Source organism: Dasypus novemcinctus, chromosome X (assembly GCF_030445035.2).
Source record: "Dasypus novemcinctus isolate mDasNov1 chromosome X, mDasNov1.1.hap2, whole genome shotgun sequence".
In the NCBI taxonomy this organism is placed as follows: Eukaryota; Metazoa; Chordata; class Mammalia; order Cingulata; family Dasypodidae; genus Dasypus; species Dasypus novemcinctus.
Window position 1 is genome coordinate 140,832,159 of NC_080704.1, and position 72,089 is coordinate 140,904,247.

Consider the following 72,089-nt stretch of genomic DNA (forward strand, 5'->3'; position numbering starts at 1 on the left):
TGTCTGCAATCAAAAATTCCCCGCCTCACAATAAAACTCCCGTCTGTCTCTCCAAATTGTTCTGCGAAGGCCTTCTGCCCTGTTAGCCCCCCAATAGGCTATGAATTCCCCAGTACCACAGTGCCTCCAGGAATCGTCACCACGGTGCAAGTGCCGTGGCTCCACCCAAACCAGGAGGGAGCATCCCGCGTGCAGCCCCCACCTCCGTGTAAGAGACCCTCAATTTTATCTTATACATGAATTTTCTCTGTTACCTTCCCACCAAATCGATGTCCAGACACCTCCTGCCCTGCAAAATCCCGAAACAGCCTGGTCCCAAAGAATTTCCAATGCTGCCCAGCCGCTTCTTTGCCTCTTTCATTCTTTGTGAAATCTTTCAACTTCTAGCAGGCTCACATATTACTATATGATTATTGTTATATTCCCTTACATCTTCATCATTCAGGTAACCCTCCTTTACACACACTTAAATTTGTCTAATTCCATCTAAAAGTGAAAGGGTTGGGGTCAAGTATTGAATGGAATATTCTGGAGTTGTATTGCATGGAATAGAGCATAGGTACAGGTTCATTAAAGAAAGTGTAATTCACAGAAATACTCTAAATGTTTAAGTTAAAGAAATTCAGTGTTTTTCTTCAACATTAAATAAGGTGTGAAACTTTGTAGAGTGAACTTAACTTCCTTAGCATTCTCATTGTTTGACTATTTACTCCCTTTTCTATGATACTCAGCTTTGTCATCTTTAAAATGGGATTAAGAACAGTACCTATCTCACAGGTTAGTTGTAAGTAGTGTATATATATATATTCTGTAGTGTGTGCCAAAATAGTGTTTGCCATGCAATAGGCACTCAAATGGTAATTCTTGCTATTAATCAAAATTAGCATGCTTAGGAATACCTGAATTTATATTTTCAATTAAATATTTTGTCAATGAAAATAATTACTAATAAATCTAATTTGTTAGGAAACAGATGAGATGTTTTTTAAATAAAAATTACCATATTTATATTGAATCTGAGTATCAACACTAACATAAGGATCTTGAATGATTGGTTTACTTGTAATTTAGTTCATTTTAGTGTTATACAGATTAATTCTAGAGTGTTTGCACATTTTTATTCTTTATTATGATGACTCAAAAATCCCTCGCACTGACATGAAAATTTTTCAATGATCCATTATCACAGTAATGACTCACTAAAATATATGAACAACTCTTGATAGTCCATGAATATTATAAGAAAAGGTCTGAGTGCAGCAGTGAAACATCAAAGTTTGTTTTGATTCTTTAATACTTTCATTATATGTCTGATTATATTAAATACCAGAATGCAAATCCACTATCATATTTAGAGAACAGATACTGAGATTTCAGGTATTTAGTTCAACAGATAAAGAAGTATAAAATTAAGATATATCACAAGTACCAAAATATAGAGCTACGAGCAAATGTTTCTGTTTGATGTCTTTGTTTAGTTTTATTCTGTTTTCTTTATATATCAGGGTAATTATCTCAAAGCCCCATTGCACTAATGGAGTTGAGTCCCTTTTCATATGCTTGGTTGCCATATAGATATCTGATTTAGCCAAATGTCTGTTGAAATCTTGTGCCTATTATTGACTATTTTACTTATTATTGAATTGTAAGAATCCTTTATATATTTGGAATGCAAGTCATTTATCAGATATATGATTTATAAATATTTTATGCAAGTCTTTACTTGCCCTTTCTTTTTCCTTATTGTGCCTTTTGAAGCAAACAGGTTTTTAATTTTGATGAAGCACTATTTATCAAACAATCCTTTTGCTTTTGGTATCAGATCAAAATAATCTTTTAGCCTAAGGTCAGAGATACTTACTAAACATTTTCCAATTGGTTTTATAGTTATTCTTAATATATTGAGATCTATAATCCATTTTGAGTGACTTTTTCTGCTTGGTGATATATTGGTCTGAATTCACTATTTTTCTTATGGATATACAATTCTTCCAGCACCATCTGTTCAAAAGACATGCATTGCTCATTGTATTAAAGGTCACCTTTGCCAAAATTGGTTGATCATAAATGTGAGCATTTAATTTCTAGGTTGCAAATTCTAATTCCTTGATCTATATCTACCCTTATGCTAGTACAGCACTGTCTTGATTACTGCAGTTTTGTAATAAGTTTTGAAACCATGAAATTTAAGTCCTCCAAACTAGTTCTTCCATTTTCAAGATTATCCTAATTATTTTGGGTCCCTTGAATTTCATACTAATATTAGAACAAGTTTTAAAGTTTCTGCAAAGAAGCCAGCAGGAATTATGATAGGGATTGCTTTTGAATCTCTGTATTATTGTATGGGATTTTTCCATCTGATATACTAGAATCTTCCAAATAATGACCATAAAATTATTCTTCATTTTTTCATATCTTGTTTAATTTCTTTCAGTAATGTTTTGTGTTTTTCAAAGTTACAAGTTTTAAGCTACCTATGTAAAAGTTAGAACTATAATAATTGTTTTAATATTGTGAAAATGACAGTTTTCATAAATTCATTTGTTATTGACCTTTGAGAAAATATAGAAATACAATTGATTTTGTATATGTATCTTTTATCCTATGACCTTGCTGAACTCAATTATTTTAGGAGAGAGTTAGAGAGAGAATATTATTCAGTATTTCCTTCATAAATGATTATGTCGTTTAGAGATAAAGACTTCTTTACTTCTAAATTTTTGACCTCAATGCATTTGATTTCATTTTTTTACCTAATTGCACTAACTAGAATTCCAACTACAATGTGGAATAGAAGTTGGTGATAGCATATATTCTAACCTGTTTCCTGATCTTAGGAGGAAAAGATTCAGGCTTTCTTTTTTTTTTTTACTTTTAAAAAAATTTATTGAAGTCTATAACTCATATATAAATATACATAAACAAAAACTGCATATTAATAGTTGTGAACTTCCAAAACACATATATAACCTTATACAGGGTTCTCAAAACTCACACTTGCATTGTTTTTAAAACTTTTTAACTAATGATTAAAGAACATTGTCAAAATATTACTACTAAACAAAGTATTTTCTCCTAACACTTATATTATCTTTATATCATTTATATATGAATATACATAAATAATTAAGTGTAGAGTAAAAACTGTAAACTTAGAAAGCAAACATGCATAATGTCATACAGGGTTAAAATATATCAACCCTCCATCAACACCTTGCATTGTCATGAGATGTTTGTTAGAAATTATGAAAGGATATTATCAAAGTCTTGCTCCTAATCATAGTCCTTGTCTTACATTTGGTGTGTTTTTCCCACAACTCACACTGTTATTATTTTATCAATATATTTTTTATGACAGACGTTGTAAACTTATAAAACAAAAATGCACATGTGCAGAATACACAAACAATACCCCTAAATCAACACAACACAATGAAGTTTGTCTTTTGCTACAGATAAAATAATATCATCAGTTACCATGTCCATAGTGAACATTTGGCTCACGTTTTCCATAATGCCTCAATATCAACACAGTACAACTTACACATAGATAAAATAATATTATATTATATTATTACAACTACCCACATGCCATAGGTCACTACAGCTGTATTTTTCCCATGCTTCTCCACATTTGCAACCCCCTGCAGTAGTGATATACTTTTGCTCTAGCTAACAAAGGATACTCTTGCATCTGTACCATCAACCACAATTCTCATCCACCTCTTGGTTTACTGTGCTTTTCAGTTCCTAGATTATTCTCAAGCCTGTCAATTGGCATTCACATAACTAGGCTACCATTTTTAGTCACATTCCCATTTATAAACTAGCTCTTACTGTGTATTACCATTCACTCTATACATTTCCACATTTTTACAGTAAAGCTAATTAAAACTTCTACCTATATTAAACATCAGTAGTCAACTCAGTCCTCCTATCTCCTTTGAGAATCCCCTATCTACCACCAGGTCTTGAAGATATTTTCCAATAATTTCTTCCAGAAGTTTTATGGTTCTTGCTTTTATTTTTAGTTTTTTTGATCCATTCTGAGCTAAATTTTGAATAAGGTGTGAGATAGGGGTCCTCTTTCCTTCTTTCAACTATGGATAGCCAATTCTCTCAGCACCATTTGTTGAGTGAGTTGTTCTCCCTGAGTTGTAAGAGTTAGACAGACTAGTCAAAAATCATTTGACCATACCTATGAGGGTCTATTTTTGAACCATAAATTTGGTTCCATTGGCCTATTGTGTCTGGCTTTAGGCCAGTACCATGCTGTTTCTACCACTATAGGTAGGTATTATGATTTAAAATCTGGAGATGAGGGCTCACTTTTCCTTTTTATGATGTTTCTGGCTATTAAGGATTCCTTACACTTCCAAATAAATTTAATGATCATGTTTTCTATTTTTTTTTCTTTAATGCAGGGGGAATTTATATCGGGATTGCATTAAATCTGTATATCAATTTGAGTAGAATTGGCATCTTAATGACATTTAGTCTTCCAATCAATGAGCATGAAATTTCCAGTTATTTAGAGCTTTTTTAAAAATTGGTTTTAACAATGAGTTGGAGTTTTCCTGACACAAGTGCTTTAAATCATTGGTTAAGTTCATTCTTAACTATTTGAGTTTTAATTGTCATATTTTATTTTCACCACTCTTTTTATACTTTAGTTATTTTATTGATATAATCTTCATTTCTAGACTCTCTTCCAGGCCCCTCTCTCCTGTCTTTTCTTTTCAGGTTCTAGCACATCCTTTTGTATTTCCTGAAAAGTTAGTCATTTGCTTAGAAATTCTCTCAGTTTCTGTTAATCTGTGACTATTCTAATTTAACCCTCATTTTTGAAAGACAGTCTTACTGGATATAAGATTCTTGGTTGGAAAATTTCTCTTGTAGAATCTTAAATATATCAGACCACTGTCTTCTTGCCTCCATGGTTTCTGGTGAGAAATCAGCACTTAATCTTTTTGGATATCACTTATAGATACACATTGCTTTTCTCTTGATGCTCTGAAAATTCTCTCTTTGTCTTTGGCATTTGACATTCTGATGAGTATTTGTCTTGGAGTTGGTCTATTTGGATTTTTTCGGATAGTAGTATGTTGTGCTTCTTGGCCAGGGATATCTATGTGCTTCAATAGGTTTGGGAAATTTTCTACCATTATTTCTTCAAATATTCCTTCTGCTCTTTTTTCCTTCTCTTCTCCTTCTGGGACACCCATGACACGTAGGTTTGCATGCTTTTTGCTGTCATTTAGTTCCCTGTGACCTTGTTCAATTTTTCCATTCTTTTCTTCATATGTTGTTTTCGTATGTTCACTTTGAGAGGCCATTTCTTCAACCTTACCAGTTCTTTCATCTGCCTCTCCAAATCTGCTATTATATAATTCCAATTTTTAAAAAATTTAGTTTAATAAACTTTTCTTTCCCATTAGATCTGCTATTTTTCAATGTATGCTTTCAAATTCTTCTTTCTGCTCATCCAGTATCTTCTTAAGATCCTTAATCTCTTTAGCCATCTCAATGAATTTATTAAGGAGATTTGTTTGAATATCTATGATTAGTTTTCTCTACTTGTTTATGTCATCTGGAGGCTTTTTCTTGTTCCTTTAACTGGGCCATAGCTTCCTGTTTCTTGGTGTGGATTGTAATTTTTTGTTGGTGTCTTGGCATCTGGCTTACTAGAGTATTTATTCTGGGTGCAGTGTTTCTCTTTAGTTTAGGGCTTCCTATCCTTTCCCCTTGATGGTTGTGTAGTAGGAGCCAAGCATGTAGTTGGTGCTGTAAGCTGTGGCTGCTCAAGCTGTCCTCCACATCCTGCTGGGGACCAAGGAAGCTTCTTCCAACTTTCTCCTTTGCCAGCAGCAGGGACAGAGTCAGAGCTGTGTAGAATAATCCAAGTTGTGCAGGCCTAAGCTGTAGTTGCCCACAGATATTAATGAAGCTTCATGCCCCTTCCTTCCCTGCCTGGGGTGGGGGTGGAACTGCAGGTATGGGCTGCAGTTTATGCTGTGTGGGTCCAAGAAGACAACAATTGCCCTGGTAGACTTCTGATTCTCAGTCTATGCCAGCCAAAGTTACCTGCAGTTACTTGTATAGGGTAATGCAGGTCTCCTCTACCTCCTCCCTGCCAGAGGCAGGGCTGAAGCCTAGGCTAGGGCTGCAGGCTGATCCACGTGAAAGAAACTGGTTTCTGCAGACACTGAGTTTCATTCAGCCTGGTTTGCCCTCAGGCTGGGGGCAAAGTCAAAACGGTGGCTACTGGCCTTTTTCTGAATTGGGCTGGTTCACACCGCAGCTGTTCCTTTGGGATAGATCTTAGCCAGCCAAGTCTACAAATCAGTACCCAAAATTGGCAGCCAACTGTCTCCTCTTTCCTTGTTTCTGAGAAACAAAGCTTCCAATTCCAGCCACAGAATAGCTCCTGGGTGGCTTATGCTACCAGAGTAGAATAATCACTGGCCTCCATGGCTTGGCTGGTAATTTCCTGGAAAGGCTGTTGCAAGTCCCCACGCCTTCCTCCCTGCTGGTGGTGGCACTGGAGCCTATGCTAGATCTGCAGTATGATCTGGATGGAAATAAACCCACTCCCACCAAGACTGGGATTCCCCTCATGCCAGGCGCAGAGTTAAGATGATGGCTCTCAGCTTCTTTCTGACTTAGACAGGTTCAAACTTCAGCTGCTCTCAGTATTATATTGTAACCCACTGAATTTACTCATTAGTAGCTGAAATTGGTGCCCAACCTTCTCTTCCTCCCCCATTTTGGGGAAGTGGAGCTTTCAATTTCCACCATGGAACAGCTCCCAAGGCATTTTGTGCCTCCAGTGGAAGATGGTCACCAGCCCCCAGGATGTGGAGTGCTCTACTTATGAGTCTTCTCTGCAGAGGGGCAGTCTCCTCCTTCCACTCCTTTGAGGATGTTGCAGTATGTGCTTCTGGTCCCCAGGAGCCCCCAAACAGGTGCTTCAGCTACCTACATAGAGCTCTGGGTGTTTACTAACTGCCCTGTATCAGGAGCTGACTCTAGCAGCTCCTAACTCTGTCACCATCTTGTTGGATCTTATCTCAGGCTTTCTTAATTCAGTATAGTATTTGCAGAGTTTTCAAAGATACTTTTGATCAGGGATAGGAATTAACTTTCCATGTATATTTTGTAAAGAGTTTTTTCTTAAATCATGAATGAGTGTCAGATTTAATAAAATAATTTTAGTACAATTGTAAAGGTGATGATGTGTTTTTATTCCTTTCTTGTATTACATTAATTGATTTTTCGATGTTGTTAGTTTGTTATTATTGATGAGTTCCAAAAAGAAATCCTGATTATGTTTGTAAACTGGTCTGTTCCTCTGGTGGGCTAGTTATACCCTTAGATTATATTGAATTCAGAGTTTTCACTTGATTAAATTATGATTAGGGCTATGATTGGGCCACATCAGTAGGACATCCAGTTTAGGGAGCAGGGACCCATAGAGACAGTTATATGGCATGAGAGCCAGGGTTTGTTTTGGATGCTGGATCCCCTGGAAGTAAATACACAGAGAAGCAGATACCCAGGGAAAGAGAGAAGGCTCCAATAGACACAGTAGAAGCACTGGAAGAGAGACAAGCCATTCACCTGTTAATTTACAGCTGGCCTTGTGTAGAGAGCAAAGCAGCTGAGCCCAGAGAGAAATGAGCTGCAAGAGAATGATGAGACTTATCCAAGCCTATGGTTGAAATTGGAAAAAGCTGGGACCACGGAGTCTTAAGAAGAAGAGTTAGGCTCAAACTTTGCAGAAGTTAGCAGCCATCTTGCTGCAACACATGGAAACAAACTTTGATGAGGGAAGTAACTTATATTTTATGGCCTGGTAACTGTAAGATTCTACCCCAAATATATACACTTTATAAAAGCCAACAGATTTCTGGTTCTTTGCACCAGCACTCCTTTCACTGATTAATACACATGTTAAGCCAACTTTGATTTCCTGGAATAAATTCCACTTGGTCATGACATATAATTCCTTTTTTATGTTGCTCAATTTAGTTTGGATAATTTTGATAAAGATTATTATGTCTATATTCCTAAGAGTTATTGGACTATAGTTTTATTTTCTTGTTGTTTTATTTCTTGTGTCTGGTAATAGGAAAATCCTGGGATTTCTGAATGACTTGGAAAATGTTCTCTCCTTTTCAGGAAGATTTTGACAAGGAACCCATTATTATTTCTTCATTAAATGTTTGGTAATATGCACCAGTAGAACCATATGGGTCTAGGCTTTTATTTGTGGGAAGTTTGAAATTTACTAATTATATCCCTTTAATTGTGCTAGGTATATTAATATTTTGTATTTATTCTTTTTTATTTTTTTTAAATTTTAAAAATTAATAGATCACAAGGAATGTTACATTAAAAAACATAAAAAACAAAAAAACATAAGAAGTTCCCATATAACCCACTTCCCATCACATCATTTTAGTAAATTGTATTTTTTTGAAGATATACACTTCACAAGAAAATGTTACACTAAAAATTATAAGAGGTTCTTGTACAACCCCCACCAAACCACACCACTCTTCCCACACCAACAACGTCCCTCATCATTGCAGCACCCTCATCGCAGTCAGTGAACCCATTTTGGGTTTACCCTGTACTTCGCACTCTCACCCAGTACATTCAGTGGGTTATGGCAGGATATATAAAGTCCAGCATCTGACCCTGCAATATCATTAAAGCAACTCAACATCCCAAAAATGTCCCCATATCACATCTCTTCTACCCTCTCCCTGCCCTCGGCATGTACTGTGGCCACTTTCTCCACCTTGATGCTAAAATTTCTTCTATTACTTGTCAAAATAGTTTTATAGTAGAATACCAGTAAGTCCACTCTAGTCCATATTTTAATCCTCCATTTGTGGACCCTGGGATTGCGATGTCCTTCCACCTCTAGATCGAGAGGGGGCTTAGATTCCACATGGTTGATGGATGCAATTCCCCTGCTTTCAATTGTAGGCATTCTTGATTCCCTGATGTGGTGGTTGACTGTCTTCACCTCCCTGTTAGCTGACCTGGGTAAGACGAACGAACCAGAGAGTAGGAGTCACTACACTGCTGAGGGTCAGGGCCCAGCTGGCACACGGGCAGTCCAGAGATTCAAGTCTCCTGAGTATGGACCATCCCTAGCACTAACTACAGGTTCAGTAAATTAATTCCTCTAATTTGTTTCTTTGTAAGAAATTATCTATAGCATATAAGTTATGTCATTTACTTTTTGGCATACAATCGTGTTTTAGTTTACTAAAGGTTGCTGGGAGCAATATATCAGAAATGTGTTGGCTTTTATAGAAGAAATGTATTAGGTTAAAAGCTAACATTTCTGAGGACTGTGAAAATGTCCAAATCAAGTCATCATCAAAGATGTTGTCTTGCTAAAGTTGGCTGCTGACAATCCTGGGCTTGGGCCATGTGTCAAGATAAAATGATGACTCTGCATTGGTTTGTCTTCTCCTCTACACTCACTTTCTTCCCAAGCTCAGCTGTGGACAATCAGGCACATGTCAGGGCATAATACCAGTGGAGGTTTGTATCTCCTCGGTCCTCTCTGTCTCTGCATTTTTAATCCTATGTGTCTAAGGCATTTTATACTTCTGTTTATAAAGAACTCTGGTAAGAGGATTAAGACCCACCCTGATTCCCACAATCTAATCAAAGGCCCTTAAATGAATCGATCTAATTCTAATGGATTTATAGGCACAGGAATGTGTTTACTGTAAGAATGTGATTTTCTGGAGTCTATTATAAAGACTCTATCCAAAACAAGTTGTTTAGTATTCTCTTATGCTCCTTCTTATTTCTGTATGGAAACTAGTATTGCCTCCTTTTTCATTGCTGAGTTTAGTGATTTGTGTTTCCTCTCCTTTTTCCTTGCTAAGTCTAGCTATTTTGTCATTATTGATCTTTTCAAGGAACCGAATTTTTACTTTGCGTTTCCTTGAATTTCTCTAGTTTCTTTTGTTGTTGTTTTCCAGTGCATTTATTTGTTCCCTATTCTTTATTACTCCCTCCTTTCTTCTTTCTTTGGCTATTTCTTGCTTTCTGATTTTATTGCCTTAGAAAGGATAATTAGGTTATTGAATTGAGAATTATTTTTTCTTTCCTAAAGCTGGTCCTTATAACTCTCAATTTCCCTCCAATAACTGCTTTAGTTGCATTCATAAATTGTGATCATTTTTTAATAAATTTTTAGTAACTGATTTAAAATCTTCCCCTAGTAAGTGCAATGTCTGTGCTTGCTCAGTTACTAGATCTATTGATTATTATTTTTCCTGCTTATGGGCATTACTTTCCTGTTTCATTGAATGTTCAATAATTTTCCTTTAAAATAAGACATTTTAAATTCTATATGGGAAGTGGACTTGGCCCAGTGGTTAGGACATCGGTCTACCACATGGGAGGTCTGTGGTTCTAACCTCAGGCCTCCTTGACTCGTGTGGAGCTGGCTCATGTGCAGTGCTGATGTACATAAGGAGTGCCATGCCACGCAGGGGTTTCCCCTGCTTAGGGGAGCCCCACAAGCAAGGAGTGCGCCCCTTAAGGAAAGCCACCCAGCAGGAAAGAAAGTACAGCCTGCCCAAGAATGGCTCTGCACCCACAGAGAGTTGAGGCAGCAAGATGATGCAACAGAAAAAAGAGACACAGATTCCCGTCCCACTGACAACAACAGAAGCAGACAAAGAACACGTAGCAAATAAACACAGAGAACAGACAACTGGGGCGGGAGGGGGGAAGGGGAAATAAATAAAATAAAATAAATAAATAAATTCTATGTAATTCAAAATCTGGAAATGTGTCCTTCACCTCTTTATGCCACACATTAAGTTCTTATTTTGCTACTGGTGGTGGTGATGGTGGTGTTGTTGTTGCTGCTGCTTTTTGTTTAGTAACTTCCTCAAGTGATTCTGTATAGCATGTAAGTTTTGTTGTCTGTGGCTACTAGAGTTGCTGCATGGTAGGCTTAGTGTTCAGATAATGATGGACAAATATTTCCTAAATGTCCTGAACCAACAATTCTCTTGTCCTTTCTAAGGGCCACTGCATGTGTCTTGGGGCATTCATAAATTTAGTTATTTTGTGTTTTGCTTTTAATTCAGTGAAAACATTTTCTCATTTCTTCTGTGATTTGTTCTTTGACTGATTGGTAATTTAGAAATGTTTACCTTCCAAATATTTGTGAATCTCCCATATTTCCATCAGTCATTGAGTTTTAATTTAGTTCTAATGTCACAGAGTGTTTTTTATATAACTTAAATGTATAAATTTTTTAATAAGCTAGAATAAGATCTGTCATAGAAAATGTTCCCAGCATGTTTGAAAAGAAGATGTATTCTGCTGTTGTTAGGCTGAGTGAACTATTAGAACAAATTTGTTTATAGTGTTTTACAAGTCTTCTATAATTTTGCTGATTTTCTGTCTATTCTTCTCTCCATTAATGAGAATTGGGTATTAAAGTCTCCAAGTATTATTATGAATTGTCTATTTCTCCTTTAATTTCTATCACTTTTCACTTTATGTATTTTGGGTACCACTTTTAAGGGTGGATATAAGCTTCTATAATAATTTTTATTTACAAACTTCAGTAACTACCAATTAAAATTATATTTTATGCAACATGCCCTGCCAGAATGATAGAGTAAGAAAAAGACTCCAGCTCTTCATAAAGGCAATAAGAATTCTTGCAAAAATAGTCAAAATCAAATTTTCAGAACTTTGGAAATGAATCAATACTTGGAAAAATCTAAGGAACATTTATTGAAGAAGAAGGCTAGATTTCAGTAAGAATAATGAGCTTTGTTATGTTTAATTTACCTTATTACCATTCCCCTCTCTCTGGATCTGTGTTAGACTTGAAAATGAACAGCCTGACAATGAAGGTAACAGTGAAAATCATCAGCATATAATCCACTAGAGGGAAAATAACATATTCAGAATTCACAAAATTCATAATACACAGAGAATTGCTACTATTCAACTTTTTTTGGTATCTCCTTAAAAGTTCCATTATGAGTATATGCCTTTATTTTACCTGAATCAGAGCTCACTCTGCATGAACAGCCTTTTTTCTAGGGTAGAGATTCTTAACCTTTAGAGTTCCACAGACCCTTTTGTCAGCAAGGTAAAATAAATAATACTGTAACTTATTTATTGCATAGAAACATAAGTGAAGAAAATGCTACACCTCAGTAAAAGGTCAGAGAAAATTAAGATAATAAGTTGATTTTTTAAAATTCAAGATAGCAGGCACCCGGAAATCTTTTCATGTACCCCTTGGGTGTCCATGGACCCTGATTAAAAACTCTTGCTTTAGGTCGGTTACTGAAAGCAGGAGCAGCAGCTGTTTAAAATTCCACCCAGTGACTTGGTTATATAAGTCATTCTTTAAAAGAACTTGCAAGGAAAAACTGCATAATGAAATGTTAGTAGTGAGTTTGGAAAAGCTCTCACATATTTCTGGGAATCTTGAAAGCCACAAATATATTCTGAGCTGTTGGGATGCCTGGGAAAAACCTGAGAAGACCCTAATCTGTGTCAGACTTTGAGATACTATATAAGCAGGAAGAGAAGACTATAACAGAGACTTTATTATGTCTGTAACTTCTGGTAAGTTTGAAGATATCTCAAAAAATATTTATTAAAAAAAGTAAATGAATAAGTTAAATCATAGACTTTAATTAAGAGTACAATTATAAAAATGTGTTAGAAAAAAATGTAACAAATATTCCATACCAATTCAAATTGTTGATACGGTAGTGTATGGGAATCTTGTGCTTTATGCATGATTGTTCTGTGAACACATGGCTTCTCTAATTTAAAAAATTTATAAAAGAAGCAATATCTAAATAAATAAAAGATATTATGAGAATGATGCTTCACCAAATAAGGAATGTCAGTAAAGAGATAGAACATAGAGAAAAGAAATATATGAAAAATTGGGGGGTTGAAAAATAAAATAATTAAAATGAATGTTTCACTGTGGACACTCAAGAGCAGATTAGAGTAGGAAGAAAAAGAACCAGAGAATTTGAGACAGGTCAAATGATATTCTCCATCCTGAGGAACAGAAAAATAGTAGAATAGAGAAAATTTAATGAAGCTTAAGTATTCTGTAGGGCTCCATCAAGCATACAAATATAGGCCTAGTGGGATTCCCATAAGAAAAGAAGAGAGAAGAAGAAACACAAAGAATATTTCAGTAAATAATGACTAAAACATCTAAAATTTGATGTAAAAAACAAGCTACATATCCGAGAAACTCCTGAACTCCTAGTAGTATAAATTTAAAGAGATTCATACTTGTACACATCATAATAAAACAGTTGAAAGACAAAAACAAAGTTTTAGGCAGGAGAAAAGCATATCATGAGTACAAGAAATTTTCAATAAAATGAACATCCAGCTAGACCTAATATACGTAAGAGACTAGTTCAAGAAGGCTTGTACAGCACTGCAATCTAACTAAAAGTAATGGAGATCTACATAATATTCCATGACCACCAAGAGAACACATTCTTCTCAAGTGCACATGGAAAATTTTCTTGGAGAGGTTATATTTTATATCATAAATTAAACCATGATATATTTAAAGGGATAAGATCATACAAAGAATGTTTTCTCATCAAATTAGAATGAAATTAGAAGTAAAAAAACATAAGTAAAGGGGAGCAGATGTAGCTCAATGGTTGACTACCTGCTTACCACATACAAGTCCTGAATTCAACCCCTGGTACCTCCAAACAAATAAAAAATAGTTAAATTTGGTAATTCAAAATATGCAGAATAAAAATTCAGTCTCTTAATGCTTAATATATGTAGAAGTTTTAATTAGCTTGATTGTAAAAATGTGGAAATGTATAGCGTTGATGGTAACACATTTTAGTAAGCAGCAGCTGGTTTATAAATGGGAATGTGGCTGGAATGGGTAGTCCTGGGAATGTAAATGTCAATTAAAATAAAGAAAATAATCTACATTCTAAATAACACAGTGAGTCCAGAGGTGGATGAGAATTGTGGTTGGTGGTACAGACCAGGAGTGTCCTACTTTGAGCTAGAGCAGATGTATGTCACTATTGCAAGGTGATGGGAATGTGGAGAAGCATGGGGAAATAAAATTGAGTCTTCCTATAGACTGTGATTAAGAGCAATACGGTAATATTCATGCATCTATGCCAAAGATGTGCAGTGTTAATAATGAGTGAGAATGGAAAAAGTGTGCTGAATGTATGCTATGAACCAAGGTAGGTGGTAACAGTCTGGTTATATTATCTTATAAGTTGTAACAAATGTTCCATCATGGAGTGGTGTACTGGAGAAGGAGTGTTGTATAGAAATTCTACACATTTTCATGATTCTTTTGAACTTCTCAACTTCTGTAAAAAATATATATTTAAAAAATAAAAATAGGATCTGTTTGGAAAAAAAATACACCAAATGTAAGATATGGACTATAGTAGTAAAATTTTGATGATTTCTTTTATAATTAGTACAAATGTCTCACAACGATGAAAGTTGCTGTTGATGGGTTCATATATGAGACCCATGTGTAATGTTATGGATGTTTGTTTTGTAAGTGCACATCTTTTACTCTACACTCTTTGTTTACATTTTCATGTATGAATGATATAGTTCAATAAAATTTAAAAAACATCAGTCTCTTAAACAGCCAGTTCTTTAATTAAAAAAATTACAAGGGAAATGGACAACAATTTGATATAAATGAAAGTGAATAATCAACATACCAACACTGATGCTTAATATCAAAAGAAATTTTAGAAAGAAATTTGTAACTGTAAATGCAAATGCTAGGAATAAGTAACTCATTTTGATAACTTGTGTCCGTGTTATGAAAATAAAACCCGAAGAGTAAACTAAAGTAAAACAAGCAGAAACTGGGACAAAATAAAGATAATATCTGAAGCCAATGAAATAGAAAACTGATAGATAATACAGAATATGAACATACACATAAATTGATTCTTTGATAAATTAACAAAATTGACAAGCTTTTAACTAAAAATACCAAAAAAAGAGAAATTCAAATTCATAAAATGAGGCCTGAAAGGTGGAATATTAGTACAGACATCACAGAAATAAAAACATTTATATTATCAGTGAAGACTAGGAAAATTGCATGTCAACCTAGATTAATAGTTATTAGAAAGGTAAAAACTACCAAACTGACTCAAGTAGAAATAGAAATTCTATGTAGGCCTATTACAAGAAAAGATAATTAGAAATTTTTAAATATTCAACCAGAAAATATCTCACATGGGTTCACTGGTGAATGAAACAAAAATTTAAGGAAGATACAAAACGAATCCTTCATTGTATTATCCTGATACTAAACGCATATACTAAACACAAGAAAAGATACAGGAGAGTTCAGGGAGAAAGCTGCCAAGGTGTATGCATAGTCTGACCCTTTCATAACAAAGCAGTGGAAAGAGGGCAGAAACCTATCCGAAGGAGTTGCCTTGGATAAATATAGAAAGGGAAGGTGCTCTGAGTCATGTAGAAGGGTACTGGAAAGATAAAGAAGCAAATGTAACATCCACATGTAAAAAATTCATTGCTGGGGAAAGAGGAAAAGGGTTTGATACTAGGTATATGGGAGACCCATATATTCTATATGTGACTTTACTGTGATATAAATCTTTTTTGAAGACATAATTTAAAATTTTTTTACCAAAGTATTTAGACACTGCAGAAGAAATGCAAGAGATTGCCTTGCCACTTTGCATACAGGGCAACACCTATTACAGTGATGAAAGGCAAAAGTTCAAAAAATGTTTTATGATATTTTTCATTTTTTAACACCACATTTTATTTTTATTCTATTTTAGTTTTTCTAACTTATTATGTAATCTATTTCTAATCTTTAAACTTATCATTACTATTTTATTTTCCTACTAATTGAATTTGGCAATATATTAGGATTCATTTTTGAAGAAGTTTTGGATCACAGAAGGGTTCAACTATGGCAGGGGAAGGGCACTGGTGTGGGGTGCCTTTGATGGGGGATACATTGGTGGGAGGGAGTTTTCCAGGGCATGAATATAGGGTATATAAATATGTTCAGATGTTTGATGGGTATTGTCATAGTGTGTAGAGTTAAACTCAACTGAAGGAGTATTGAGTTCCCATCCGAGCAAGCTCTGTTGCATTCCCCAATGGAAACAAAAACAATCCCCCAGGTGCAAGGGCAACAACCAGTAAAAAAGGAAGGCCCAACGATGGGCCCTTGATACTGATGACTATGCTTATAAGCCTGTGTGCTTGAAATTTCAACTAGGCCTAGAGTTGCAGGGTGCCTAACCATTATCTCCTGAGAACCTCCATGTTGTTCAAATGGTTCCACTCTCCAAACTTAGCATGTACATGCATTACCTTCACCTAAGCATTGGACATGACTCCAGGGGATGAGCCTCTCAGGGGCCAAGGTATTACTACTAAGCACCAGCTTATGATGCAACTAGAAAAATATCTTGAATAAAAGGGGGAATGGTAAAGACAAATGTGTTTATATGGCTAAACGACTTCAAAATGAGTCAAGTAGTCATCAGAGGGGTGGAACTTATGCACATCTCAGCAGGATCCCAGAGAAAGCCAAAGTAGATATAACCCAAGGTAGCGGTGCTCCTGAGGACTACAGAAACACCCAGGTACTAGAGTTATGGCAGATAGCTCCAGTGCTTGATGTCTTGCCAGTGGGCCGTACTTAGGAATTTGTGCTCATGAGTGTGATGGAGTTGGACTCAGATGTCACCTATCTACACATGGCTCTTCTGTCATTTTTATGGAGCCTATGTTTGCTGCTGGGGTTGGTGTATGCTCAGGTGACTTGAATATATGGACTGTCCATGTGCCAGCTGGGTCCAGAGCCTCATCAGAGTTGCAACACCTACTCTCCGGTTTGTTGGACTTACCCAGGTCAGATATCAGGGAGGTGAGGATGGTCAGCCTCCACATCAGGGTACTGATAGAGGCTACAACTTTAAGTAGGAGTATCCATCTATCAACCACCTGAAATTTAAACCACTTTTTGACTTAGAGGTGGAATGTAAGTCACCATCACAGGGTCCTCAGGATGGAGGAATAAAATATGGATTAGAGTGGACCTATTTATATTCTACTCTAAAATTATTGTGACTTTAGCAATGGGAGAAATTGTATCATTAATGTGGAGACAGTGACCATGGGAGGGTAGGAAGAGGGAAGAAGAGCTGTGACATGGGGGCATCTTTGTGACTTGGAGTCGTCCTGAATGATATTGCATGGACAGATGTAGAATATTATATATCCTGACATAACCCACTGAATAAGCTGGTGGAATTTGTTAACTACAATGTAAACTATAATCAATGCAATATAACAGTGCTCCAAAATGTATTCATCGATTGTAATGAATGTACCACACTCATGAAACAGGTTGTTGATGTGGGAGGAGTGGGAGGAGGTCAGAAGTGAGGTATATAGGAATGTCTTATATTTTTAATGTAGCATTTTGTGAGATCTATGTATCTGTATAAAAAAGACAATAAACTAATTAAAATAAATATATAAGTTGATAGATAAACAAAAAATATAAATTTAAACTTCTATATTTAATAAAATAGTACTTGCAAAATATGAAAACGAGCTTAAAGAAAACCATGAGTTGTTAGCCCTTGTGCCTTGCAGTGTCAAATACATGGTGTCCTTAGGGTGAATAGTCTAAGGAGAGCCTTTTATTTGCTGCTCTCAATGGAGAATGAGGGGACATTCCCTGGGAGAAAGAGGGGTCTGGGAGGTTAGAGAGTGGCTTTCTGTACTGAGTTTGGCCAGCTGAGCCCCCTTTGAATCTTGGAAGGGAACCCAAACCAAAGGGGAGAGGGAAGTGAGTATCTTCTCAGCAGGCTGTTACATCCAGCCTCACAGGTAAAGAGAGGTATTAGATTGGACAGGGAGCAGGGATGGACAGGGATCTAATAAGCAGAATTCTGGCAAAACTGCTAGGAATCTAACTTCCCAGGGAAAAGGGCTGGATAGATTTCTCAATGGCAAACTAACCTAAGGCGGCAGTTTATCTCAGTGGACGAATTCCTGCCATGCGTATACGAGATCCTTGGTTCAATTTCTCGTTCTTCTTAGAGAAGTGATCCGCCAGGTTACCAAGCATCCAGCTGATACTTTGTGACAAGGAACATGCCGACATTCATTTTATATTGGCTTAGATCTTTTTTTTTTTTAAAGGCTCCTTTTTATTCCTTTTGTTACTCACAAAAACACATTTCAAAACCTACAGAGGGCAGGCTGCAGAAGAATTGACTGATGACAGTGGTAGCCTGAGAAACACCTTAGGAGCCTAGAAGGGAAGGTGGTTTTGCTTTGTTTTACGTGTGTTTTTTTCTCTTTTTATCTCCTTGTTTTATTCGTTCCTGCTGTCTTGTTTCTTATTGGTTTTGTTTGTTTTCTTTTAATTGTTTCCTTTATTTCTTTTCCTAATTTTTTCTACCTAGACTATTTCCTTTCCTTCACTTTTCTGTCTTCTGTTTCCTATTGTTCTTTCACTCCACATCTTTTTATTTGGTCTTCAATTTTTCATGTTTTAATATATCTCTTTTATTCTCTTTTCTTTTTATAATTCTTTTTTCTTTCTTCTCTCTTTTCTTCTCTTCTTATCACTTTGGCCTTTTAATTCTTTCTATATATTTTCTCTATGTTATTTCTTATTCCATAGTTTCTATTCCATTTTTTTATTCTTTTTCCTCTTAACATCCTACTCAAGTTAATTATTCATATTCCAAGGTATTGTATGTTTCCTCTTCTACCTTTTACTATGATTATTAGTATTATTCTTTTTCTCCATTTATTTATTTCCTTTCCTATGGTCCTAATTTTTTCCCCAAGAGAACATGAACAACAGCAAGGAAAAAGAATAAGAAGAATGAAGTGTCAAAGTGAATCCTTAACACACATACAAAACAACAGCAAAATAAAACTCTAAAGTAGAAAGAAAAACTAATCAACAAAATAAACCCATCACTGTAAACAGATGTTAAGATACCAAAAAAATTACAAGTCATACTAAGAAATAGGATGATATGGCCCAGTACAAGTAACAATCTAAAAAAAAAAGGGGGGGGGAGAGATGCAGAACATGAAACAATTAACCAGAGGTGTCGAAATTAATATCATGAACCAATAATGACATGAAAGAAGAAATTAGGGATATTAAGAAGACACTAGTAGAATATTCTGAAGAAATTGTAAACATCCATAAAAAGATATCAGATATGATGGCGATGAATGGCAGAAACCAATAAATTAAACATACTGGAAGACATAATAGCAGATTTGAACAGGCAGAGGAATGAATTAGCAGTGTGGAAGACAGTACAGCTGAAATCAGACAAACAGTAGAACAGGCAGATTAAAAGATAGAAAAAATCCAGCAGGGACATAAGGACTTAAAGGACAACACAAAATGCACACATGCATGTGTTAGAGTCATCCCAGAGAGAGGAGAGAAGGAAAGGGGGAAAGAAGTTGTGTAGAAGGAAAAATAATGGCTTACAATTTCCCAACCCTATTAAAGGATATGGGTGTACATGTCCAGGAAATGTCAGGAACACCAAACAGTATAAATCCTAACAAACTTACACCAAGACATACACTTGTGAAATTGCCTAATGCCCAAGACAAAGGGAGAATACTGAAAGCAGCAAGAGAAAATATATCCATCCCATAAACAGGAAGCTTGATAAGATTAAGTGCTGATTTCTCATATGAAACCAAGGAGGCAAGAAGGCAGTGGTATGACATACTTAAGGGGCTAAAAGCAAAACCTTCCAGTCAAGAATTCTCTACCCAGCAACCCTGGAATTTAAAAACGAGGGGAATTTCAAAATATTCGTAAATAAACAGAAATTAAGAGAGTTTGTCAATAAGAAACCTACCGTTCAAAATATAATAAAGGGAATTCTGCAGGTCAGAAGATAAAACAGAAGAGAGAGAGGTGGAGAACATGGTAAGAAAAACTAAAAAAGATATTAAAAGAGAAATAGAAACCATATAGTATACATAAACCTAAACAAAATATGAATAATACCAGTAATTCCTTGAGTATCTTAACATAGAATGCTAATCGATTAAACTTTCTAGTCAAGACACACAAATTGGCAGAATGGATAAGGAAATATGACCCATCTATATGCAGTCTACAAGAAAACCACCTTATACCAAAGGATGCAATGAAGCTGAATGTGAATGGTTGGAAAACAATTTCACATGCAAACAAAAACCAAAAAAGCATGGGAGTAGGCATTCTAATATTGGACAGAATAGACTTTAAATGAAAAACTATTGTAAGAGGCAAATAAAGCCATTGCACATTAATAAAAGTGATAATCTATTAAGAAGAAAGAAGAATTATAAGCATTTTTGCACATAACAAACATGCCTCAGAACATATGAAGCAAACCTTTGAAAAACTAAGTGGAAAAATAAATGCCTCTATAATTATTGTGGGAGAACTAAAACACCATTCTCACCATTAGACAGAACATTTTGAAAGAGAATCAATAAAGAAAAAAAGATATTGAATAATACATTAGAGAACCTGGATGTAATAGACATATACAGAACCTTACACCAAAATTCAGTAGGATATACATTCTTCTTGAGTACACTTGGATTATTCTCCAGAATAGAAAACATGCTAGGCCACAGAACAGCTCTCAATGAATTCAGCAATATAGAAATTATATAAAGTAATTTCTCTGACCACAATGGGAAATGGAAATCAGTAAGGGGCAGAGAACCATATTCAGCAAAAATATATCGAAGTTAGATGACACATTTTTAGATGAAATGTGAGTCAAGGGGAAATCACAAAAGAAATCAGTAACAACTTTGAAGCAAATGAAAATGACAACACAGCATGTCAAAACCTAGAAATCAGTAACAACCTTGAAACAAATGAAAATGACAACACAACATATCAAAAATGCATCAAAAGCTGTACTGAGAGGGAAATTCATACCCATAAATGCATATGTTAAAAAAGAAGAAAGAGCTAAAATCAAAGACCTAACTGCACACGTGGAGAAATTAGAAAAAAATAATGAAAAAAAACAAAAAACAAAACATGGATAAAGCAAGAAATAAGAAAGATTAGAGCAGGAGTAAATGAAAATGAATATAAGACAGCACTAGAGAAAAAAAATATATAAAACCAATAGCTGGTTCTTTGAGAACAGTAATAAAAACAACAAACTCTTATTTAGGCTAACAAAGAAAAAAAAACTTACAAATACATAAAATAAGAATAAAGGAAGGGTATATCACCATCAACCCCACAGAAATAAAGAGTATCATAAAAGTTTAGTTTGAAAAATTGCATGCCAACAATATGGACAATTTAGAGGAAATGGTGAAATTCTTAGAAATACAAAAGCAGCCTATACTGATGAAAAAAGAAACTGATGAACTCAACAGACCCATTCACATATAATGAGTTATAATTTGTCATCAAAAACTTCCCAACAAAGAAAAGACCAGGACCAGAGGGCATCATAATTAAATTCTACCAAATATTCCAGAAAGAAATAATAATGATCCTGCTTAAACTAATAAAAACAATAGAAGTTGAGTAAATATTGCCAAGTCATCCTATGATGCCAAAGTCACTTTTATTCCAAAGTCAAACAAAGACACCATATGAAAGGGAAAGTATAGACTAATCTCTCTAATGAACCTAAATACTGAAATCTTTAACAAAGTACCTGCTAAACATATTCATAAACACATCAAATGAATTATAGGCCATGACCAAGTACGTTTTGTCCCTGGTATGCAAGGTTTCCACAACATGAGAAAATCAATGTAGTAAACCATGTAAACTGATTGTATTAGTTAGACCAATGGGTGCTGGTGCAAAATACCAGAAATTGTTTTGTTTTTTTTTTATAAGGGGTATTTATTTGGGGTAGGAGCTTACAGATACCAGGCCATAAAGCATAAGTTACTTCCCTAACCAAAGTCTATTTTCACGTGTTGGAGCAAGATGGCTGCCGATGTCTACAAGGGTTCAGGCTTCCTGGGTTCCCCTCTTCCCAGGGTTTGCTTCTTTTCAGGCTTAGGCATCCTCTCTTCCTGGGGCTCCAGTTTAAGGATTCAGCATCAAACTCCAGCATCAAAACTCCAACATCAAAAACCCCTAATTCTGTCCTTTGTCATGCATTTTATCTGTGAGTACCCACCCACCAAAGGGTGGGGATTTTATGCCCTACTGGCACAAGAGGCTTACATAATTACTTAATCAACTAAATCTATGAACCCGATATAATCTAATATTCCCAGAGGAAAAGATAAGTTTATAAACATAATCCAATAATTCTTTTCTGGAATTCATCAATAATATCAAATTGCTACAATGATCGAAAGAAAAAAATCACACGATCATTTATATAGATTCAGAAAATGCATTTGGCAAAATACAGCACTCATTCCTGATAAAAATACTTCCCAAGGTAGGAACAGAAGGAAATTTCTTCAATATGATAAAGGGAATATATTAAAAACCCAAGCTAAAATCATATTCAATGGTGAAATCCTAAAAAAAAAACATAAGCTGTAAAACAAGACAAGGATGCCCACTTTCACCACTCTTATTTAACATTGAGTTAAAAGTACTTGCTCTAGTACTTAGGCAAGGAAAATATATAAAAGTCATCTAAATTGAAAAGGAAGAATTAAAAATTTCACTATTTGTAGATAAACACTCTACCTGTAAATCAAGGTGGGCTTTGGATCCCACATGGCTGATGAGTGGAATTCTTGCAGTTGTAGACTCTCTCAGTTCCCTGGAGTGGTGTTTGACCCACTTACCCTCCCTGTTAGCCAAACTGCATAAGTCCAATGAACCACAGAGCAGGCGTTGAAATGCTGCTGAGGCTCAGGGCCCAGCTGGTACATAGATAGTCCAGAGATTCAAGTCTCTTGAGCATACACAAACCCCAGCACAACCACAGGTTCAGTAAAAGTGACAGAAGTGGCACAGAGAGATGATCCTGTACCTCAAAAGCCCTGTCATTCCACAATAAATCTTCTAAAGCTTATGAGTGAGTTTAGTAAAGTGGCAGGTTATAAAATAATTGTGGAAAAATCAGTAGCATTTCTATACACTGATAAGGCAAAATACGAGATGAAAATCAAGAAAAAATCCCATTTAAAATAGGAACTAAAAGAATCAAATATGTAGGAAAAAATTAACTACAGTTTTAAATGACTTGTATGCAGAAAACTACACAACACTGTTAAAGGAAATCAGAGAAGACCTAAATAAATAGAAGAATATTCCCTTTACATGGATAGGAAGACAAAACCTCATTAAGATGTTTATTCCACCAAAAATGATTTCCAGATTTAATGTAATCCCAATAAAATTTATTACAGGATTTTTTTTTACTGAATTGTAAGCTAAGTAAGAAGTTTATATGGAAGGGCAAGGGGCCCAGAATAGCCAAGAACATATTGAAAAAGAAAAATGAAGTCAGAGGAATCACACTACCTTACTTTAAAACATACTTCAAAGCTACAATGGTCAACTCTGCATGGTATTGGCACTAAGACAGACATATTGACCAATGAAACCAATTTGAGAGTTCTGATATTGATCCTTGCATATACAGTCAACTGATATTCAACAAGGTCACTAAGTACACTCAACTGGGAGAAAATGGCCTCTTCAACACATAGCACTTGGAGAATTGGATATCCTTATCCAAATGAATGAGAGAGGAACATCATCTCACATCTTGTACAAAAATAACTCAAGGTGGATCAAAGATCGAAATATAAGAGCCAGGACCATAAATAACTTGGAAGGTAATGTAAAGAGGCATCCATGGGATCTTGTATTAAGAAATGATTGCATGAACTTTACAAGCAAAGCATGAGCAATGGAAGAAAAGATAGATAAATGGAACCCCCTCAAAATTAAAAACTTTAGCACCTCAAAGGAGTTTATCAAGAAAATGAAAAGGCAGCCTACTCAATGGAAGAAAATATTATGTAATCATATAGCTGATAGGGGCCTAATATCCAGCATATAGAAATAAATCCTACCTCTCAAAAACAAAAAGACAAACAATCCATTTAATAAATGGCAAGTGATTTGAATAGACACTTCTCCCAAGAATAAGTACAAATGGCTAAAAAGTGCATCAAAAGATTCTCAGCATCACTAGTTATTAGGTAAATGCAAATCAATACACAAAGAAATATCATCTTACACCCATTAGACTGGTGGCTATTAGAAAAACAGAAGACTACAAGTGATGGAGAGGATGTGGAGAGGTGAGAACTATTATCCACTGCTGATTGTACTATAAAATATGGAGGCTATTGTGGAGGACAATTTGTTAGTTCCTCAGGAAGTTAGCTATAGAACCATCATATGATCCAGCAATCCCAATGCTGGGTGTATACCCAGAAGAATTTAAAACAGGGATGTGAACAGATATATGCACACCAATGTTGATAGTGCCATTATTCATTATTGCCAAAAGTTGGAAACTATCCAAATGTTCATAAACAGAAGAATGGTAAACTCTAGTATACACATATAATGGAATATTACTCAGCTGTAAGAAGGAATGCAATATTAAACATGGGATAACATGGATGAATCTTGAAGACTTTTTGTTCAGTGAGGCAAGACTGGCACTGAAGGACAAGTATTACATGACCTCACTGATATAAACCAGGCAAATGAATTATATTCACAGCCAGTGTCTGGAAGAAAAGTTTGCAGGAGACAGAAAGGAAGAAGGTTGTGAGCCAATGCCCATATGGGCAAAACCCATGATAAGGAGGAATGGTGTAGTAGTGTAATGCATGGGCATAACAGTTGTGCAGTAATGCTACTGGGCTGGGCAATGCTGGTCTGTGAGGGGAGTAAGGAGGGGAGGGCAGGTTTCACTGCCCATGGAAATGGGGGGGGAGGGTTGGGGGAAGGAGCAGGTCAACTCTTGGGATATGTGGGTATGTGGTTGAAACCACAGCATTGGGAATGTTCTTTTGGCAAATATGGCAGGGGAGGTGTACTGGTATAGGGTGTTGGATGTGGGGGCATGCAGCACAATATGCACCTGAGAAAGGTTTCTAGGGGGTGCTTAGTGTCCATCTTTTCATAGTGTTGTAAGAGTGGGTGGAGACAAATATAATGAGCAGGAATGTGTTTGATTCCCATCCTGGGTAGTCCTGCTAGCTTCTCAAATAAAGGGTCTGAAGTCTTTTGGGAGCATAGGCAATACCTAATAGGGGAAGATAAGCCAGTATGTGAAGTCTTCAATTTTGTTACAAGTGCATATGAATTTTATCCTTTATTGAGTTAATCTTGGTGGTTACTATGGGCCCCTAGGGGAGGAGGAGGGAGGAATAGAGTAGATGGAACTTGGGATAATGGAATTGTTCTATGTTATTGCAATGATGGATTCAGACCATGTTAAATTTCATCAAAGTTTATAAAAGTGTATGGTCCAAAATATAAACCATAATGTAAATCACTGATCTTGGTTATTAGCAATGTTTCAATATTTGTACATCAACTATAAAAAATGAACCATCCTCATATAAATTCTTATTAATAGGGAAAGGAGAAAAAGGGCAAGATGTTGATATTTGGGAATCACCTATATTCTATAAATGCCTTTTCAGTAACCTAAAGCTTCTTTGGAGACAAAATGAAAACTAAGTAAGACTGGGTGAATAAATGGAAGAAATGTCACTGTTCCCACAAGACAACAAATCTTACAGTGATGAAAGACAATGGCAAATTTTTTAAATTGTTTTAAATTTTATATTTTTATTTTCTTTTTATTTTTCAAATTTTAAAACATTTTTGTATTTTATTCATTATTTTTAAAACTATTATTTCATTTTTCTATTAGCTGCATTTGGTCATACAGTTGGCTTCAGTTTTGAAGAAGTTTTGGATCACAGAAGTGTTACTACTGTGACAGGAAAGGATCATTGATGTTGGGTATTAAAGATAGGGGATGCACGAAGATGGTTCACCTGAGGCATAACTATAAATTATATGGATGTTTTCAAGTGTTTATTTGGGTTGTCACAGTGGGTTCAGATTCATACAATAACCCTATGAATATCAAATTCTCAACTTAGTGAGCTCTGCTGTATACTCTAATGGGACATCAAGAATCCCCTGAGTAGAGGGCAGTGACTAGTGAAGGAGGATGACCATTGACAGGTCATGATATTGATGACTGTACTTATGAACACTTACTTTTGCAACTGAAACTTAGCCTAGTATTATGGGGTGCTTAAGAATTACCAGCTGAGAGCCTCCTTGTTGATCAAAAGTGACCTAAGTTGAACTCAGCATATAAATGCTTTACCTTCCCACCCGTGTGGGACATGACTCCCAGGGATAAGCCTCCCTGGCACTGATAGATTACTACCAAGCACCAGCTAGAAATGCAACTGGAAAAGATTTTGACCAAAAGGGGGAAAATGTAAAGACAAATGAGTTTGTCTTGCTAAGGGACTTCAAAGTGAATCAGAATTTCATTCAAGAGGTTACAATTATGCTCATCTCTGCAGGATCTCATTGACTGCCAAAGTAAATACTGATTCAAATACCAAGAGTCTGGACGTCTCTGGAAACATCCAGACACTAAAGGCAGGGCAGACAGTTCAGGAGATTGATGCCCAGCCAGTAATCCCTACTTGGGAATTTATGCTCCCCAGTGTATAAGAGTTGGACTCAGTTGTGGTTTCCCTACACATGACTCTTCTGCCCCTTCTATCTGAACCTATATTTAGTATTATGGTTGATAGGTGTATGTTCAAGAGAGTTAAATCTTTGGGCTGTACATGTATCTATTGGTACCTGAATCTCAACAGAGTTGCAACACTTACTCTCTAGTTCATTGGACTCATCCAGGAAAACAAGCAATGAGATGTTGAAGGACAATGACCATTGCAAGGAACAGAGAGAGTCTGCAAATGCAAGCAAGATAGTCTCACCCATCTGCCCCATGGGATCTAAGCCCCCTATTAGTTAGAGGTGGAGGGGGCATCACCATCCTAAAATACTCAGGATTGGGGAATGCATAATGGACAAGAGTAGATTTACAGTTGTTCTACTATAGATTTGTAATTTTATCAAAGGAATATCTTTTATCATTGTTGGGGCAATGGCCACTGGAGGCTCTGAGGGGAGACAAATGGAAAAATAGTTTTAACTTGGGGGCATTTTCAGGACTTGGATATTTTCCTGAATGACATTGAAATGATGGATACAGACATTTATATATCTTATAATAACTTACAAAAATGTGCAGGAGAGAGTGTAAACTACGATATAAACTATAATCCCACTTAGTGGTAATGCTCCAAAATGTGTTCATCAAATCTCAAAAATGTACCACACTAATGAAGGTTGTTGTTAATGTGGAAAAATGTTATAGGGCTAGGGAACAGGTCATATGGGAATCCCCTATATATATAAATTTTAATATTTTTTATGACAGAAGTTGTAAACTTATAAAACAATCATGCACATGTGCAGAATTCACAAACAACACCTCTCCATCAACACACCAGAATGTGGTGTGTCATCTGCTACAGATAAAATAATATCATCTGATTATTGCCATGTCCATAGTTCCTATGTCCATAGTGTACATTGGACTGGCATTTCCCATACTGCCTCAATATCAACACAGTACATCTTTTGCATAGATGCAAGAATATTATAATATTACAAATAATTACAATTCATTTTGTTCTAGCTAACAAGGGACACTCTTGCATCTACCATCAACCACAATTCTCACCCATCCCTTGGTTTACTGTGCTATCCAGTTCCTGGATTATTCTCAAGCATTCTGTCAATTGGCATTTACATAACTGGACTACCATTTTCCATCACATCCCAATTTATAAACTAGCTGTTACTCACTGTGTGTTACCATCCACTATACATTTCCAAACTTTTACAGTAAAGCTAATTAATACTTATAGATACATTAAACATAAGTAGTTCACTCAGTCCTTCTCTTATCTCCTTTAAGATTCCACCACCTACCACCTGGTCTTGAAGACATTTTCCAAAAATTTCTTCTAGAAACTTTAGTGTGCTTGTATTATTTTTAATTTTTTGATCCATTTTGAGTTAGTTTTTGGATAAGGTGTGAGATAGGGGTCCTCTTTCCTTCTTTCACCTATGGATGTCCATTTCTTTCAGCACCATTTGTTGAATGGACTGTTGTGCCCGAGCTGTGTGAGTTTGACAAGCTAATCAAAAAAACACTTGATTATACCTGTGAGGGTGTGTTTCTGAATCATAAATTTGGTTCCATTGGTCTATTCTGTCTGTCTATAAGCCAGTGCCATGTTGATTTTACCCCTACAGGTAGGTATTATGATTTAAATTCTGGAGATGAGGGTTCACTTTTCCTTTTTATGATGTTTCTGACTATTCAGGACTCCTTACGATTCCAAATAAATTTAATGATTGTGTTTTCAATTTCTTCTTTAATGTTGATGGAATTTTTATCAGGTTCACATTAAACTGTATATCAATTTGATTAGAATGGACATCTTAATATTTTGTCTTCTAATCCATGAGCATGGAATGTTCTTCCAGTTATTAGGGCTTTTTTGATTGGTTTTAACATTGAGTTGCAGTTCTCTGAATACAAGTGCTTTACATCGTTGGTTAAGTTTATTCCTGATTATTAGAGTTTTATCTGTCATATTTTATTTTCACCACTCTTTTGACACTTTAGTTATTTAATTGATATAATCTTCACATCTAGACTCTCTTCCAGGTCCCTCTCTCCTGTCTTTTCTTTTCAGGTTCTAGGACATCCTTTTGTATTTCCTGAAAAGTTAGTCACTTGCTTAGAAATTCTCTCAGTTTCTGTTAATCTGTGAATATTGTAATTTCACCCTCATGTTTGAAAGACAGTATTGTGGATATAAGATTCTTGGCTGGAAGGTTTTCTCTTGTAGTATCTTAAATATATCAGACCACTGTCTTCTTGCCTACATGGTTTCTGGTAAGAAATCAACACTTAATTTTATTGGATATCCCTAATATGTTATGCATTGCTTTTCTCTTGCTGCTTTCAGAATTCTCTCTGTCTTTGGCCTTTGACATTCTCATGAGCATGTGTTGGAGTTGGTCTCTTTAGATTTTTTCAGATAGGGGTACTTTGTGCTCCTGGACAGGTATATATATGTGCTTCAATAGGGTTGGGAAATTTTCTTCCATTATTTTTTCAAATATTCCTTTTGCCCCTATTCCCTTCTCTTCTCCTTCTGGGACACCCATGACACCTATATTTGCACAACTTTTTCTGTCATTTAGTTCCCTGAGACCTTGTTCAATTTTTTCCATTATTTTCTTCATCTGTTCTTTTATATGTTAACTTTCAGAGGCCATTTCTTCAAGCTCATCAGTCCTTTCTTCTGCCTCCTCAAATCTGTTATTATATGACTCCAATATTTTTTTAATTTCATTGATTGCAACTTTCTTTCCCATAAGATCTGGTATTTTTCTATGTATGCTTTCAAATTCTTCTTTGTGCTCATCCAATGTCTTCTTATTATCTTTAATCTCTTTAGCCATCTCATTAAATTTATTAAGGAGATTTATTTGAAATCAATAATTAGTTGTCTCCAATCCTTTATGTCTTCTGGAGCCTTATTTTGTTCCTTTAACTGTGCCATAGCTTCCTGTTTCTTGGTGTGGATTGTGATTTTTTGTTGGTGACTTCGCATCTGGCTTACTAGAGTATTTTTTCAGAGTGCAGTTTTTCTCTCTATTTTAGGGCTTCCTATCATTTCTCCCTTGCTGGTTGTGCTATAGGAGTCAATCATGTAGTTGTTGCTGTAAGCTGTGGAGGCTCAAGCTGCCCTCATTGCACCAGTGACCAGTGAAACTTCTTCCAACTTTCTCCTTTGCCAGCAATAAGGACAGAGTCACAGCTATGTGGAATAATCCACTTGCAGGCCTTGACTGTAGTTGCCCAGAGAGACTGGTGAAGCTTCACATTCTTTTTTCCCCTACCTGGGGCAGGGATGGAACTGCAAGTGTGGGCAGCAATCTATGCAGACTTCTGATTTTCAGTCTATGCCAGCCAAAGTTCCCTGAAGTTACCTGTGTAAGCCGGTGCAGGGCTTCTCTGCCTCCTCCCTGCCAGAGATGGAGCTGAGGCCTAGGTGGGCTGCAGGCTGATCTGTGTGAAACAAACTGTCAGCCTGACTTCCCCTCAGGCTGGGGGTGTAGTCAGAATGGTAGCTACTGGCCTCTTTCTGATTTGGTCTGGTTCTCACCCCACCTGTACCCAGGGTTATCTCTTAGTCTGCAAAGTCTCCCAATCAGTAGCTGAAATCAGCAGCCTATCATCGCCTCCCGCGCTGTTTCTGGGAAAGGAAGCTTCCAATTCCCATCACAGAGCAGCTCCTGGGGTGGCTTGTGCCACCAGAGTAGGATGATCACTCGCCTCTGTTGCTTGGCAGTAATTTCCCAGAGTCTGGCACAGGTCCCCACAGCTTCCTCCCTGCTGAAGTTGGCATTGGGGCCTTGGCTATACCTTCAATCTGATCTGGATAGAAAGAACCTGGTCCCCACCAGCACTGGGATTTTCAGTCCACCCCACTTCCCCTCATGCCAGGCATGGAGTGGCCTCTTTGTGACCTGGACAGGCTCAAACATTAGCTGTTGTCAGGATCATACTGTAGCCCTCTGAATTTCCTCATCATAGCTGAAATTGGTGTCCAACCGTCTCTTCCTCCCCCATTTTGTGGAAGTGGATCTTTCAATTCCAGCCACGGAACAGCTCCCAAGTTCGCTTGTGCCTCCAGTGGAGGATGGACACTCGCCTCCATGGTATGGAGCGCTCTACTTATGAGTCTTCTTGGCAAACGGGCCATCTCCTCCTTCCTCTCCCCCAAGGACATTGCAGGATATTCTTCTGGTCTCCTGGAGCCATCAAACAGGTGCATCAGCTAGTTTCAGAGAGCTCTAGGTGTTTGCTAACTGCCCTTTAGCAGGAGCTGATTCTAGGAGCTCCTTACTCCACTGCCATCTTGCTGGTTCTCGGAATCTCCTATATTTTCATGTAATTTTTATATAATCTAAATATCTTTAAAAATAAACATTATATTAAAAAAGAAGAAAAGAAAATATACACCCATCAATATCTCTCATGTATATAGGTACACAATCCTCCATAAAATACTAGCAAACTTAATTCTTCAAACAGCAGATACACCAAGATCACATGATCAAGTAGGGATTCATTCCAGGAAAATGCAAGACTGGAATAACATATGGAAAATATACACCATATTTATAGAATAAAGGACATATAACAAATAGTTATCTCAATAGACACAGAATGATCACTTTACACATCCCACTATTCTTACCTTATTAAAACACTCAATTAGCAAGGACTAGAAGAAAATTTCCTCAACCTGATAAAGACCATCTACAAAATTCCCGAGATTCAGTTTTCACATCACAATTAAGTGTAATGTTAGCTGTGGATTTTGATAAGTCAAGTTCAGACCATTTTGAATCTTTTAAGACATACTGAAAAAAATTTGAGTTTATTCTAATAGAATTTACAATACCAAAAATGTAGTGAGATAAGATGTAGAAGGCATTGTGTGTCTCCTTACTATTCATAAATGTCTTTTTTTAATTGTAGTTGACACATTTCCATTTTGAAATACTAACATCATTTAAATTTAAAGTAGATATTTCTGATTATGTGTCCATCATAATATAGGTTTGAAATCTGGTTCAAACCAAACACTTTAAAAATAGTTTTCTGTTTTTGTTACTCCTAGAATCACTTTCACAATGAAAGGAAAATTTCCTGGGAAATTCTTATCTCCCTATTTTAATTTAAGTTGGACTTGTAATAATGCATAGTCTGAGAATATCTGCCATGGCTATATATTCATTCCATGTCCAAAATTCTCCATTGAATACTGTGCTGTGAGTGTTAATTCCAGTAGATTTAGTATTGGCCTGAGCTGTTTTAATGAAATAAGAAATGTGCCTGCCTGGCACAGATCCCTGGTCAAGGCATGTGTGTGTTTGCAACTATTGGCCTAAAGAGGTTCAGGGAGGTTTGTCTCTACTTGCAAGTAATGTTTTTGCTAACAATGAGATTGAGGACTTACACCTGGTCATGGTGAGGCCCATAGTGTAAGCTGCTGTATGAGTCAGATTTCTCTAGTGAAACAAAATCAACAAGAGATATGGATCAATAGTATGCAATTTTATAAGAGTGTCTCACATGACCGTGGAGATGCACAAGTCCAGGTTCTGCAGGCAGGCTGCATTCAGGGGCTCCGATGAAAGTCCAGTGAAGGTTCTTGATGAGTTCTTGTAGATGTTGGCTGTCCAAAAATGAGCTGGGAAATTCTCACTCAATGTTGGAATCGCTTTCCCTTTTAAGACCTTCAAGTTATTGGATTAAGCATCACTCATTATTGATGGCAATCCCTGACTGATGTAATTGTAATCAGCTATCTATGATTTACCACTGCATGAAATTCAGTGGTGACTAAAGTCCATAAATGCCCTTGTATTACAGTTAGCCCAGTGCTTGCTTGACCAAACAAGTGGGCACAATTTCCTAACCATCACAGCTGTCATTAGGGGTGATTGCATTGCAAGAATGTGCTTGAAATTGGAGGACAATTGAAGTTTATGAACAGCCTTTCCAGACACACAAAAAAGCTGCCTTTGGCTAAAATTCATTTATTAACTTTAATGTAACTGTTATATTATATCATACATCAGCAATAAATCATACATTTGTAAGTTTTGCCATTTTGGATCCCATTATTTTTGTTTAGAAATGAAACCCTGATTGACACTTTCTGTGCAGATATTTATTTCCTGCAGAATAAATTTCAAACTCTTCATAGAAATTAACTAGTCCCTTCCCAAAATGACATTATTTATTTCTTCATACTCATATGTCTGCCTCCTGATGGCCTTTCACCAAATATAATTTATTTTCTCCTTTTTATTTTCATAGAACATGTTTTATACTCCATTATAATATTATGGGATTGAATCATGACTATTTGTTTATATTTTTGTACCCATCTATGCTTATTAGACTGACAGACACAGAATGCCAATAAATGTTGAATGCATTCATGCATGCATGAAAGATTGTGCTTAGGTTTGGGACTTAGTGTTATTGAAATAACATTTCATTTCTCTAACAACGAATAACATATAGTGGCAAATACAAACCATGTATTTGCAGAAATATATGAGAGCATGAAATTAAATAACATTTCTGACTATTTTTCTTTGTTAATATAGATAATTCATTCTACTAATAGCTAATTTTAAAATTTATCCCACTGTTTAATAACTAATCCTTTAGTTTGGTCATCATATATGACGGAAGGCTCTATTGAGTTGCTAGGAAAGAATGGCTTTAAATGTGTTAAGGTTAGTAAAACACATTATAATGTGATATTGGATCAGTGGCTCAGGCTAGAAAATGCAGGATAGAGAGCTGATGTGAAAGGAGCATAGAAGATAAAATTGAAACAATTTACTGAAAATCAATTAGGAGGGATTTTGAAAGTATGATTTTATAGATAATACTCAAAAATATTTAAAACCAATGCATGGAAACTATTAGCAATGCTTTTTTTTATCAATATAATATACAGAGTATTATATTTTTCATTTTTTAACAGTTAGGCTTTGCATTAGACTTTCATGTTGATTTAAAGTATTGAAATGGAATGGAAAGTTATGCAGTCACTTTCATAGGATTAATTTCAAGACATTAACTAGGTCAAATAAATGACTGCATTCAACAAATGAATGCACTCTTGATGTTATGATTTCATACAACCATTACTCAAGAAGCAATGTTCCATTAAAAGATGTTTTTTCCTCTCATCATTATGGCAATCTGGCTTTTAAACTAATGATGATATTAACAGTAAAAGAACTTTAATCTTCTGCAAAACAATAACAACTAATGTTTGGAAATAAACTACTGTATTGGGATATTACAACACATGCTTGAAAATTAAAAGTATGGTTGCAGAAATCATAGTGGGTGACTGTGTCAATAAAATTTAACAAACTCTGCCCATAAGTCAAAACTTGCACATAAAATGTTACCTTTTAATATCCTGTGTTAACTCAGGTGTTCATTCATTTAACATTACATTTTTTAAATTACAGTTCAGTTTTACTAAGTACAGGTTCTTGTGGTTTTGCATAATTTATTCCACAAAAATATATGCATGCTTTTTTCCCAAAATACCTGAAATACAGCAATTTAATTCTATCTCTATCTTCAGAAATTTAATGATTTTATTACCAAATACATAAGAGAATAATGTTTTTTTGTTTGTTTGCTAGTCCTTTTTTGTCCAAATAATGTGGACAGATATATCAAACCACTGACATTTCCTTCTCTAATAAATTCATCATATGTAGTATCCAATTTGGAAAACACATAGAGTTAACCATGTGCATATAATCAGCCAAAGGGTTGCTGATGCAAAGCATCAGAAATATGTTGGCTTTTAAAAAAGGTATTTAATTGGGGTAGAAGCTTACAGTTACAAGGCCCTAAAGAGTCTAACTCAAGGTTATTTCCTCAACAAAGTTTGTTGCCACATGATGAAGTGAGATGATGGGTGATCTTTCCTAGTCTCTCCTTCCTGCCTCCTCTTAAGTCTCCATGGGTCCAGCTTCTTCCAGTCACAGCTGTAATCTGGTATAGGGCCCATCTCTCAGGGCTTCTGAGTTGCTCTGTTCTCTTCACAAGGCCAGCTCTAACCTATCAGATGAATGGCTCATTTCTCCCCAGGGCTCAAGGATCCAAACTGACAAAGTTCTCTCTCTCTTCTTTTTTATCTTCTTCTGTGTGTCTTCCTGAGTGAGTGTCTGTTTCTATCAGCCCACCAAGGAGGTGGGCACTCAACCTTTAGTCATTCTCTACTGACATAGTCTAATCAAACCCCTAATCTTGATTTAATTTAGTAACCATAAAACATTTGAATTTAATACAATGAAAGGGTATTATGCTTAGAGGAACAAACCAGTTTACAAACATAAACTGTCCTTTCGAAATTCATAAATAATCTGAAGCTGATACAACATGGCTGAAATAATACTAGTGTTTCTAGTATTATTACTAGTTACTTTGGTTGTGAAAATAGTCAACCTTGGAATCTAACTACTATTTATACTTCATATTATACTATACTCTGTCATTTAGTATTTCCTGATCAATAATGTAACAGCTTGAATAGATTCTGCATTCCTATTGCTCCTAGTGTATTCTTCTATCAGCATCCATAGTATGTTGACTCCAAAAGATATGTTTATTCATCCACCTTCCAACCAGGAGAAACTCCCAGATGGAAAAAAGCATGTCTCTTTATCTGTTATGTTGTTTAATTCACAGTATCTAGAGAAATACTTGACAAATGATGGCTACTCTCTGAGTGTTACAATGGAATTGATCATTAAACAAATTACTCATTTTCAAAACCTAACATATTTATTCTAAGTTCACCTTAAAAAACATTTTTGAGAGTTATGACTACTCTACTCAATATTTGATTTCTAGATCTATGTAGGAAATTAACAAAGGAAGGGATGAAATAAACTGCATGTTATAATTATAAATAGAAATATTCTTGGCCAACAGTGTTAGGAAAATCATTTCTTCTTCAATTAAAGTGGACTTATCTGTCTAATTAACAGCAGATTATAAGTATCCTTTCATTATATGATCAATTTTTGACAGGACGTATAAATATAAATTTAAGAAATCAAATCTCCCAATATGGTAGTAGTTCTTTTAATACACAAATTCCTTATCTGATTCTTTTAAAGAATCAATCTTTGTAATGTCTTAAATAACTGAGGCACACCTATAATTCTTTGCAATTTAACATAAGGTTTTTTAAATAAATATTAACTGCATATGCATCAAATCTTTATAACTTGTTACAAGTAAACATTTATGAGAGATCTAGAACATGAAGTCTGATAGTGTGGTGGACAGATTAGTGACTTTACTTCCAAATATGCCCATGGCTTAATCCCAGGATGTGTGAGTACACGTTACACGGCAAGGGGAACTTTGGAGATGAAATTTAGGGTGAAGAACTTAAATAAAGGGAGATTATCCTGAATTATCCAGGTAGTCTTAGGACCCTTAAAAGGAGAAGAAGGGGAATTCCACAAAGATGGTGTTGAAGTAGGCAGGTAGGGCTCAACTCTCTCACAAAAGCAACAGAGAAAGGACCAAAAGCTCTCTAAGGGATATGCTTTGGGGACAGCAGACGAAGATAGTGCTATGCAACACACAGGAGGGTTAGGGACAGAGAGACAAGGAACCTGAAAAAAGAAACAAGAGTTACCAAATCCCTGAGGTGGCTGGGAAGGGCTCCTATCCCCCTTCCTCAAGACACAAAGCCTAAATAAAAACCCTGGCTCACTGCAGCTGTCTGAAAGGGAGAAGATAGCTATCACCCTGTCAGCTGTTACATGGTAAGAGAGGATGAGTTGGGAGGATTCTCTTCAGTGAACTCAGCCAGCAGAGTCCTCTTTTAGTCTTGACTCTCATCAGACAAGAAGCACTGGAAAGCTGAGGTAGAAGGAAATGCCTCCATGGAAAGGTTTGCCAATGAGTGCCATCTGCTGCCTGGTCAGGAAATTGCATGGGGGAAATTGCTTTTAGTTCTCAAGCCCACTGGGAGAAACTCTGCACTTCATTAGTGAGTCCCTGGCCTGATTGATAATTCAAGTTGGGCAATTTTAAGACATAGAATAAGTTGAACCAAATATCAAAGAAGAGCTTTTAAAAAGAACACTAGACAAAAGAGGGAAATTGACAAACAGCAAATACATCAACATATTCAGATGCCTAAAAATCAGCAAAAAAATTACAAGCCATAATACAAAACAGGAAGAAATTGCCCAGCTAAAGAACAAACTATCCAGAAGAGATAGCATATTTAACAAAACTAATCAATGATAATCACACAAGTCTCCTACCTCAATTCAAATAATTGAAGGAAAATATAACCAAAGAAATGAAAATATAAAGAAGACACTGGGTGAGCAAAAATAACAATTTTAAATCCTGCAAAGGAAAGTAGTAGCATTTATGGTAATGAAATACATTATGAATGAGGTAAGTCACATAAGAACGGACACAAATTTCTCAAAGACAGACTTAGTGATTTTGTGGACAGGACACCCAAACTGGAAACGACAGGAGAAGAAAAAGAAAACAAAATGGAATAAAGGGATAAAAGGTCTCAATGAATTGTATGACAGTACAAAATGCACAACCATGTGCATTATCAGTGTCCCAGAAGGAAAAGAGTATAGAAAAGGGGCAGAAAGTACATTTGATGGAATAATGAAAAAAAAAAACTTTCAATCCTTATGACAGACATAATTATCATTATCCAAAAAGAGTCATGTACCCCCAAACAGAATAAGTATGAACAGACCTACTCCAAGACAAATACTATTCAAAATGACAGCTATCAGAGATAAAGCAAGGATTCTGAAAATAGCAAGAGAAAAGCAAAGCATCACATACAAGGAGACTTCAATAAGATTAAGTGGCACCTTCATAGCAGAAAAAATGCAAGGTGAGAAAAGAAGGTGGTTTGATGAATTAAAGGTGGAGAAAAAGAAAAACTGTAAGCCAAGAATTCTGTATCCCACAAAACTTTCCTTCCAAAATTAAGGTGAGTTCAGTATTCAAACACAAACAAAACAAAAACTGAGAAAGTTTGTTACCAAAAGACCAGAATTACAAGAGACACTAAAGGGAGTGCTACTCCTTGAAAGGAATAAACAAACAAGCAAACAAATAAAATAAAACAGGGGTTAAAGACTTGGAAAAGAGTTTCAAAGTGAAGATTATTTGGAAGTGTAAATGAAAGGGTAAAAAGACAGAAAGTAATAAGATATAAGAATGGAAAGCCAAAGGAAAAATGAATGAGGTAATTACTTTAAAAGACTAAAGTTGAATTTTGATGACTTGAACTCCCAATCAAAAGATATAGCTTTTAGAAATGATTTAAAAAATATACCATCTGTATGCTGTCTGCAAGAGAATCAGCTCACATATAAGGACACAAGTAGATGGAAATTGAAATGTTGGAAAAATATATTCCACACAAATAATAACCAAGAAAGAGCTGGAGCAGTGATATTAATGTTGGACAAAAGAGATTATTTAAATACAGAAGTGATAAAAGGGATACGAAGGTCGATGCACATTAATCAAAGGTGCAATTCACCAAAAAGAAATAAATATAAGAAATATCTATGTGTCTAACCTAGATCTTCCAAGACATATGAGGCACACACTGGAAAAACTGAAGGGAGAAATAGATGTCTCTACAATAATAAGTTGGAGGCTTCAATACAGCACTTTGAGTATTGGATAAAATATCTGGACAGAAGATAACTAAAGAAAGTGTGAGCTTGAGAACATGATAAATGAACTAGACCTAACAGACACTTAAAGAGCACTGCACCCTAAAACATCAAGATAAACATTTTTTTCAAGGGCTTATGGATTCTTCTCCAGGATATACTGCATGTCAGGTCCCAAGGCAGGTCTCAATAAATTTTAAAAGATTGATAATACACAAAACACTGTCTCTGGTCATAATGGAAAGAAGCTGGTTATCAAAAATGAATGGAAAAAAGTAAAATTCTTAAATATATTGAGATTAAACAACGCTAAAATAGTCAGTGGATAAAAGAAAAACTTGCAAGAAAATTCATTAAATATCTTGAGACAAATGAAAATGAGAACAGAACATATCACAATCCATAGAAAACTATGCACAAACCAAAACCTATGCAAAAGCAGTGCTTAGGGGACCTCATATTTTTTATTGTAACATTAAAAAAAAATAAAGACAAAAAAAGCAGTGCTTAGAGAGAAATTTATAGCCCTCAGCACTAAAAAAAAAAAAAGCTAAAATTTTAAATCTAACACGACATCTGGAGGAACTAGGAAAAAAACAGCAAACTAAACCCAAACAAAGCCAAAAGAAAGAAATAGTAAAGATTAGAAAAGAAAGAAATGAAATTGAAAATGAAACAGAAATCAATAGAATCAACAAAACCCAAAGTTGGTTCTTTGAGAAGATCAACAAAATCGACAAACCCTTAGCAAGACTTACAAAGATAAAAAGGGAGAAGTCACAAATAATATCAGAAATAAGAGGTAGGATATTACCACTAACCCCATAGAAATAAGAGAGATCATAAGTGGATACTATGAAAAGCTGTATGCCAAAAACCTAGACAATATGAACAAGATGGACAAATTCCTAGAAACAAATGGAAACCATACACTGGCCCTAGAAGAAATAGAAGATGAATTACAAGTGAAGAGATTGAAACAGTCATCAAAAACCTCCCAAAGATGAGAAATCCAGGATCAGAACTCTTCACAAGTGATTTTCAATGTCATTCAGGACAACTCCAAGTCCCAAAAATGCCCCCATGTCACACCTCTTTTTCCCTCTCCCTGCCTTCAGCAACTCCCGTGTCCACTGTCTCCACATCAATGATATACTTTCTTCCATTACTAAAGTCACAATTATTCTATCGCAGAATACCACTAAGTCCAGGATAATCCATGTTTTATTCCTCCATCCTTGAAGATCCTGATGCCCACTCCACCTCTCAATTGAGAGGGGGCTTAGTTTCCAAATGGCTGATGAATGGAATTCTCCTGCTTGCAGTTGTAGACTCTCTCAGTTACTTGGTGTGGTGGTTGATCATCCTCACCTCCTTGTTAGCAGATCTGGGTAAGTCCAATTAACTTAAGGGTATGTGTAACACTGCTGAGGCTCAAAGCCAGCTGGCACATGGACAGATCAGAGATTCAATCTCCTGGGCACACACCAACCACAACACCAAAGACAGGTTCAGTAAATGTGAAAGAAGAGGCAGATGTAGTGAAGATACATCTGAGTCAAACACAATCACACTCAGGAGCACAAATTCTAAAGTAGAGCCCACTGTCAAGGCTTTGAACTCCAGAGTTATCTGCCATGATGGTAGGAGCTGGATGGCTCTGTAACCCTCAGGCACATCACTACCTGGGTTTGTATCCACTTTGGCTATATCTGAGTTCCTGATGAGACGTGTGTAAGCTCCACCCCTCTGATGAAGCCCCAACTCATTTTGATCTCTTAGCCATATAAACTCATTAGTCTTTAATATTTTCCCTTTTATTCAAGATCCTTTTCTAGTTGCATCACCACCTCATGTTTGGTTGTAATTGCCCAGCATCAGGGAGGATCATCCCCAGGACTCATGTTCCAAGCTGGGGGGAAGGTAATGCATTTATATGCTGAGTTTGGCTTAGAAACGGCCACAATTGAGCAACATGGAGGACGTCAGGAGGTAACTGTTAGGCACCCTGCAGCTCTATGCCAAGTTCAAATATTAATCACACAGGCTCATAAGCATAGTCATCAGTATCAAGAGCCCATTTTTGGACAACCCTTCTTCACTGTTCTAAGCCTTTGCACTTGGGAGATTGTTGCTGTTCAATTGGGGAATGTGACAGAGCTCCCCTGGCTAGGAACTCAGCACTCCCACAGTTGTTATTTGTAACTCTAACTACTGTAAAAATACCCAATGTATATCCAAGCCTATAAACATGCCCTGGTGAAATCCCTCTAAATCATGTGCCCCCCCCTTCAATAACACCCCACACCAGTGTTCTTCCCCTGCCGTAGTTGAACACCTCAAAAGATGTAGACACTGAGGAAGGAATGAAAGAAATTGCATTGTCACTGTAAATACAGGGCAACACCTATTACAGTGATGAAAGAAAGTGTCAAAAACAATGTTTCATGGTATTTTTCCTTTTTTAATACCCCAATTTATTTTTTACTTTATTTTAGTTTTTCTAAATTAGTTTATATTCTATTTCTAATCTTTAAACTGATCATTACTATTTCTTCTTGCTTCTAATTGAATTTGGCAATATATTAGGCATCATATTTGCAGTATATTTTAATGTCAGGTAGTGTAATTCCTCCAATTTCATTTTTCTTTTTCAATATGTTTTTGGCTATTGAGACCCTTATTTCCTTAAAAACAAATTTCATAGTTTTTCCAGTTCATTAAAAAAAGTTGTTTTGATTTTTATTGGGATTGCATTAAATCTGTACATCATTTTGGATAGGGTAGACATCTTAAAGTTGTTTAGTCTTCCTTTCTATGCACAGACTATTCTTCCACTTTTTAAAGTCCTCTTTGATTTCCTTTAACAGTGTTGTGTAGTTTTCTGTGTATAAATCATTTTGTCTTCATTTACATTTATTCCTAGGTATTTGATTTTTTTTAAACAATTATAAATGGTCTGTTTTCTCGATTTCCTCCTCATTATTATTGCTCATTATTGGTGTACAGAAATGTTACTGATTTTTGTGAATTGATCTTATACCCTGCAACATTACTGATCTCATTTACAAGTTCTAGAAGCTTTATTGTAGATTTTCCATGGTGTTCTATGTATTGGAACATGTCATCAGCATATAGTAAAATTTTGACTTCTTCCTTCCCAATTTGAATAGTTTTTATATCTGTTTCTTTCCTCAATTCTTGAGCAAGTACTTCTAAGGCAATGTTAAATAGGAGTGATGATATTGGACATTCTTGTCTTATTACTGATCATAGAGGGAAAGACTTTAGTACTTCACAATTGTACTTGATGTTATCTGTGAGTTTTTTATATATACACTTTCTCATGTTCTATCTTATCCATTTTTCCATTTTTTAAAACCAGGAAATATTGCTGTATTTTGTCAAATGCTTTTTCTGCATCTATACATATTGTCATGTGAATTTTTCTTTTGATCTGTTTGTTTGATATATTATATTATATGTTTTCTTTATGTTGAACCATCCTTGCCTACCAGGGATGAAATCCATTTTTTTCATGGTGTATAATTCATTTGATGTGTTGTTGAATGTGATTGATAAGTATTTTGTTAAGAATTTTAGCATCTAGAATCATTAGGGAGATTTGTTTGTAATTTTCCTTTCTTGTGATGCCTTTGTTTGACTTTGGTATTAGGGTAATGTTGACATCATAGAATGAGTCAGGCAATGTTTCTTCTATGAACATATTTTTGGAAAAGTTTAAGAAAGATTGGTGTTTTTTCTTTTTGGAATGATTGGTAGAATTCACCTCTGAAGTCATCTGGCCCTGCACACTTTTTATTTGGGATGTTTTTAATGACTGATTCTATCTCTTTACTTGTGATTGTTTTGTTAAGATAATCTATTTCTTCTTTTGTCAATGTAAACTTCTTTGTGTGTTTCTAACAATTTGTCAGTTTCCCCTGTAGTGTCCTTCTTAATGGCATGTTATTCTTCAAAGTATCCTCTTATGATATCCTTTATTTCCATGTGGTCAGTGGTGATAACCCCATCCTCATTTCTTATTTAGTGTATTTACTTTTCTTTTGTTTTCTTTGTTAGTCTAGCTAAAGTTTTGTCATTTTTATTGATCTTCTCAAAGAACCAGCTGTTTGAACTCTTTATTTTTCTATTGTTTTCTTATTTTCTATTTCATTAATTTCTGGTCTGATATTTGCTATTTCTTTATCTATTCTTCCTTTGGGGTTAGTTTGTTGTTTATTATACTAATTTCTCCAAGTGTAGAGTTAGGTCTTCAATTTTAACTCTTTCTTCTTTTATAATATATACATTTATGAGTATGAATTGCCCCCTCAGTAGAGCTTTTGAGGCATCCCATAAATTGTGATATGTTGTGTTGTCATTTTCATTAGTTTCAAGGTAGTTACTGATTTCTTTTGAGATTTCCTTCTTGATCCACTGTTTATCTAAGAATGTGTTGCTTAACTTCTATATATTTCTGCCTAATTTGGTTATCTGGCCATTGCAGATTTCCAGCTTCATTCCGTAGAGAAATTATTTTGTATGATTTTAAACTTTCTGAATTCATTGACAGTTTCTCTGTGCCCTAGCATGTGGTTGATCTTGGAGAATGGTCCATGTGCACTAGAGAAGAATGTATTTCCTTTTGTATTTGGGATTAATGTTCTGTATATGCCTATTTGGTCCAGATCCTGTAATATATTATTAAAAGTATTTGTTTCCTTATTCATTCTCTGTTGAAATGTTCTGTCTAATAATGATAATGGCATATTAAAATGCTCCACTATAATTGTACAGATATCTATTCCTCCACTTAGTTTTTCCAGTGTTTTCCTCACATATTTTGAGACACCCTGTTTTGGTGCATAAAAGTTTATGATTGTGCTTTCTTCTTGAAAACTTACCCCTTTTAATAATATGCAGTGCTCATCTTTGTCTCTCATAGTAGTTTTGCATTTAAAATCTGTTTTGTCTGATATTAGTTTAGCCACTCCTGCCCTTTTTTGGTTATTGTTTGTTTGTAACATTGTTTTCCAGGTGTTCACTTTCAACCTCCTTGAATTCCTGTGTCTAAGTTGGGTTTAAATAGATCTGTCATATTTCCTCATCCATTCTGCTAATCTGTGTCATTTGACAGGTGAGTTTTATCCATTAACATTCAGTTTATTACTTTCAAGGAACTACTTATATTAGCCATATTTTCTTTGGATTTGTGTATGTCACATGTTGTTTTTATTTCTCTTTTTATATTTTTAGTTGTTCTTACACTCATTTCGAACTTGGTATCTCCTTTTTTTTCTTTCAACCTGCAGAACTCCCTTTAATATTTCTTGATGGGTAGGTTTCTTATTGACATACTTTCTTAGTTTGTTTTTATCTGTGAGTATTTTGAACTCTCCATTATTTTTGAATGCCAGCTTTGCTGGATAATGTATTCTTGACTTGATTTTTTTTTCTTTTAGTCCCTTGATTATGTCATACCACTGCCTTCTTGCCTCCATGATTTCAGATGAGAAATCAAGACTTAATCTTATTGAGCTTCCCTTATATATGAAGGTTCTCTTTTTTCTTTCTGCCTTCAATATTTTCTCTGTGTCTTGAGGATTGGATAAATATACAAACATAAATCTTGAGGTAGGCCTGTTGGGATTTGTAATGTTTGGGGTGCAATGTGCTTCATGAACATGTACATCCATTTCCCTCAATAGGTTTTGGAAGTTTTCAACCATTATTTCCTCAAACACCCCTTCTGTCATCTTTCCCTTCTGTTCTCCTTCTGGGATGCCTATAACACATATGTTTGTGCATTTTGCCTTATCATTCAAATCCCTAAGTCCCTGCTGGATTTTTTCTGCCATTTTTACTGTCAATTCTACTATCTGTTTGAAATCAAATGCACTGTCTTCCATGTCATTAATTCTTTCCTCTTTCTCTTCAAATCTGCTGTTATTTGCTGAGACTGTACTTTTTTTTTTTAATTTTTTTATTTTTTATTGACTTTGTAATAATATTACATTAAAAATATATATGTGAGGTCCCATTCAACCCCACCCCCCCACCCCCCCCTCTCCCCCCCCCCCAACAACACTCATTCCCATCATCATGACACATCCATTGGATCTGGTAAGTACATCCTTGGGCACCTCTGCACCCCATATACATTGGTTCACATCATGGCCCATACTCTCCTCTATTCCATCATGTAGGCCCTGTGAGGATTTACAATGTCCGGTGATCACCTCTGAAGCACCATCCAGGGCAGCTCCATGTCCCTAAGACGCCTCCACCTCTCATCTCTTCCTGCCTTTCCCCATACCCTTTGAGACTGTACTTTTTTATTTCTTGGATCGTGCTATTTATCACCATAATATGCTTACATATGTGTGTATGTTTACAATTTCTTCAGTATGCTCTACAAGTGTTTTCTTATTATCCTGAATTTCTTTCTTCACTTCACTAAGTTGGTCCATGATATTTGTTTGGAGAGCTTTGATTAGTTGTTAAATGTTCTGCTCCACCTCATGGATTTTAGTATTTTCACTGGGTTCATCCATATCTTCCAGTTTACTGGTATGGTTTGCAATTTTCTTTTATTGCTGTCTATTCATCATTTTATCTTGATGGTGTTTTTCAGTTGATTAGCTTCATGGTCTAGTCTTGGGTTTTATTTAGGTGCTATTTTGTGTGTGTGTGTTAAGTTTTCTCGAAGACACTATAGTCTTCTTATTCTATGTCCTTGTTGTTGTCTAAGTTCCCTTGAAGGAAAAAGATTAGGGCCAGGGAAAGCCAAAGAGATAAGGGAAGAAAACTTAGTATAGTAGTATTGATATTTAAATGTTAGCAGAAGAAAAATATAAAACCTAGAAGAATGAATATTAAACTCATGTAATCAGGGTACTGTAAGAGGAATAAAAAAGTGGAGTACTTACAATGAGATGGGAAACTGAATATGGAGAAGAATAAGTATGAATTAAAAGGCCAGCATGATTAGGAGAGAGGGAAGAGAAAAGAAAAGACAATAACATAAATAGTTATAAAAGTTGGAAATCAGAGTAGAAGTGTTAGAAATAAAAAGTCAGAAAAATTGGAAACTAAACAAAGAAGGTGCAATGTAAGAGCTACAACAGAAGGTGGAAGACAGAAAGATGTAGAAAGGAAAAGAGATAGCATTGTTAGCCAAAATCTGCACATGCAGAAAAGTTGAAATCAAGGATGAGGAAGCACAGTAAACAAGAAACAAGCCAGTAGTAACTAATGGAAAAATTAAAAGGTGCAGGGATAAAAAATAAGGAAAGTTAAGAAAAAAATTAAAACATACAAGCCCTCAAGCAAGGAGTCATCCAAACATTAAGGAAAACCAGACTTCCCCTGTGGAGCTTGTCAGGTTGCTCATGTTTATCTATCAATTACCCTGTAGCTTTCTCGCTGCAGATTTTGAAGTGGGTTTTAGTGAGTAAACTAAGTTAAATCATGTCACAAAATTAATTTTTTAAGGATAAATAAGAGACCCAAGGGAAACTAATACAAGGATAATATCTATGTTTTCCCTGTCTCAAACTATTATCTATATGTTTAATATCCCAGTGGGTCACTACTCTAAGAGGAGCCAGAAACAAGGACCTTGCACATTCAAGGCTGAAACTCCTCCACTGAGCCAAACCCTCCTTCTGGATTGAACTGCTACTCAAAAAGAGTACACTTCCAAGGGGTGGATTGACTCTTCGCAATTGAATAAGGTGATTAAAAATCTGTCCTTCCTCCATTGTTCCTTCCTCACTTCCCTCTCTCCCAGGCAGCAGGAAGCCCATTTGAAAGCTCTCCTCCAAGATTCAAATGGGAACCTAGTGGACCAACTAACCATGGAAAATAATGGCTTTTATTCTCTTTGAGAGAGAGCACCCACATGTTTCAGGGAACCCTACATATGCTCTTATAATTCTAACAAGTTCTTCCTATTTTCCACCTCCCTTATGTGTGTTGCACAGGACTAGTTAATTGCCTGACTCCACCTTCTACCAGAATAATTTTCCCTATCCCTGGGCATATAGGTAAATCAGGCTGCCTCAGCAGATTCACTTCCCACCTCTTTCTAACTTCTCCTCAAGCCAGCTGGTATGCTCCTCAAAGCTCAAAAGGGGGGCTCCAGGCAATTGAAACTTCATTCATTGATCCCCTCTCCACCCTTCACCAGAACCCTCCCACTCTTGAAGTTTGTCCAAGACCGGTGAGGTTTGGGTAATGCTAGAGTTTGGGGTTTGGGAAATGCCAGGTTCAGGGATTGCAGGTTTAGGGAACACAGGGTTTGGGGAACAATGCTGTGTGACCCATGTTGTGGCTATCTGCTCAAAGGTAGGGGCTTAGCTGTCTCACAGTGCCAGGCACAAGCAACAGAAACCCATGGTTTTACCTTGACCAATCAATCTTTTCATCACCCTCTCTCCAGATTAATGTCCAGAAGCCTCCTGCTTTGTGGGTTCCCAAAACAGCTCATTAGGTAGGATTTTGTCTCCACTCAGCAGTTTTTTGGTAGGAGAGATGATGTGAGTGCACTTAATCTGATGCTATCTTGCCCCAACTCCCCCCTACATTTTTGTGCTACCATTTATGTAATCTAAAACTTCTGTGAAAAATAAAATAAATAGATAAATAAATGACTAAACAAATCAGAAACTTCAAGTGTTGGAGAGAATGTGAAGAAATTGGAGTGCTTTTTCACTGTTAGTGTGATTTTTGAATGATACAGCCACTGTGGAGGACTGTTTGGCAGTTCCTAAGTATATATTTGCCATGTGACCCAGCAATACCATTACCCAGAAGAACTGAGAGCAGAGTCAATAACAGGCATCTGCACACTACTGTTCATGATGGCATTATTTACATTTGCCAAAAGATGAAAACAAGCCAGGTATTCATCAACCTATTAATGGATAAACATTCTATAGTATATACACACGATGGAATATTATGCAGCTGTAAGAAGAAATGAAGTCATGAACTATACAACAACATGGATGAACCTGGAGGACATTTCATTGAGTAAAGCAAACTAGATACAAAAGGACAAATACTATGCGATTGTGCTGTTATCATCTTAACATATTTTGTAGACTCATGGAATTAAGAATTAGAATATAAGTCGCCAGAAAATAGAACGAGGGTAGAATATGGAAAGCTGAGCTTTAATCTGCAGATTTGGTAAAATGATTGTATGTGAATCTTTGGAAATGAATAGGAATGGTAAAAGCACATCATAATGTTTGTAACTAGAGGAGTTATTATATGGGTATTACAGAGGTTGAAAGAAAAAGCCTAAGGTTATGTATATTTCTAGAAGGAAAGTTAAAAATATAACATGGGACTGTATAATATAGTGAAATCTCATGTGAAATATTAATGACTGATAATGCATATATAAGACTATTTTTATAAAATATAAATACACATAAACTAGAAAGATGGAAATGGAATAACAGTTATGTACAACAGGGGAAGCAAGGAGAGATAGAGAGGTGATGAGTTTTTGTTTTTTCTTATTATTATTGATGGAATAATGAAAATGTTCTAATAATGATTGAAGTAATGAATACACAATTATGTGATTATACTAAATACAATGAACACTTTGGATGGATTTATGCTTTTTTAATATGTATTAATATAATTGATTTGTTAATAAAAATTAGTAGGAGGCAGAAGAGTCAATCAGAGAGATGTGACAGAAAAAGATATGGGAAAGATTCAAAATGTGAGAGGGAATCAATCCACCGATACTGGCTTTGAAAATGGAAGAAGGATATCAGGAGCCAAAGAACGCCAGTGGTCTCTGGAGATTAGGAAAGGTTCTCATCAGATAGTCAGCAAGGAAATGGTGATCTCAATCCTAAACTACAAGTAATTGCATATTTCAAGTGATCTAAATGAGTTTGAAAGTAAATTATCACCTACAGCCTCTGTGGAGCTCTTTGTTACATAGTACATCTTGGGAATACAGTCCCAGGCACAACAGAAACTTTCAGCAAATTATACTTTATTAGTTACTCAACACAAAAGATGCAAAAGATCGAGAGAAAAGATCCCATCATGGCAGGTCTCTCAGGAAGGCCAAACTGCTCTGGTTGGGTCAGTAGATGAAAGATCCATATACCCCAGTTCTCTTGGATAAGAGAGGCAAGTTTGTGCTGCTGAGGGGTTATCTGTTTTACTATGAGGAGAAGTCCCTGTCACTGAGAGATGCCTGTCTTGGTAAGCATCTGGGTCAGCTTGTTCCCAGTTTCCTGGTTTAAAGTCTGGTTGGTCCTTTTCATCTCTGTGGGGTTGTGGAATGGAAACAAATTGAAACAAAATCTCAGAAAAGAAGAGAATGGGGTTAGGTAGGTGAGAGCTGGGAGGTGCCCTTGAGTGAGAGTTCATGACTTCTTCAGCAGCCTCTAGAAAGAATTCTTACAACACCTTGATTTTAGCCGAATGAGATCCATGAAACACTTCTGACCTACAGAAATGTAAGATAATCTTGTGTTGTTTCAAGCGGCTAAATTTGTGGTAATTTGTTATGGGAATGATAGAAAACTAATATAGATGGTCTATGCTAAGGAAAGAATAATACTACCTACTAAATATTGAGCACTTACTATGAGCTTCACACTTTACATGCATTCTCTCATTAGAAAGAAATAATACTGGGAAGCGGACTTGGCCCAGTGGTTAGGGTGTCCGTCTAGCTCATGGGAGGTCTGCGGTTCAAATCCTGGGCCTCCTTGACCCGTGTGCAGCTGCCCCACACGCAGTGCTGATGTGCGCAAGGAGTGCCATGCCATGCAGGGGTGCTCCCCACATAGGGGAGCCCCACGTGCAAGGAGTGCACCCCATAAGGAGAGCCGCCCAACGCAAAAGAAAGTTCAGCCTGCCCAGGAATGGTGCCACACACATGGAGAGCTGACACAATTAGATGACGCAACAAAAAGAAACATGGATTCCCATGCCACCAACCACAACAGAAGCAGACAAAAAGAACATTTCTTTAAATGAAGATATCAACGTAGATAAAGGTTAAATAATTTTCCAAAAACTTCTAGCTAGTTTGTGATAGATTCTTGATTGTGCTAACAGACTGTATTATGCTGAGCCATCTTCTTTACCAGTATGTTACACTAGTTCTCAGAAATTTGAGGTGAACTATATGAGGAAAGCATACTGACTAATGCTAAAATTACAAATCGAATAATTTATTGAATAATATTATCTGTAAATATCTATATGTGTATGCTTAAAGATCTACTATGAAGATTTTATACTGAAAATTTTATAGTTTATTGAAGTTAACATAAAGTGTAAGCTTGTAGTTTACTTTAAAGTTTTCTTAAACATATAAAACACATTAGTACTGAAGGAATACACTAACGTATTTTGCACTTACTATAAACAAATTTTTATATTAAGTTTGTTACATGCATAATCTCCTTTACTCCTGATAACCTTGAGTTGTAGGCTTCATTGTCTATCCCCATTTTGCAGATGAAAAAATTCAGTTTAAAGAAAGTAAAAAAAAAAACAAAAAAAAACTTCTCTTGGCCACAGAAAATGGCAGAAAAAGGCTGTTGACAGTTTGAAGTTCTTTTGTGAGTCCCAAAAAGAAACAAATCCATTCTTATAGGTGTGAGATTCTTTTTACTGCTCTTCATCAGTGAAATGTGACTCAAGTTAAGTCCCCAGTCTCTTGGTAGGTCAAATAAAATGGTGACACATTGGGAGAAAGACAGAGGAAAAGGGAACTGCCTTACTTGATCCTGCAACATGACAGAAAGGACTCCAGTTTTGCCCAAACCTCAGATGCAAGGAGAGAAGCCCCCAAGTAGCTCAAAGAACTGAAGCCCAGGGAGAGGTGAACCATATGCCTGATAGCTTGCAGCTGAACTAGGAAAGAAAGCAGAGCAGCCAAGACTGAGAGAGGAGGCCCAGAAAGAGACATACTCTATGCCTGCTTGCTCACAGCTGAGCTCTGGGAGCTGGCCTCAGAGAAACAGTGAGCCTGTAGGGGAAGGCACAGACCTGGATAGAGATCTGTAGCCATCTTGCTTTGTGACATGGCTGGACAATGGGATCAACAGCATCTGACTTTGAGGAGTAAGCATCTCTGATGGTGCCTTGATTTGGATATTTTATGGCCTCAGAAATGAAATATTTTAACCCAAATAAATTACCTTTATAAAAGTCAACATATTTCTGGTGCTTTGCATGGACATCCCTTTGGCAAACTAAAACACGGGCCTAGAATCCAGACATATGACACACCAAAACATACTGCCTATGATAGCATGGAGTTATGTATCCCAGAAAAAACATGTTCTAAATCTTAATATATTCCTGTGGATGTGAGCCAATTGTAAATAGGACCTTCTGAAGAGATTACTTCAGTTAAGGTGTGGACTGAATCAGGATGAATCTCAATCGTGTTTCTAGAGGCCTTATATTATATATAAGAGATGGCAGAATGAGAAACCAAGGAAAGCAGACAGAAGCTGAAAGTTAAAGAACTTGGAAGAGACAGGAGGACACAAACAATGACCACCAGTCCCAGAATTCATTACCTTGCTAATGCTTTGCTTTTGGCCGCCTTCTGGCCTCAAAATCATGAGCCAATAAATTCCTGTTAAGACAACCCATTGCATGGTATTTTTTTTTACCTCCTGGAAAACTAAAACATTACTTCTTCATGGATGATTCAATGTGAAATATCACCTAGGTATGTTTACCTAGTCTATAGAGTAGAAAACTAATCCTTGCCCAGCATGATTGCAGAAATGTTTCATGAGATAGCACATCATATATAATGTGCTTAACATACCTATGGTTAATAGGTCTAACATCAGAGGCTGCACTACACTATTACTAGTGTTCTTGGCCTAGTGTTCTCCTATAGCACATTGGGCAGTCTTTAGATGATCTGTGCTTCAAATGAAGCCCAAGGAATTGTGGCATAATTGTGAAGGTGGAAGGTAAGAGCACAACAGACATCCAATTAGCTATCAACATGCAACTGCCACTGGTCTCCCATCATTATTAACTCTCTCATGTGTATTTGAATGCTTTTGTATACCTCCTTCTGGCAATAATTCTATCCAATAATTTCTATTTCTTTTTTTTACCCTCTTGGCTTATAAGTGGTCAGTTGATTACACTCACTGATAATCACTAAACTATACCCCCTCCCTTACCTCCTAAATGAACTCTAAACCATGTGCTAGTTCCGTTCCCTTTGTCAACTTCATTATAATACTTCATGAAAAATGAGACAAATGGATCATTTTATCATGTATAATTCAGTTGTAGGTAATTGATAATATACTCCCTATGCAAATGAATTTTTGCTTATTAATAGGTTTCCCTAAGTTCTTTAGATGAGCTGAACTTATTTAAAGACCTGAATATTAAAATGACCATATGTGTTTTGAAGGCACTATGCAAAGCTTTACTTGACAATGTTAAGAATTTTCAAAATCTTTAACACATACCTAAATAAATTTATTCTTTTATCCATGTGCTTGACAAAGAGGAACGTTTAAAATGAAACATTTCTTTGATCATGAATAGCTATATTAGGTACGTCTTAAAGAAATGTATGAATTCCCCCAGGGACATTAAACTGATAACTAATTATCTTGCTGGTAATCTTGTTTACTCCAAGGAGTGAATGAATAAAGGTTTATACATCTCAAACATACAGTTTTCTGAGTTAAACCATATACAATCATTTCTTGGACTCCCTTGATCTAAAGATAATTTCTTGGTCTTCTGCTGTTAAAAGTTGGATTCATGTAGTATAGGATGAAAGAAGAGCAGATTTCAACAGTATTTCTCGACTACTAAGATGATCTACATTTGCTGTCAGAAATATGTATAAACAAAAAAAGCAGCCAAGAAAAGGCAATAGTTTCGTTTGTGGTCTGGATACAAGAGAGAAGTTAAGTTCTGTTTTCTACTATAGAATAAGGCATAACATTATTTGACATCTAGGTCTGAATTGTACATATCAATTAATGTATAATATTAGACATAAGATATAATAGTATTATACATTACCAGTATTTCCATTTTCATATATTCTTCACTAATATTCCATCATACAGTGATTTCACTTGCACTCTGATGCTATTAACTCAATATGAACATTTTAAAAAGTGTCTATGTTACCCTAATAAACAGTATCTTGGTCAGTCACCCACATTTTCTATGCCCCCAATCAAGGGCACATAATTATCAGAATATATATAAATAATTAAGATTTTGCTTTATAATTTGACAGAGAATAATTTTTCATTTCACATAATTAATAATACTAATTGTCTCTAGTCATTATAAAATAAGATGATATAGAAGAAGGTGGTTTATCTGGAGACTTGTAAACTATTTCTCACTAAGATTCTTATGTGAATTCATTTTCTTAAATATTAATTAAATTAAATATCTGATGTGTCAATTTTGACTTGTAAAAGGTAAAGAATGCAATTGTCCTAATCAGTCAATTCTCATAATTTTTAGAAGCAGGTAGATATAAATAATAAAATAAATGATATTAAGCTTAGTATGCATGTTTATTCAATATGGAAATAAAAACATAGTAAATATAGAGAAATGTATTAAAATATTTCCTCTTGAAAACAATTGATTTGTTCTTAAAGGCAAACAATGGCTGCACAAAACAAAAGGTGCATAAGATTAAATTCCATATTTTATGTCTCTTTCATTAATTTGGTTGGCATTATATAGTAATAACATTATAAATACCTGAATAGTTATATAATTAAAACTGAGTTACATTGCTGCAAAGGGTTCAGCAAGGGTTTTAGTTCTGGGTAAGCAGTACCATTTAATGAGCTAGGCCAGCATTTTTTGAAGCATACTGCCTGGATCACTAATTTCATGGGATGCTAATAGACTTTACATAGAAAAAAAAATAGTTCTGCAATGTTACCTTCTGTTTTAAACAGGTTTCATTTCTGTGAAATTGTTCAAAGCTTTTAGTATGCTAATGTTTGTTGTGAATCTCTAAAAATGTGACATACCATGCAACATTTCTCAAAATTATTTGGTCATATTGCCATTTGTTTCACAGAGAATTTCTTGGAGTAAGTGACTCATGCATTTCTATTTGTGTAATACTGGATTATTCATAGTTGAAAGAGAAGCTAAAGGTAGAAAGGGAAAAGAGTAAGAGAGTAGAAAGATACAAGTGTAAATAAGCAACCAACAAATGCCCAAGAAATAATTCAGTGCCTAGCACAGTGCTTAATATATAGAGTCAGTGTTGGTAAATATTTATAAAATCAGTGGAAAAGTAAATAAATGACTGAATTAGTCCTGTAATGACTCTTCTTTAGTGATAAAAGCATTTATATTTAAGAAATCAAAGTGCTGTGGTATAGTGAAAAGAGCATTGGCTTTGTACTTAAATATACCCAAGCCTATTTCTACAACTAGATGTCTAAGGTAAAATTTTTAATGACCTTGATTAATCACCCTAAGTATTTGTCAATCTCCTAATTGAAGATAATACTAATATATAGCTTGTTGCAAAGATTACATTTACTCTTATACTTTAAATTTGCTTGGCTCATAATAGGCATGAAAGAAATGTTGGCTTCTTCCCCTGCTCCGAGGATTGAACTCTGGCTCCAAATTATCATAGAGGACTATATTACAGGTACAAAAGTCAATCTAAACCAGATTTCAATCTAACAAACCATATACTTTATTAAAGCAAAAAAGAAAAGAGACTAGCCATTACCACATAGGCAAAGTGTTGAATAAAATGTGGAGATGTTTTAGGACATTTGTTAACTTATTACCCCTCAGAATGTAGAAAACTTAGAATCCATCTCTCTCTTTTACTAGCCAACAACATGATACACAGTTTAGAAAATATAGTAATCATAATTGGATTGTCAAGGACCATGAATGATGGCAGTTGGGTAAAAGGCAAATAGGTAAAGTGGTTATTATTAACCATAACTCCCAATTGGATACATTATATTTTTCTCTGCCCTTTTCCTTCCTAAACTTTAATTTTTTCAAAATAATCATGGTTTTCTGATTCATCCCCTTATATACACACACGTACACACTATTTTTTACTATAGTATGAAAGTCAAACAAATTTTACTTAGTATATACCAGGTTAAAAAATATTTTGAAGACTGACACTTTTTCAGCTAGTCTAATTGTTTTAATGTTTAATGTGTCAAAGTCAATTGACACATTAAAATCACAGGTAATTGGTAATGCAAATGGAAATTTATTACCCATGTATTGATAGATAAGTTAGTTTTAATTGGAAATTTACTATTATAAATGGAATAAAATAATTTATTTCTTGATAGATTCGTGTGAATACCTCTTTATTAGCTAACTATGTTTACATTCTATAACTAAGTCTTATAAGTTGTGTTAATTTCTCTGGCAAAGTATTCATAAATGTTAGATTTTTCAATTGCCATTCTCTATAAAAGCCCGAGGGCTTAGAACATATAATTAAGGTTAGTAGTTCTTTTGATAGGTTGAAATATGGAGCCCAACAATTGTTCTTGATCTCAATCCTTGACCTTATGCATGTGAACCCACTGTAAAAAGGACCTTTGGAAGGTATTATTTTTAGTTAAGTTGTGGAAAAATGAAGCAGGATGGGCCTTAATCCTGATTCCTGGAAGGCTTATAAAGAGAAAACCACAGGGAGAAGCCAGAAACCAGAAGTCAGCAGGAACTGGAAGTGTAGGAAGAAACAAGAAGATATCACAATGTGCTGGGAAAGGCAAGGAATCCCAAAGATGGATGCCAGCACCAGAATGCTAAAGTCTTCAGAGAGAAAGCAAGCCTTGCTGATATCTTGATTTTGGACTTTGTTTTAGTGTCCTAGCTGTTAAAACAAATACGATCTCTCATCCAAAATTTTGAAATATCCAAAGAGAAAATATTAGGAAGAGTCAGAATAATACAAACATAAAATAGGACCATTGAATAAGCATATGTGTATGTAAAATGAATATAGATAAATTATTGCTTGAAAAGGAAAATAGAATGGCCAATATTATTTTCATATCATTAAAGGTAATAAATGTTAACTTATAAATGGAATTTTGCCTCGTGTCTTGATTTGATTGTGTTTAGGTGCTTGCTATGAGGTCTCATAAATGCAGAAATGAGATATACCAAGAGATATTCAAATGTAGTTTGAATTTTCACAGGCCTCATCAGTTTCTAAGTATATAGGGATTCACATATCAGGAAAACATTCAAATTCCAAGTGCTTTTGTCCCTACCTACTTATAAGATCTCAATCTTCTGTAAATAGTCTCTTTTTTTTTCCCCCAGTTTTCTTTTTTTTTTTATTGATTTTGTAAAAATATTACATTAAAAAAAATGAGGTCCCATTCGACCCCACCACCTCCACCGCACCCCTCCCCCCCCAGCAACACTCACTCCCATCATCATGACACATCCATTGCATTTGTTAAGTACATCTCTGGGTATCTCTGCACCTCATGGTCATTGGTCCACATCATGGCCCACACTCTCCCCCATTCCATCCAGTGAGCCCTGGGAGGATTAACAATGTCCGGTAATTGCCCCTGAAGCACCATCCAGGGCAACTTCCAGTCCCAAAGGTGCCTCCACATCTCATCTCTTCCTGCCATTCCCCATACCCATCAGCCACCATGTCCACTTTTCCCACTCCAATGCCACCTTTTCTCTGAGGTCCTTGGATTGGTTGTGTCCGTTGCACCTCTATGTCAAGAGGAGGCTCAGATTCCACATGGTTACTGGATGCAATCCTCCTGCTTTCAGTTGTAGGCACTCTAGGCTCCATGGTGTGGTGGTTGTCCTTCTTCAACTCCATCTTAGCTGAGTGAGGTGAGTCCAATAAATCAGATTGTAGGAGCTGGAGTCTGTTGAGGCTCAGGGCCTGGTTATCATATTGTCAGTAAAAAGATTCAATCCCCTAAATATATCTGAAACCCCAATACCAACTACAATTCCAGTAAAGTAGCATGATAGTCTTATGAAAAGAGATCCCCTCTGGGTCCAGTTTCATCACGCAGAAACACCAGCTCCAAAGGGCCATCTGACATGGCAGTGAACCCTATCTGCCTTGACCATAGAACCCGTGGGTCCCTTTAGCCCTCAAAGGAGCCAATACCTGGGGATTGTATCTACTTTATCTGTCTCTTAGACTCTGCTCAGTTGTGCATAAGGGCAATCCTTCTGACAGCCTCCAGACTCCTCTTTTTTTAGAGACTCAGAGCCATATAAACTCATTTCTCCTTTCTATTTCCCCCTTACATTAGATCAAACAGCATTTTAAAGTCATATTATTCTATGTAGACAGGGATATTCTACTGATCCGCATTGAACCTTCAATTCAAGGTCATTTTCCAGTTGCATTATCAGTTGTTAGTTGATAGTGATCCCTCGGTGCCAGGGAGGCTCATCCCCGGGTGTCATGTCCCATGCTGGGGGGAAGGCATTGCTGTAAATAGTCTCTTAAATATTCCTGGGAATCCCTGGCAAATGTCTTAATTTCAGTTACATAAAAAATTCTAAGCCTGTTGAGCACTGCTGACTCTCAAAGGCTCAAAAGTCTCTACAAGTTTCTCTATCTTTTACTGAGAAATACAGCCTTCTGGTAGTTCTCACTTAGGCACCAGCAACTGGCTAACCCTGACATTGCTCTGGCTGGAACCAGTCCCCTGCTGAGAGATATAGCCAATTCTCTGGCATCCTCATCATGCCAAATTTGTGTACTATTATGTGGTATAGAAGAAAGCCTCCCCACCCCCAAATAATATATTTTGTCAGAGATTAGTAGACTATAAATTCTATGAAGGCAGAAACTACATCTGTTTTTACAGAGATTTTAGCCAATGTTAATTTCAGATTTTAGTCCTTTTACAGGATTCAGAATCAACCTGAAGTAGACTGAAAGCATCATGGCTTTTGATGCTTTCAATGTCCAAGTTACTTAGGACTTAAGCAACTTTAACTATTTTCTTAATTAACTCAAGTTACTTAAGTTAAGTAGCTTAAGGAATTAAATAACTATTTCTCTTTCAATCACTATAGCATTTATTAAGCATTTAATTAAATATAATGAGAGCTAGAACAGGAGATAAATCAATTAATTCACCTTTGTTTCATTGAGCAACTCTACTTGGAATTGCTCTCCCCTACAATAACCAAAGCTTTATTGCAATGTCAATGTCATACTGGGGCCTTTTTTACTGAACTGTGAGCTCTTTCTCTAAAAACTTTTGAGTTGTCATACAAAAGAGTAATGTCAGGCTTGTCTTACATTTTCACCAGATAATTATGAATCCCACATAGACTCAAGCAATAAGTCTTTATACATATATATCTTATAAACCCTGACAAAAATCAAAGTTATGAGAAATTTAAGCTGACTTTTATATTACTTTGAGTGTATTATAAGTACAATTGTATAAAACTATTTTTTCCCCTGGCCTTTCTGTTTCTGTTTTCAGTTGTTTGACTATAGTATGTCTTTTAAAAATAGATTTTTTTATCCATTTGTGCTTCACTGAACTTCCACAATCTGCAAATTTATGGTTTTTTGCTAAATGTGGGAAGTTTTCAGATGTTATGTCTTCAAATATTTTTTCTGTAATATCTTTGTTCTCTCCTTAAAGGGACTTCAATGACTTAGAGCATTTGTTATTGTTCCACACTTATCTTTGAGGATTTGATCATTTTTTTCTCAATCTTTTTCTTTCTTTTCTTTAAATTGTATATTTTCTATTGATCAGTTTCCAAATTACTGACCATTTTCTCTATCATCTTCATTCTGATAATGAGTCCTTCTTTTTAATATTTGTTCAGTTATAGTATAAAAAATAAAAAGGTTTCAAAATTTGTACTTGGTTATTTTTTATAGTTTATATTTCTCTGCTAAGAAATTTTATCAATATTAACTTCAGGGGTCTTTACCTTTAGCTCATAGAGAATGGTTATATTAGATGCTTTAAATGTCTTGTCTGATAATTCAAATGTCTATGTCATTTTGGAATTGGCATCTTTCCCTTGAAAATTGGTCATATATTCCCGGGGCTTTTGTTTGTTTTCTGTTGTTTTGCATATCTTGTAATTTAAAATTTTATCCTGAGGATTTTAGGGTCTTCTTAATTTTTAAATTTGTATTTTTTTTGTTAGAGAAATTGTGAGTTAACAAATCTATCATGTATAATGTGCAGAATTCCCGTACATATAAAAGAATATCATCAAACTATTACTGAAAAAATACATTCTATAGCTTAAATTTGATATATTTTTGCCAAACACTTATGTTTTGAGAATTTTTAATTTTAGCTTTTGAGACTCTTGGTCTTTTTGATGACATTGTAATGACAAATAAAGGCCATTACACATTTTGTCAAAAACTATAAAAATTTTCATTGCAAAGTATAAACTGCAAGGTAAAGTATAGACCAAGGTTAGTAGCAATAATTCAATATGTGTCCCTCAATTGTATCAAATATACCACACTATTGAAAGATGTTGTTAATGGAGGAAATTGGGGAAGGGAGAGGAGTTCAGGTATATGGGAATTCCCTATATTTTTGATGTAACATTAGAGGAATCTAAAGATTTTAATAATAAAGTTAAAAAATATTCTGTAGAATTTTTTGTTTGTTTTTGTTTTAGCAGGTCATCAACTCAGTTAGGTTTATACCACAAGTTTTGCCTTTCTTTCTGGAGGTAGTGGTACCAAATTTAACCCAGTTTTCAAAAATTTTGCTGTGTCCTTTGTGTCTGCCCTTCACATGAGACACTAGCAGGTTACTCTGGATTATACAGTGGTTTATATGATGTAGCCAAAGTATTTGCTATGCTCCTTTGGTTGTGTTCCTTACGTCTGTATTTTGTGATTGAACCCAGAATTAGTATAATTTCAAATACAGCATTAGGGATCCACCTCTCCAACTCTCTGGTATTTTCCAGTCTCCAGATCCTAAAGACCCATTTAATCCTTTCCCTGACCAGAAAGATGTTTTTTTACTCAGGGTTTTGGCTTCCCTTACAGGTTCACAACCTGCCTTCAGGGAGAAGCAGCAGGAGAAAAGAGTGAAAAAAATATCATGGCAATTCCCTCCACACTCTGCAGAACAGGAATCCCTTTTTCAAGTTCATTTATCCAGAGAGATGGGGTTTCTTTTGTGGCTTTAGGTAACTCAGCCACTGCTACTGCTTCTGCTGGTGCTGGCCTCAGAAAAGGGTGGAAGAGAAAAAAAAAGAAAATAAAGTAGGAATCACCCCCACAATTCAGCTTGAAAGGATGCCTTTTCCTGGTATTCTTTTAAGACTAAGATTCTCCTTGAAATTTTGGCTGCCTTACCCACTGCACAATTTTCCTGCATGGCCTCTCCATGAGTCAAACCCAAGAGTTAAAAGAGAAAAGAAAAAATAGGTAATATCATCACTAGTCTTTCTTCAGGATTTTACTTTCCTCCCCAATCTGTCTCCTATTTCTTGCTTTCAAATCCTCATTGTTCCTGTATTTTGCCCATGGAAGTCAGCAGGAGAATTAGGGTGTAGCAGGCTTGTTTCATTGCAGCCAGCATCAGAAGCCTCCTCATTCTCTATTAAAATAATAGTAAGCAACTGCCAAGTTTTCAAAATCTAATATTTATAAGGTACTCTTGCATGCAATGTAGGTGCTACTATCATAATTTTTCAGGCACAGAGTCTATAAGATCTTTATCAAGATATCACAGATTTTTAGTAAAGCAACTAGGGTCTAAGCACAGGTCTTTTGATTTCAAAGTAGCTTTTTTAAGATTTATTTTTATTTCTCTTCCCCCCCCCCACAGTTGTATGCTCTGTGTCCATTAGCTGTGTGTTCTTCTGTGACCACTTCTATCCTTATCAGTGGCACTGAAAAGCGGTGATTCTTTTTGTTGTGTCATCTTCTTGTGTTGGCTCTCCATGTGTGCGGCACCATTCTTGGGCAGGCTGCACTTTCTTTTGCACTGGGCGGCTCTCCTTATAGGGTGCACTCCTTGCGCGTGAGGCTTTCCTACATGGGGGACACCCCTGTGTGGCACGGCACTCCTTGCGCACATCAGCATTGCGCATGCGCCAGCTTCACATGGGTGAAGGAGGCCCAGGGTTTGAACTGCAGACCTCTGATGTGGTAGGCAGATGCCCTATCAATTGGGCCATGTCTACTTTCCTCCAGCTAACTTTACCGTTTATTTTTGGAAGGGAAAAAGCATACCACATAATTATCAGCAAAACACATCAAATTCAGTTTTTATAATTTATCAAGTGAGTAGAAATGTTGATTTTGTGAATTGCATGTGCCAAGTCACAACAATTCTCAGTGCTAGATAAACATCAACAATTCAAACACATCCTAATACATAAGATGCTACCATGTTCTGAGTATCTTATTATAACCTCACCACATTTTTTTCTATCCCCACTTAAGTTCACAGGTTGGCCAAAAACTGTAATGATTTTTCTTTCTCCTTAAAGCTATATTTACTTTTCAGCCTTTTGGTCCCCCCTCCTCCTTTCCAACCTTCTCCTCCTCCCTTCCTGCATTCACCCTTCTTCTTCTGACCTAAATTCAGCCCAAAGAGAAATATAAGAATCTTAAAGATTCTTTCCAACATTTAGAGTGCATTTTCTTGGAAGAAAACTACAATTCTTTTTTATACAGAAACTCATTCAGCAAAATGAAGATTCCTTACCTAGTTTATAAAAACAGGATTCTGTTATATTTTATGGACTAATTTCTACATGTTAAAATTGAGGAGCAGGCATTGAAAGAGTGACAAAATTTCATGTTTATAATTACACAATCACAATCTAAATAATTTGATGTATTTTTAAATATGAATTGTAACAGATTTATGTAAAAGTACACAAAAAATGATTATGTAGTTCAGTGATTGCCTTGTAGGTGAACACACCCCACCACTTTGGTCAAGAAATAGAATATTGTCAAGGCCCACAGTAAGTTGATTTTTGATGTTTCCTCTGATACTGCTATGGAGTCTCAATAATCATAGGGTAGCACATCATTTAAATTAAGTGTAATAAATTTAAAATAATTTTATAATACATTTAAATGCCTTTGAAGAAGAACATGGAGTAGCTATATTAGATTGTCCTTCATAGTTTGAGTCTAAATGAATGCATGGATAACTTGCTTTATCCCATAAATGTCTTCTTAAAATATTATGTGTAAATGAATTTTATCTAATTTAATAAATTTAAGTAAAATAAATGAGGAAATGAGATTATTTTAAAGCTATTATGCATCTTTTTGTAACAAGGCAGAGCTTTTTTTGAAAGAAATAACCATCCTAATTTATCTTTTTTAAGGCTGGGTTTGTGTATTCTAAATTTCCGTAAAATGGAATATATATAACTCTTTTTTAATATATATTTTTTATTTTTAAAAGATACTTTGATTATACAAAATGCTACATGCAAAAAATATAAGAAATTCCTATATGTCCCATTCCCCACATCTCCCACCCTTCCCCACAAAAGAGCTTCTTTCATTATTGTGGTACATTTATGGCAATTGATGAACACACTTGCAGCATTGCCACAGCATGGATTATAATTTATATTGTAGTTTGCCCTCTCTCCCGCTCAATTTTGTAGTTTATAGAAGGATATATAATTGTCACTGCAATGTCATTTAGGACAATTCTATGTGCTGAAAATGTCCCCATATTATACTTTTTCCCTCTCTTTGCCTTCAGCACCTCCAGTGGCCACTGTCTCCACATCAATGATATAATTTCTTCCATTGCTAGAATCTCTATAGGTCTATAGAAGAATACCAGTAAGTCCACTCTAGTCCATACTTTATTTCCCAATCCTGAGGATTCTGGGATGGTGATGCCCATTCCACCTTTAACTGAGAGGAGGTCTTGATCCTGATATTGCTAATAAGGTAAGTCTAACAATTTTTTTGTAGCTTTGATAGAACTGGATTATCTATATTATGGAAACCTGAGCTTGTACTGTTTAATGGGATATGGAACAGATATGCAAGATTTTTTAAAAAATGCTTCTATTTGCTAGGCAAGAGGTGATTCTATATATCCTTGTTTGAAACCCACCTAATCAGTGTCAAATTTGGATCCAATAGAAACCTTATCATTTATAACCTCTTCTTTATATGTCTCAGTTAATATTTGAATATATAGCATGAACTTTGAATAGAAGTTCTTGCAAGGAATCCTCTCTGCAGTTAAATAAAATGCTTAGGAGTCTGAGGTTCCCCCTTTCTCCCTTCCTCCCTTCCCTCTCTTCCAGGGCAGCAGGAAAGCTGCCTGAGAGTTCCAGTAGGAGATCCAAGTGGGTCCATGTTGAACCAGCTCAGCACAGAAAACAATGGCTTTTAATTTCCAGAGAGAGAGCACCCACACCTCACCAGGAACCACAAATATTCTATTGGAAGCTTTGGAAATATGTCCTACAGTCCCTCTCCTTTAGGTGTGCTACAAGAGGACTAGTTGATTTTCTGACTCCACTTTCTCCCAGACTAAGTTTCCTATCCCAGGGTGTTTAGATAAATAGGGCTTTCTCGGCAGATTTGTCACTCTTTTCTTCCCAGTCTCTTCCCAAGCCAGCTGGTATGCTCTTCCAAGTGCAAAAAAGGAGGGAGGACCAGAAAATTGAATCTGCACTCGTTTGGTCCCACTGCTGTACCTACAACAAAATCCCACCCACTCATGCTGTCAGTCCAAAACTGGAGGGTGAGAGTAATCCTGGACCTCTGAGAGAGCTGGATTCGGGAAAAGGAAGTCTGGGATATTGCAAACTTAGGATATGCAGGTCTGTGGAATGTGGGCATGAGGGCTTAGGGGTCACAGACGTGGGGACCACACATCTGGGGATCACAGGGCTTCCGAAGTTTGCCACACAACAGACAATACTCAGGGAACACTATGGCCACCAGGCCTAGGGTGAAGGTTCCCACCTCCCCACATCTTCTGACTTGTGTGCTTGTAACCTGCAATTCTACCTTTAGCAAGCACAAGTTCTGTCACAGTCTCTCCAAATTAATGTCCATACTCTTCCTGCCTTGCAAAACCCCCAAACAGCCCACTCTGGCAAGATTCCAACCGTACTCAGCTGCTTCTTTGCAGGAGAGATTGTGAGGTGCACTCACTCAGATGCCATCTCCCCTCCTAAGATCCTCTGTATTGCTCAAATGTGGCAACTCTCTAGGCCAAACTCAGCATGTAAATGCATTTCCTTCTCTCCAGCATGGAACATGACTCCTGGAGATGAGCTTCCCTGGCACCAAGGGATTACTACCAAGCATCAGCAGATAATGTAACTAGAAAAAGACCTTGAACAAAAGGGTAAACACAGACCAGCAAAATATCTCAGCCTACAAGTAATATCGGGTGTTAAAAACTGCTTTTTGACTTTGGATAAAAGGGGGAAATGGAAAGGGCAAGTGAGTTTATATGGCTATGAGTCTCAAAAAAGTTGGGAGGTCATCCCAGGAGTACCACTTACACACACCTCAGCAGGGTACCAGAGACAGCCAAAGTAGATAAAAGCACAGGTGCTGGTTTTACTGAGGGCTACAGAGACCCACAGGTTCTACAGTCATGGCAGATGACTCTGGAGTTCAGGGTCATGTCAGCTGACACAGATGGATCTGGACATGGATATGACTTTTCTACACATGCCCCTTCTGTTACTTTTACCAGAACTATGATTGTTGCTGGGGATGATGTATACTCAGGAGACCTGAATCTCTGGACTGTCCATGTGACAACCAGGCCCTGGGCCTCAGCGAGCTTGCAACTCCTACCCCCTGGTTTATTGGACTTACCCTGGCCAGCTAACAAGGAGGTGAGGAAGGTCAACCACCATACCAGGGAGCCAAGTGTGCTACAACTGCAAGCAGGAGAATTGCATCCACCATCTGTGTGGAATCTGGGTCCCTTCTTGATATAGAGGGGGAGTGGACATAACCATCCCAGGGTCCACAAGATGCAGGAATAGAGTGTGGATTAGAGTGGACTTACTGGTGTTCTAGTATGGAAATATTGTGTGATTAGTAGTGGAAGAAATTGTAGCATTGATGTGGAGAAAGTGGCCACGGTAGATGATGAGGGTCGAGAGAGGGAAGAAGCGATATCATGTGGGGGTGTTTTCAGGACTTAGAGTGTTCCTGTGTGGTACTGCAGGGAGAGATGTTGGACATTGCATGTCCTGCCATGGCACACTGGGTGAACTGGAGGAGAGTTTAAACTATAATATAAACCATTACCTATGTGGTGCAGCAGTGCTCCAAAATGTATTCACCAAATGCAATGAATGTGCCATGATGATGAAAGAGGTTGTTGATGTGGGAGGACTGGGGTGAGGGGGGTGAGGGGATATATGGGGACCTCATATTTTTTAATGTAACATTTTAAAAAATAAAGAAATAAAAAATTATAAAAAGTTCTTCTGAGAATTTCTTTTTAATTAATCTAAGCCCAAGAATATCCTGAATTTTGCTTCATGTTTATGATTTCTACTGAGGATGCAGTAAGTCATTGTTATAGAAAATGTACTTATTTCTTCATGCTTTAGTAGGTCCACATATAAATCTTAATAACCAAAATTCTTTTCTCATAATCAGCTGTAGTGCCACATGATGAATAATATCATTGTTGGAGGAAAGGGAACATGTTATTTTTATTTTTTATTTGGAAATACTTTCAAACTTACATGACAGTTACAAAAATAATAAACATCCCATACAGAGAACTCCAACATACCCCTACTCCAACCCCCTGATACCCAGATCAACCAACTTTAACATTTGTTATATTTGACATATCATTTTACCTAACTGTCACTATCTGCCTGTCTCCCTTTCAGTCTATCTATTTTGCCATTTTCTGAACACTTGGGATTAGGTGATATACATCACACTCCTTGAACACTTAATACTGCCTCTTACATTTCCTAAGAACAAGGATATTCACTTATTCAATCACCTTAAGCACAAATTCATAAAATTTAACCCTGATATAAAGCTTCCAGTCTATATTCCAGTTTCTTCATAAGTCCCAGTAATATCCCTTTGAGCCTTTTCTCCTCACTTTGTAGACTGCACTTCGGTTTAATATATTACATTTTATTGTCATTGTCTATTGTCTCTTTATTTGATCTTTTTAAAATTTATATTGTGGTTACATATATACAACATAAAATTTCCCATTTCAACCATTCTCGAATATATCATTCAGTGGGATTAATCACATTCACAATACTGCATTAATCTCACCAACTTCCATTACCAAAAATTTCTCTTATCCCCAAACAGAAGCCTTATACCCATTGTGCATTAACTTCCCATTCTGTTTGGAAATGTATACTCTAATTTATGTTGCCATACCCTTGCATATTTTCCAATATTTTCTTTGTAATTACCATGGACTTAAACTTTTTTTTTATTGACTTTGTAATAATATTACATTAAAAATATATATGTGAGGTCCCATTCAACCCCACCACCCCACCCCCCCTCGCCCCCCCCCCCCAAAAAAAACACTCGTTCCCATCATCATGACACATCCATTGGATTTGGTAAGTACATCTTTGGGCACCTCTGCACCTCATAGACAATGGTTCACATCATGGCCCATACTCTCCTCCATTCCATCTAGTGGGCCCTGTGAGGATTTACAATGTCCGGTGATTACCTCTGAAGCACCATCCAGGGCAGCTCCATGTCCCAAAGACGCCTCCACCTCTCATCTCTTCCTGCCTTTCCCCATACCCATCGTCCACCATGTCCACTTTTCCCAATCCAATGCCAACTCTTCTATGTGGACATTGGATTGTTGTGTCCATTGCACCTCTATGTCAAGAGGAGGCTCAGATTCCACATGGATGCTGGATGCAATCCTCCCATTTTCAGTTGTAATCACTCTAGGCTCCATGGTGTGGTGGTTGTCCTTCTTCCACTCCATCTTAGCTGAGTGTGGTAAGTCCAATAGATCAGATTGTAGGTGCTGGAGTCAGTTGAGGCTCAGGACCTGGCTATCACATTGTCAGTCCAGAGATTCAAATCCCCTAAATATATCTTAAACCCCAACATTAACTGCACCTCCAGCACATTAGCATGAAAGTCTTATGAAGGGAGATCCCATCTGAGTCCAGATTCATCACACATAAACACCATTTCCAAAGAGGGGCCATCTGCCCTGGTAGTTAACCCCATCGGCCATGACCATAACTCTCATGGGTCTCTTTAGCCCTCAGAGGAACCAATATCTGGGGGTTGTATCTGCTTTATCTGTCTCTCTGACTCTGCTCAGTTGTGCATGAGGGCAATCCTTCTGCCAGCCTCCAGACTCTTTTTTAGAAACTCGTAGCCATATAAACTCATTTCTCCTTTCAATTTCCCCCTTACTTTAGGTCAAACAGCATTTTAAAGTCACGGTATTTTATGTAGACATGGATATTCTGCTGATCCACATTGAACCTTCTGTATAAGGTCCTTTTCCAGTTGCATCATCAGTTGGTAGTTGATAGTGGTCCCTCGTTGCCAGGGAGGCTCATCCCCAGGTGTCATGCCCCACGCTGGGGGGAAGGCATTGCATTTACATGCTGAGTTTGGCTTCGAGACTGGCCACATTTGAGTAACATGAAGGCTGACAGGAGGAAATTCCCAGGCACAATGTTGCTCTAGGCCTTGTTCTTATTTTAGGTTTATCAGCTCACAAGCATAGTCATTAGCATCAGGGACTCACTGTTGAACCCTCACTCCCTCCCGGTCCCCGCCACTGTACCTGGGAGACTGTCGCTGCTCCCCTAGCGACCACGACAGAGCACCACTGGCCAGGAACCCAGTACCCCCCCTACTGTGGTTTTTAATTGTTGCCACTATGAGTATATCCATACATTACCATGCACCCTGGACATATGTTCTGTACAGCTCCCTGTCAGCCATATATCACCTGTCATTGGTATCCCATACCAGTATCCCTCCATTGCCATTGTTGAAACACTCTGTGATCCAGAACTCCCCGAAATTTGAAGCCCAATATGTCATGGTCCCTTACTAGGGAATGGCATATAGCGATGGGTTTAAAGGATAGATAAAGAACTTGGATAAAGTTAGATAAAGAACTTAGATAAAGAATGTTGACTTGAAAAAATTCCACATCCTATCTTGTTCTTTCTTTCCCCCCCCCCTAATTATTCAGCTTTTCTTCACAGGAGTCCTAGACCACAGCAATGTATATATAAAATATACAGCACTCCCACACATCCACCAGAAAACCTTTTCCCTTCCACAGTGATACTCTTACACACTATTCATATCATATTTACTTAAAGTGATGTACAGAGTCTGAGACATTAGCTTTCTAACAAGGTGACATCTGGGCTTACATTGTGGTGCATACTTTAGGATACACAGTTCTTTACATTTTTAGTTATCCTATGTTTTACATTATGGTTTACATTATCAGTCTGTCATCTCCTATATGTTATGGTGTAATATTACATGTTTTCTATCCATCCTTGTGTACTCTCAAGAAACTCCTCTCTTACCCCCCATTTACTTTGGTTCCACACATTTAACGTCCATTTTCCCTTCCACCTTGGTGCCCACAGTGACAGCCAACCTCGGTTTCCTGAGGAGCCACTTCCAGAGATAGATGGAATAGTGTTCAGGGCCTAACTTGCTCAACTGCCCCAATGCCCTGGGAGCCACCCTTTCTCTCGAGGGATAAAGTTCCCTCTATTTGATGGCATTAATCCTCCCCAGGATGTGGGTCCACCCCCACTCTCACTACTTGGGTTTCTACCCCATGGTGTCACCCACTCTGGCAGAATGAGCATTTAGACATTCCCCAGGAGCCCGTCCTGCATCAGACCCTCCCCTCCGAGCATTCTAAACAGGTAACCCTCTTTATTATATTTTGATATGATTTTCTCGGCATTTTACTCTCCACCAATACCTGACCCTCTCCTGTGTTCATATGCTACCCCTCCCTCCCCCCAATTTTGGGCAACGTTAACCATCCGTCCCTCCCCAGCCACCCTCAAACCCGCAAAGCCCCAACCAAAGGCAACCCCTTGCCCCCCTTTTATCTCTTCTTTGTGTTCATACTTACCACCATCTCGTCTTAAATTCCACCCCTGCAGACATCGGCTCATATCTTTCCTCCACCCTCCGATTTCCTGTAAGCCTATCGTTCAGTCTCTTGCTATCTAGGGCAGCTTGGTTATTTCATATCATTGAGGTCATGTAGTATTTGTCCTTCAATGTCTGGGTTCCTTCACTCAACATAAGGTTCTCAAGATTCATCCATGTTATCACATGTGTTTGTAGTGTGTTTGTTCTTACAGCCGAGTAGTATTCCATTGTGTGTATATACCACATTTTATTGATCCACTCATCTGTTGATGGGCATTTGGGTTGATTCCAACTTTTGGCAATAGTGAACAATGCTGCTATGAACATAGGTGTACATATATCGGTTTGTGTCCTTGTTTTCAGTTCTGCTGGGTATATACCCAGCAGTGGTGTTGCTGGGTCATATGGCAAATCTATGGCTAGTTTTTTGAGAAACTGCCATACTGTTCTCCAGAATCGTTGGATCCTTCTGCATTCCCACCAGCAGTGGATGAGTGTTCCCCTTCCTTCACATCCTCTCCAGCACTTGTATTCTTCTCTTTTTTTCATAGCTGCCAATCTTATGGGTGTAAGATGGTATCTCATTGTAGTTTTGATTTGCATTTCCCTGATAGCTAGAGATTTGGAACATTTTTTCATGTGCTTTCTTGCCATTTGTATTTCTTCTTCGGAGAAGTGTCTGTTTAAGTCTTTTTCCCATTTTTTAAATGGGTTGTTTATCTTTTTATTTTCAAGATATAGGAGTTCTTTATATATGCAAGTTATAAGTTTCTTATCAGATATATGATTGCCAAATATTTTCTCCCACTGTGTGGGCTCCCTTTTTACTTTCTTGACAAACTCCTTTGAGGTGCAGAAGGCTTTAATTTTGAGGAAGTCCCATTTATCTATTAGTTCTTTTGCTGCTCGTGCTTTTGGTGAGATATTCATAAATCCATTTCCTATTACAAGGTCCTGTAGATGTTTCCCTACACTGCTTTCTAAGGTTTTTATGGTCTTGGCTCTTATATTTAGGTCTTTGATCCATCTTGAGTTGATCTTTGTATAAGGTGTGAGATGGTAATCCTCTTTCATTCTTCTACATATGGCTATCCAGTTCTCCAGACACCATTTGTTGAATAGGCCACTGTCTCCCAATTGAGAAGGTTTGGTGGCTTTATTGAATATTATGTGGCTGTATATGTGAGGTTCTATATCAGAGCTTTCAATTCGATTCCATTGGTCTATGTGTCTCTCCTTATGCCAATACCATGCTGTTTTCACCACCGTAGCTTTATAGTATGTTTTGAAGTCAGGTAGTGTGATTCCTCCAATTTCGTTTTTCTTTTTCAGTATGTCTTTGCCTATTCGGGGTCTCTTTCCTTTCCAAATAAATTTCATAGTTAGTTTTTCTAGTTCCTTAAAGAAGGCTGCGTTGATTTTTATTGGGATTGCATTGAATGTGTATATCAGTTTTGGTAGGATAGACATCTTAATAATGTTCAGTCTTCCTATCCATGAACAAGGAATAGTCTTCCATTTATTTAGGTCTTCTTTGATTTCCTTGAACAATCTTGTATAGTTCTCGGTGTATAAGTTCTTTACCTCTTTAGTTAAATTTATTCCTAAGTATTTGATTTTTTTATTTACTATTGTGAATGGTATTTGTTTCTTGATTTCCTCCTGATCTTGCTCATTATTGGTGTACAGAAATGCTACTGATTTTTGCGCATTGATCTTATAACCTGTGACTTTACTAAACTCATTTATGAGTTCTAGAATCTTCGTTGTAGATCTCTCAGGGTTTTCTATGTATAGGATCATGTCATCTGCAAATAATGAAATTTTGACTTCTTCCTTTCCAATTTGAATGCCTTTTATTTCTGGTTCTTGCCTCAGTGCTCGAGCAAGTACTTCTAAGACAATGTTAAATAGGAGCGGAGACAGTGGGCATCCTTGTCTTGTTCCTGAGTTTAGAGGGAAGGAGTCTAGGATTTCTTCATTGTAAACAATATTGGCTTTAGGTTTTTCATATATACTCTTTATCATGTTCAAAAAATTCCCTTGTATACCAATCTTTTGGAGTGTTTTTATCAAGAAAGGGTGCTGTATTTTGTCAAATTTTTTTTTGCATCAATAGATATAATCATGTGATTTTTTTCCTTCAATCTGTTTATATGGTGTATTACGTTGATTGATTTTCTTATGTTGAACCATCCTTGCATACCTGGGATGAATCCCACTTGGTCGTGGTGTATAATACATTTAAAGTGTTGTTGAATATGATTAGCAAGTATTTTGTTAAGTATTTTTGCGTCTAGGTTTATTAGAGAAATTGGTCTGTAATTTTCCTTTCTTGTGATGTCTTTGTTTGGCTTTGGTACTAGGGTAATGTTGGCATCATAGAAGGAGTTGGGTAATGTTCTATCTGTTTCGATGTTTTGGAATAGTTTCAGCAGGTTTGGTGTCAGTTCTTTCCGGAATGTTTTGTAAAATTCACCTGTGAAGCCATCTGGCCCTGGGCTCTTCTTAGTTGGGAGATTTTTAATAACTGATTCTATCTCTCTGCTTGTGATTGGTTTGTTAAGATCATCAATTTCTTCTTCTGTCAATATGGGCTGCTTATGTGTTTCTAGGAATTTGTCCATTTCCTCTAGATTGTCATTTTTGTTGGAATATATTTTTTCAAAATATCCTCTTATGATAGTCTTTATTTCTGTGGGGTCAGTAGTGATAAGGCCTTTCTCATTTCTTATTTTGTGTATTTGCATCTTCTCTCTTTTTTTCTTTGTTAGTGTTGCTAAAGGTTTGTCAATTTTGTTAATCTTCTCAAAAAACCAGCTCTTGGTCTTGTTTATCTGTTCAAGTGCTTTCTTATTTTCTATTTCATTTAGTTCTGCTCTTATCTTTGTTATTTCCTTCCTTCTTCTTCCTGTTGGGTTACTTTGTTGTTGTTTTTCTAATTCCTTCAAATGTGCAGTTAGTTCTTCAATTTTTGCTCTTTCTTCTTTTTTGATATATGAATTTATGGCTATAAACTTCCCTCTCAGTACTGCTTTTGCTGCATCCCATAAATTTTGGTATGTTGTGTTATCATTATCATTTGTTTCAAGGTAGTCATTGATTTCTTTTGAGATTTCCTCTTTGACCCACTGTTTTTCTAAGAATGTGCTGTTTAATTTCCAAATCGTGGTGTGAAATCTGGGCTTCCGTCCCTTGCAAATCTCCAGCTTGACTCCACTGTGGTCAGAGATAATGTTTTGTATGATTTCAATCTTTCTGAATTCGTTCAGCCTTTCTTTGTGGCCTAGCATATGATCTATCTTGGAGAATGATCCATGTGCGCTTGAGAAAAATGTATATCCTGCTGTGTTT